The sequence below is a fragment of the Melitaea cinxia genome, chromosome 28 (assembly GCF_905220565.1).
Source record: "Melitaea cinxia chromosome 28, ilMelCinx1.1, whole genome shotgun sequence".
In the NCBI taxonomy this organism is placed as follows: domain Eukaryota; kingdom Metazoa; phylum Arthropoda; class Insecta; order Lepidoptera; family Nymphalidae; genus Melitaea; species Melitaea cinxia.
This window is the reverse complement of record NC_059421.1, coordinates 3,745,092-3,817,180: the sequence shown is the minus strand read 5'-3', so window position 1 is coordinate 3,817,180 and position 72,089 is coordinate 3,745,092. Positions and strand designations below refer to the sequence as shown.

General features: G+C 33.5%; 1 protein-coding gene and 1 long non-coding RNA gene across 2 annotated transcripts; both read left to right on the top strand.

Annotated features, from left to right (window-relative positions):
• Positions 1-32,881: 32,881 nt before the first annotated feature.
• Positions 32,882-55,974, top strand: LOC123667618. The gene is made up of 4 exons (XR_006745463.1): positions 32,882-32,891; positions 39,366-39,371; positions 44,566-44,572; positions 55,871-55,974. It is a non-coding gene; the product is annotated as an uncharacterized LOC123667618 (long non-coding RNA).
• On the top strand, positions 40,849-42,314 carry LOC123667617. Its single transcript, XM_045601484.1, has 2 exons — positions 40,849-41,805; positions 41,848-42,314. The coding sequence occupies exons 1-2, from the start codon at positions 40,864-40,866 to the stop codon at positions 41,911-41,913; spliced, it is 1,008 nt and encodes a 335-aa protein (XP_045457440.1). The 5' UTR covers positions 40,849-40,863; the 3' UTR covers positions 41,914-42,314.
• Positions 55,975-72,089: the final 16,115 nt, after the last annotated feature.

Genomic DNA, 72,089 nt, shown 5'->3' with positions numbered 1-72,089 from the left:
TATGCTTCAGCCTGTAGTATACCACTGCTGGGTATAGGCCTCTTTCTCCATGTAGGAAAAGGATCAGAGCCTAATCCATCACGCTGCTCCAATGCGTGTTGCCGGATATATTCCCTACTATGAGTAACGATCGCTATCAGGTGTACATGATAACAACCGGGATCGACGGCTTAGTGTGCTCTCCGAGGCACGCTGGGGAGACCCACAAGGACTGCACAAACTCCCAGACCACGGCAAACATCTGTATGGCCAATACAAATGACCTTTGCACCAACGTAACGTTTGTATAATATATAAAAAAAAAAATATGTAATAATTTTGTTAATTAAAACTGTTTTTATATTAATTTTCATAAACTGCTTTCATGACCTTTTGTAAACTTTCTTTTATTGTCAATATTTTTTCTTTCTTTGATATGTATCATTTCTGTTTTTGGTGTTCAATAAAGTGTATTATTATTATTATTTCTTGGTCTAACTTGCAGTTGAAACATTTCCTGCAAATCAAACACTGAGGCAGACTAATTTACTAGAACAGAAATTCTGGATTACTATTGTTTGCTACATTTCTTTAACAAAGCCTATTACTAATGGCTGAGTGTATAAATGAAGAGAAAAAGAAAATCTTTATTCTGCTCAGTGAGCATCGGCTAAGCGCGGTATTAACGTACATCTTGATCAATACTTACGCTCCTATCTACATTTCTGATACTATAAATTGTTTCCATATATTCCCATAATTAGTAACCTTCTACAGGATTGTTACCAGTTGGTAAGTAAAAACATACGCATAGTTTTCTTCTATTCCTATTTTAATTATTCTTTACTAAAAATTTATAAAACGGTAAGAGGCATCGAGTTCTGAATAACTAATTGCTCAAAACAAAATACAACGTAATCTTCTGTAGAGGTTCTAGTTCAAAATACTTAGATAAATACTGACCGTTATACTGTGTCGTTGAATCTGGGCTTAAAATTAATCATTGGGTCTTAAAATACTCAATAAATTTTAACTGAAACAAGTTATTTGAGAACGTGGAGTTGTTAGTTCAGATACGTGAAAGTTTTGATAATGAAGGGAAATTTATCCACTGATAGTTGGCTTTATCTTTTAATCAATAGTTCTAATAACGCCCCTATTGTTTTAAGAACATCAATAAGACCTTTTTCCTTCTTTAATGATCGGTTTATAATAAAATAACACTCAACTCAACTCTCCCGCGTGTTTACAAGCAGCGACTAAATAAGTACAGCTTGTTCCCTACACTCACCGCACTACGTAGTGATGCCTTTGTGAGTTTTTATGGCCTATCGCTTCAGTCTGTAACATCCCACTACTGGGCATAGGCCTCTTTACCATGTAAGAGAAGGATCAGAGCTTAATCCACCACGCTGCTCCAATGCGGGTTGGCGAATATATTCGGTGTACATGATAACAACCGGGACCAACGGCTTAACGTGCTCTCCGAGGCACGGTGGGGAGACCCACGAGGAGTGCACAAACACCCAGACCACGGCAAACACCTGTATGGCCAATACAAATGTTTGTCATGTGCGGGGATCGAACCCGCAACCGCCTATGGCCTATGGCTTATGGCCTAGTGATTAAAAAAAAAAACTAATCTCGAGGTTTTTTTTTAGGTTTTTCCTTACAAACGTAAATTCAACTCCCCGTCAAAGTTTATATTCGTATTTGCATAAAAAATATTTGGCATTTTTATTTGTGGATTTTTGTCATACATATACCTCAGAGAATACATAAAGCCACGGTGGTTGTTATAGAAAATGTTATGGTGGCTTGTGATACTAAAAGAAACATACATTAGTAGGTAGTAAAGCAGCGTGGCAGGTATAGCCGTCCTTTCTATTCCTAAGACATCTTACACCAAATTTTGAGTCAATGACGTAACAAGCAATATTTAATTTTAGCATATAACAAATTTAACAAACTTGTTGAATTTCAACCTAATTATAACGGTTCGGATACTTTCGACCGCTGTCAACCTCTTCGAGCATTTAAATGAATTCCAAATTAATTAATGAACGGGTAACCGTCTAATTGAGTGGGTGATTGGGCCATTTACGTTTGTACCATGGTAAGAAAAGTTATTGTATCAGTAAACTAACACAGTTTTAATAGATGCTTGTACTTTGTTTCTGGAAATAGGGTCGTTGTAATAAAATCGTATTTATTTCCCTAATGTATGAATATGTTATTATTATAGGTAACGTAACATTAGCTTTAGTGGTTCAAATTATATGCTCTGGAAAACTAAGCGAAGATTATTTATCAATATAGATCTGGACTTCAAAGTTCATTACAGTTTTGTTTACGTTTCCAGATACAATACAAGTTTCATAAGACACATATGGATAGTTTATTCAATAGACAATCTCTATCAGACAAGTAATACTATACAATATTGCACATAGCAAACAGTTCACATCACACAATGTTCTATGTATGTTGTAATTAAACTCGGACAAATGAAATGTCACATAGAAGTGGCACGTTGATATCAATACCCGGACTCATGTACATACAACTGTGTTGAACAATGAACAATATAGGGAAATTTGTCCGGACGATTCAGAAATTTGCAATTTTAGGTAAGTAATGTGATATTATTAATTTATAATGTAATTAATGATACGAATAAATCTATTGCTATCACAAAAATAACAATTAAGTAATTCCACATTCAACAATAATTCCATTCAATTCCATTACAATTGACAATAATCTACCAATTGTAATGGAATTTTTCATTTTAATGCAAAAATTTATATTGGCACAGTTCCAACTACCTTCGATTGTATGTTGCATTAGATTATTGGTAGATAAATTACAGTTACATTATCATAAAAATAATTTTGTGAAGTGACTATTGAATTGCGAAATTGTTACTCTATGTGAGAAAATGAATAATACTTACTAGTGGAATGAAGAAGTACGTGTCCAGCTACTGCTGTACGTGGCCTTACTGCGAAGTAATGATTCGTCGTTGTTGAGAAGAATAAGATGAAGTTTTATAGCAAATTGGTAAAACAAGCGAAATTTGAAAAGTCGGTACAATTTATATTATATAAGATATAAACGTGTTCTGTTGAAACACGCTGTATAATACATATACAAAAAGAAAAACTGGCTCTCATTTATTAGTATAGATTTATACTATTTGATACAAAATAATTTTGAAAGGTCAATGTAGTATGTACATAGACGAAAACCCTATTGATTGAATTTCACCACACATAGGTTACAGTAATAACAATCCTTCCTTATATACCTAGGTTTATTTTACATAATTATTGAATTAGGTTTATAATTACTGGATTACCAAGTACTTACATAAATTTAGATTGAATTATCTCAGCTATTAATTATTATCTGTAGATCATTAAATTATTATGTAATTAGTTTAACCGTTTTTGTGGTGAAACTATTATTATGATATATTTTTTTTACAAAATTTTCTCAATTTGATTTGCAGCTATGTATGATCGTCTACGCCTAAGTATTATTTATATATTATTCCAAAACTCGTGAAGAATGGAATCCTCAACGCAGGGTCAACTAAAAATTGTGATAACGAGCTAGTACAATTCTTGGTTCATCGATTGTGTGAAAAAAGAATGCATTCAAACTCGTATTCAAGCTTATGTTTATCATTTAAACTCAGGGTTTTTTTTTTCGAAGTGACTGTTGCTGTTGGCCCTAGTTACAGCTTTTTACAGCGTCACCGGTGAGAAGGGCCGTACTAAAGATACCGGCCGCCAGAAAAAATAAAATCAGAATTTTCTTAAGTACATCTGTGAAATAATCTTGACAGCGCGTTTTAACAGACGGCACACCGCCATCTATTAGTAAATGAAGGAACCAAATACATTAGTCTTTAACTCGGACTCACAACGCCATCTATTAGTTGATGAAGGAACTGATACATTATACTTTATATCAAATCAATATTAATCTTTTATTCAGATTGTGAGCATTAGTAGTCTCGAAGGATATTGTGCCTTTCTATTGATACCTCAACTTGTTGGTTAAATCCAGATTTTTTGTTTCTGTAAATTAAACTAAATGGTTATTTGACTATAACGAAAAAAATCACAAAACAAAAGACATCAAATTTTAATAAAAGAAATATGTTGAAAGTATTATTTGTTATCACGAGCTGTAGCAGAAAATAAAATTTGAACCTGTATTTTATTTATCAATCCTATTAAAAATCCGTGCTTCGGAGAGCGCGTTAAGCCGTCGGTTCCGGTTGTTATCATGTACACGTGATAGCGATCGTTACTCATAGTAGGGAATATATCCACCAAACTCGCAGCGGAGGATCATTCTCCTACATAGGAAAAGAGGTATATGCCCAGCAGTGGAATGTTAAAATCTGAAGCGTAAGCGTAATAAAAATCCATGTGTAAGCCGCAATGAACATTAAGCGCGGTATAGCGTACACAGCGCGGTTACGGCTGCTAGAACTGTTACTGCTTGCAGTTAATTTAATTTCTAATGAATGATATTAGATTCTTAGAGCCGAAACAATTACTCGAGAAGATTAACGGAGACAGTTACTCAAGAAGTAATATAATTGTTTCATATAGAACTTTCTAGAATTAGAAAATTCCAGTTTTACAACTTCTATATATTTTAATTCGCCCCACAAAATAGTATTCGGAGCAGATAACACATTTTTCAAATAATTTTAACCCGCAAGCATTCATTGTCTTTCCATGATAAACCTTTATTGCAACGACTAATGCTCTTTCCCTTAGTAATAACTTGAATATATATTATCTGCGCTTAAACCAAAAAAAAAAGAAATCCAAGGAGTAATTAATCAAAATTGGCTTGAAAATATGTACCTACTATATTTTATGTATTTATTTCCATAAAATTTTACCTAAAACCGTTGAATATTCACTTTTGTATTTTATCACATTTTTGCGTTAATCTTTATCTGAAACCATAGTACAAGCTTTCAATTCACAAAGGATCTACGCGGGTAAGTTGTGAACTACGAGTATACCATACCAAAGAATTTATAAAAAATTCCGAACACATCCTTTGTGAAATATAAATAAAGTTGCTAACTTCTAAATATCTAGCTCGATTTCATTATTTTCCCTTTTTGCGTGCTTGCTGAAGAAGGGTCACATTCTTGACCGCATGTAAGTATTCTTGTATTTATGCCATCCATTGTCCTAATATTATTCCGTCGTCCGTTATCGTCATTGTTACGAAACTATGAACATATCAACAGTAATTCTACTACATTACGAGTAAGCCATTGTGAACGCAGTAATTGATTATTTGATAAATTGACGTGAAATATATTAAATAATAAAATTATTGTACTTCTAACAATTTTTCGTTAAAAACAAACACTTTTCTTCATCTCACTTCAGCCTAATACAGCCCACTGCTAGACATAGGCCTCCACAAGTTCGCGCCAACAATGGGCGAACTCATGTGTTTTGCCCATAGTCACCACGCTGGGCAGGCGGGTTGGTGACCGCAGTACTGGCTTTGTCGCACCGAAGACGCTGCTGCCCGTCTTCGGCCTGTGTATTTCAAAGCCAGCAGTTGGATGGTTATCCCGCCATCGGTCGGCTTCTTAAGTTCCAAGGTGGTTGTGGAACCTTGTTATCCCTTAGTCGCCTCTTACGACACCCATGGGAAGAGAGGGGGTGGCTAAATTCTTTGTAGCCACACAGCACAATGATGGTGTTAAAATGTTATTATTATGATCAAACAAATACTCCATTACAAAACTTTTGCTTGCGCTTCAGCCTGTAATATGATTATTTGATAAATTGACGTGAAATATATTAAATAATAAAATTATTGTACTTCTAACATTTTTTCATTAAAAACAAACACTTTTCTTCATCTCAATTCAGCCTAATACAGCCCACTGCTAGACATAGGCCTCCACAAGTTCGCGCCAACAATGGCGCGAACTCATATGTTTTGCCCATAGTCACCACGCTGGGCAGGCGGGTTGGTGACCGCAGGGCTGGCTTTGTCGCACCAAAGACTCTGCTGCCCGTCTTCGGCCTGTGTATATCAAAGCCAGCAGTTAGATGGTAAACCCGCCATCGGTCGGCTTTTTAAGTTCCAAGGTGGTAGTGGAACTGTGTTTTCCCTTAGTCGTCTCTTACGACACCCACGGGAAGAGAGGGGGTGGCGATATTCTTACTGCCGTAACCACACAGCAATATGATAAAATAATAAGAAAATTAAAAAAAATATAGTTTAATACAAAAAATAAAATCTGTGAACAGCGTAAGTATTAAATTTACAGATAGTGTGGTAAAGGCGTTTGTGTAGCCTTCTCTTTTCCAATATCCACAGAACCTATAATATAAAACTGATACACGCGCAATCAACCGATAAAGTTGTTTTTACTGCCGTAACTACACAGCAAACTTTACTTCATACCACAATATATTAATTACTTTGAAAATAATGCAAGCGCTTGACAATCATCTCGTGTATTATAGTGTAATATAATATGTTAAATAAAAGTTATATTCATAAAAAATATGAAAGAAATAATTTCCTTTTCATTTCGATTATTATCAGCACTATCGATTTAATAAAGACCCACAATTCTGTCTACAATTAGTCAAACGTTGGCGCCAATATTTGTCACATCCGTCGTTGAGTTATTACATCGTGCGACAAATGTGTGTGATGGGAAATAGTGCGATAAGAAATTGAGATTACGTTTTATTGTGCTATCTGTGGTGAGATTGTTTTTTATTGATTGACATTTAATTTGCTGTGATTTTAGAAGAAAAAATTCTTCTGGAATTGTATTAATGTCAGAATACGTCTTTTTTTTTATGTCACTAGGTCGGCAAACAAGCGTACGGCTCACCTGATGGTAAGCGATGACCGTAGCTTATAGACGCCTGCAACAGCAGAAGCATCGCAAGCACGTTGCCGACCCAATCCCCAATCCCCCCAGGAGCTCTGGTCACCTTACTCACCAACAGGAACACAATACTGCTTGAAAACAGTATTATTTAGCTGTGATCTTCTGTAAGGTCGAGGTACTACCCCAGTCGGGCTGCTCCATATTTTGAGCAGGAAATTCCTGCTGTGCCCTACCTCAGTTACGTCTTGTTGATATTTTAACATTGAATATCGATTTATAATGTGAATCTGTATAAAATGTTAAAGAGCAGCGGCTTGTAAAATTATTTTTAATGAATACCTGCAAGAGTAGCGCCAATAAGTTACAATCAATTGCTGCAAAAATGTTCATATTATGTAAATTCTCCAAAAAATAATAGCGTTCTGGTATTTTTGCGTGAATTTACAAAATGAAGTAAATAAGCATATTAAAGCAAACACACAATACTCCCATGTTTTTATGTTGACTTTAATATTGACTCTAAAAGCGTCATTAGCTGATATTTTATATTTTATTAACGTCATTATTTTTTTAGATATCATTTATCAGTATAGATAGGTAGCTATTGTTACAATTAGTGTTTAACAGAGGCGAGCATACTTGTACCTAATATAATACAGTATTAAAAGCTGTTTCATGCACAATCAACGTACAAGCATGTTACAGGAAGTTAAATAATTGAACAATTCAAGTAGCACAACTTACGTGCAGCTCGTCCGCAGACGCGCTCGGAACGTGCCTGAGTTGGAACCCGTCTCGCGCCAATTACCTGTTACACTAGCTCTTGTGAACAATTTACTAACTGCTTAGAATCGAAGTTTGTCAATTTATTGAATTTTAATATTCAAGATACAACAGTTTTGTTCTACTTTTGTATGTTGGATTTATTTTTTATTTTTTATGTCAAACGATTATTTAGCGAATGAGCTATTTAATGATAAGATCTTCGCTCTCTCCACGGACTCTTTATTAAAGAATAATAATAATAATAATATAAAAAACACGGGCACGTAGTATAATATAAAATAGAATTAATAAATTGTAAAGCATAAATTCTTGACATTTATTAAAAAAATATTTTTATAAACAAAATAAAAACAAGAAATGAGGTTTCATTATTATTTCCATGTAAAAAGTCTATAAAAAATATGGATAAGTCACAATTGTATTCTCAAAAATGACTCTGTATTCTGGTGTAAATTTTCCAACCAAGACGAGACAAAAAAAAAAAAAGAAAAAAAAACGAAAAGCACTACCTATCTTTTCTCGAAGTGCTTCGTCGTTTTTTTGAACCCTCATAACTTGGGTTTGGATTATACTAGATAAACAAAATTCTCGGAATATAATGTCAATAGTGGACTTATTAAACATATAAAGTTTCAATTACATAGCTCTTATACTTTAGATTTTATTGATATCTAAAAAACCCCGATTTCGTCACTCACTGATGATCATCAAAATTCTTAGAGTACTTCCTGAAGTCCCAGAAAGCTGAAATTTGGTATGTAAGCTAGTATTAGTACACAAACAAGAAAAAAATTCTAAAACTTGGAAATTTTACCCCCCAATCCCTTAAACTAGGGGATGGAAGTTTGTATGAGACTTCCGCAAATTTTGATGCTAGAGGTCTGAAAATTGATATAGGGACTCCTAGTTACTCCTTGTTATAAATAATAATAATAAAATACATAAAAAATAAAAATTGGTTATTAGTTTAGGTCGAAAATTTACATTGTGTAATTTTGGTATTTAAGTTTTGGCGGAGGTCCGTTAGCATATCAGTTCAACATAAAATCAAAAACAGCGTGCTTCAACCGAATATGGTGGAGATTGGATGATATTTATGGTATAGAATGTGTCGGAGGTAAAATGCAGCTATAATATTGTCATAAGCAACTTACAAAAAGAAGTGAAATCCCACCAAAAACATTTTCATGTAAAATGTTGCCAAGACGAGATCATATGGCTCGCACTGTCAAAAAGTTATCAGATCTCATGTAGAGCCAAGCTTCTAACTCTACACGTCCTAACTCTACAAGCCCTAACTTCATAAACTCTACACCTTAGTCAAAATATGTGGCTTGGCCGTTTCGTTACTACCGGCTGCCGATGTTGTAGATGACGACTTTCCTGTCTCATTTATATATATATATATATATATATATATATATATATATATATATATATATATATATATATATTTTCTCTTTTTATTTTTATTTGTATTATATGTATATCAATTATTCTTCTTTTTATTTTTTCTTTAATAGAACTATTGTATAACAGAAAAGTAATAAACAGTGAATAAATTTTTCACCTTACGCCCACGTGAAGGTAGCGAAACGGCCAAGCCACATATTTTGACTAAGGTGTAGAGCTTATGAAGTTAGGGCTTGTAGAGTTAGGACGTGTAGAGTTAGAAGCTTGGCTCTACATGAGATCTGATAACTTTTTGACAGTGCGAGCCATATGATCTCGTCTTGGCAACATTTTACATGAAAATGTTTTTGGTGGGATATATATTTACCATAACATAAGCACAAGCAATACGGTTCAAACGCAATAAGGAATACGGTGTTTATTACCTTTTTTTTAAAGGTTAAATAGTTATAAGTCAGACAGTGTCAACGCTCTCTTATATTTATGTAAATCAACATAACATCCAGCACTCCTAGGATTTCATGACATTTGGTAAAGACCTATGCTCTACGCCTTCATTACTGTCTGGTATGTACATATAATATTCGAATATATTTTTCTGGAATGTTATTATGTCCACTGACTAAGCTGTATGAATAATTATGAAACAGAATATTTTTGGGTTATGATAAATGAAGACATGCTGCTGTGTGGCTATGGCACTAAAGAATTTAGCCACCCCCTCTCTTCCCGTGGGTGTCGTAAGAGGCGACTAAGGGATAACAAGGTTCCACAACCACCTTGGAACTTAAGAAGCCGACCGATGGCGGGATAACCATCCAACTGCTGGCTTTGAAATACACAGGCCGAAGACGGCCAGCAGCGTCTTCGGTGCGACAAAGCCAGTACTGCGGTCACCAACCCGCCTGTCCAGCGTGGTGACTATGGGCACGTTATTTTTGGCGTAAACTTGTGGAAGCCTATGTCCAGCAGTGGACTGTATAGGCTGTAATGATGAAATGAAGACACGACATAGACATTGGTATTACAATGTATTGCCAGCAATAATAAATTTCTGATGTGATTATCATTGTCCACGATCAAGGTAAGAATTGAGTTCATTAAAGCTGTTTAAGGTATTTTCAACGAAATATTTAAACAAATATATAAAACTTGCAACTACTAGTTATGAGCTTCATCTTATGTTGTAACGAGGATGTAAATTGTCGCCGCGACACCGCTATTATTGCACTAGAAATTAGAGATAACGCATTCAAGTTTCAGAATTATTCTCCACGTAATTATCTGGGGTTGCTCGCAATGTTTCCTTAACGCCTGGTATAAGATAACTAAAACGCTTTAAAACCAATATTTTGATCCTCAAATTTAATAACAATATTGCCAAATAATCTCATAAAATAATAAAAATGTTTGAATCGCTAGTTTGTGGAACTGCCGAGTAACGAATATTGGAAATATGCGAAAGAACCCTACCTTCAGTGGACGATCATGCACTGATACACTGATATCACCAAAGACTATGAAAACATGAGGGAATCTTGGCATTTAAATGGAATAAAAGATTTTTTTTTTTATATTTCTAGTGTCTATAACAAAACCACATCAACATACCTCATCTATGTAACCGAACCATCAACGAAATAGAACCATCAAACCCCGACTAAATCTGTTTGATAAATATTTAAACACATTACGTACCCAACTCAAGGTGGTTATCTATTATCCCGGAAAATTGTATGTCATGCCTCAAAAGATAGCGCATAATAGAAATGATATTACGAGTAATTGTTATCGCTCGACTATGCATTGAGTTAACGAACCGAATTGTGACAGTAAACTGTACGTTAACCTCTACCCGCAATAAATTATATTTGAATAAGAAATTGTGGTTGATAAACACTACATTAGATTTATTGAAAAAAAAAACATTTAATGGAAACATTATATACAGATTTGGTAAAGCTTACTCCAACTAACAACTAATACCCAAATCTCGTACAATAAACATAATGGTTAAGTTTTTAAAATTTATTTTAACGGTCTTGTTATTATTGTATCAAAAATGTTGTAAGTTTTAATTACATAGCGCACACGTTTCTTTTAATGAAAACAAAGTCAACCTTAAAAAAAAAACTAAAATGACTTCGCTAGTCTATTTGTAAAATAAAAGTAATTTAAAAGTCGAAGGGATAAAGAGACTATCAGTGTTGATCCAGTTAAAACAGATTCAAAGTTTCTCTGTGGACGTTTCGATTGATAACTATGGTACAGACAAAATGGGATAATATAAATTAAAATTATAAATTAGGAAAATTATTATTATTATTACAAATAAATAAATTAACGCTACGTAATTCATCATTATCATCATTACAGCCTATACAGTCCACTGCTGGACATAGGCCTCCACAAGTTTACGCCAAAAATAACGTGAACTCATGTGCTTTGCCTATAGTCACCACGCTGGGCAGGCAGGTTGGTGACCGCAGTACTGGCTTTGTCGCACCGAAGACGCTGCTACGTAATTAAATATACAGAATCTGTTTTCAAAAGTCATACTTTATTCCTGACACAGGAGATAATCCTACTTGCCTTTGAGTAAGCGTCTATTTATCTACTTTTACTAATACTGTATTACACAATATTACATGCTTAAAACTTCCACTTCTTGGCAAGGGCTTACTTGTTTATGAAGAAACAAGGTCAGAGCTTTACTATGTTTCATGTACTTATGACTTAGATTTTCAATAAAATTACCCAAAATACCAGATGAATTTGATGAAAATTTAACTCTTGGAAAACACAGATTTAAGTTCGGTTATGAACCCGTAACTGAGCAATCAACACGATTTATTATTTGTGCCCTTTCGAGACAAACCATTTCCATTTGTAATTTGAGTATTATTGTATTAAATTTTAACTGACTGATTTGCATGCAAATGAAATCTTAAATCCGTAGGATTGATCTTGGGAATTAAACAGAAGCTGCAGCCATAGTTGGTAGTTATCCATTATACCTACTACTCCTACTAGGTTCACTTAAACTAAAACGTACCAGCAACTTCCCTAAAAATAACGCAGTTCTTTGCCTCTGTTTATATGTTTTTGGTTTCAGAGTCTATATTTGATTACAATAAATTGTTAATAAGAAAACTTTCCGTCAACCCACAGTAGAGCAGTGGCTGATTTAGCTTAATTGTGATTATTACTTGATTCATGGACTATCCATACTTCCATACTAATATTATAAATCTGAAAGTGAGTTTGTTTGTTGCACTTTTGTAGCTCGACGGCTTGATTGATGATAATTGACCATAACATTTAGCTTGCTTTCATCCCTGAAAAATTCGTAGTTCCCTAGGGATAGCGAAAAAACGTGACGTGCGCAACCGTTACCCTGTCGATTTTTCTATGAACGTAGAGGCAAAGGTCGACTACGTCAACGAAGATCGTTACGATGTCAATAAAGAATTACGAAAACAATAATAATCCTCCAGCACAGTGGTAAATAGTTTCGGTGATATTACATTTCCCTGTCTTACCCCACGCCGGAGGAAAATGAGTCTTATAATGTACATAGGTAATCCATTTCATAAATTATCTACCCATTTTGTTTAGCATTAAACACACATAGTTAAATGTGAATAATAAATAGAGATTAAAATTGATAAATCAAACCACATTACAGCAGAGGCTGATTTAGCCTGATTATGATTATTACTTGTATTTACAGATTATCGTTTAAATAAACGCCAAACACAGCTAATGAAACTAATTTCCATCATTACGCCTTGACACCGATTAATTATTAATGCTATCAATGTTAAATGTGCTTGTTTACGTATAATGAATGATCAATTGTTTGTATATGCTTCAGCCTGTAGTATACCACTGCTGGGTATAGGCCTCTTTCTCCATGTAGGAAAAGGATCAGAGCCTAATCCATCACGCTGCTCCAATGCGTGTTGCCGGATATATTCCCTACTATGAGTAACGATCGCTATCAGGTGTACATGATAACAACCGGGATCGACGGCTTAGTGTGCTCTCCGAGGCACGCTGGGGAGACCCACAAGGACTGCACAAACTCCCAGACCACGGCAAACATCTGTATGGCCAATACAAATGACCTTTGCACCAACGTAACGTTTGTATAATATATAAAAAAAAAAATATGTAATAATTTTGTTAATTAAAACTGTTTTTATATTAATTTTCATAAACTGCTTTCATGACCTTTTGTAAACTTTCTTTTATTGTCAATATTTTTTCTTTCTTTGATATGTATCATTTCTGTTTTTGGTGTTCAATAAAGTGTATTATTATTATTATTTCTTGGTCTAACTTGCAGTTGAAACATTTCCTGCAAATCAAACACTGAGGCAGACTAATTTACTAGAACAGAAATTCTGGATTACTATTGTTTGCTACATTTCTTTAACAAAGCCTATTACTAATGGCTGAGTGTATAAATGAAGAGAAAAAGAAAATCTTTATTCTGCTCAGTGAGCATCGGCTAAGCGCGGTATTAACGTACATCTTGATCAATACTTACGCTCCTATCTACATTTCTGATACTATAAATTGTTTCCATATATTCCCATAATTAGTAACCTTCTACAGGATTGTTACCAGTTGGTAAGTAAAAACATACGCATAGTTTTCTTCTATTCCTATTTTAATTATTCTTTACTAAAAATTTATAAAACGGTAAGAGGCATCGAGTTCTGAATAACTAATTGCTCAAAACAAAATACAACGTAATCTTCTGTAGAGGTTCTAGTTCAAAATACTTAGATAAATACTGACCGTTATACTGTGTCGTTGAATCTGGGCTTAAAATTAATCATTGGGTCTTAAAATACTCAATAAATTTTAACTGAAACAAGTTATTTGAGAACGTGGAGTTGTTAGTTCAGATACGTGAAAGTTTTGATAATGAAGGGAAATTTATCCACTGATAGTTGGCTTTATCTTTTAATCAATAGTTCTAATAACGCCCCTATTGTTTTAAGAACATCAATAAGACCTTTTTCCTTCTTTAATGATCGGTTTATAATAAAATAACACTCAACTCAACTCTCCCGCGTGTTTACAAGCAGCGACTAAATAAGTACAGCTTGTTCCCTACACTCACCGCACTACGTAGTGATGCCTTTGTGAGTTTTTATGGCCTATCGCTTCAGTCTGTAACATCCCACTACTGGGCATAGGCCTCTTTACCATGTAAGAGAAGGATCAGAGCTTAATCCACCACGCTGCTCCAATGCGGGTTGGCGAATATATTCGGTGTACATGATAACAACCGGGACCAACGGCTTAACGTGCTCTCCGAGGCACGGTGGGGAGACCCACGAGGAGTGCACAAACACCCAGACCACGGCAAACACCTGTATGGCCAATACAAATGTTTGTCATGTGCGGGGATCGAACCCGCAACCGCCTATGGCCTATGGCTTATGGCCTAGTGATTAAAAAAAAAAACTAATCTCGAGGTTTTTTTTTAGGTTTTTCCTTACAAACGTAAATTCAACTCCCCGTCAAAGTTTATATTCGTATTTGCATAAAAAATATTTGGCATTTTTATTTGTGGATTTTTGTCATACATATACCTCAGAGAATACATAAAGCCACGGTGGTTGTTATAGAAAATGTTATGGTGGCTTGTGATACTAAAAGAAACATACATTAGTAGGTAGTAAAGCAGCGTGGCAGGTATAGCCGTCCTTTCTATTCCTAAGACATCTTACACCAAATTTTGAGTCAATGACGTAACAAGCAATATTTAATTTTAGCATATAACAAATTTAACAAACTTGTTGAATTTCAACCTAATTATAACGGTTCGGATACTTTCGACCGCTGTCAACCTCTTCGAGCATTTAAATGAATTCCAAATTAATTAATGAACGGGTAACCGTCTAATTGAGTGGGTGATTGGGCCATTTACGTTTGTACCATGGTAAGAAAAGTTATTGTATCAGTAAACTAACACAGTTTTAATAGATGCTTGTACTTTGTTTCTGGAAATAGGGTCGTTGTAATAAAATCGTATTTATTTCCCTAATGTATGAATATGTTATTATTATAGGTAACGTAACATTAGCTTTAGTGGTTCAAATTATATGCTCTGGAAAACTAAGCGAAGATTATTTATCAATATAGATCTGGACTTCAAAGTTCATTACAGTTTTGTTTACGTTTCCAGATACAATACAAGTTTCATAAGACACATATGGATAGTTTATTCAATAGACAATCTCTATCAGACAAGTAATACTATACAATATTGCACATAGCAAACAGTTCACATCACACAATGTTCTATGTATGTTGTAATTAAACTCGGACAAATGAAATGTCACATAGAAGTGGCACGTTGATATCAATACCCGGACTCATGTACATACAACTGTGTTGAACAATGAACAATATAGGGAAATTTGTCCGGACGATTCAGAAATTTGCAATTTTAGGTAAGTAATGTGATATTATTAATTTATAATGTAATTAATGATACGAATAAATCTATTGCTATCACAAAAATAACAATTAAGTAATTCCACATTCAACAATAATTCCATTCAATTCCATTACAATTGACAATAATCTACCAATTGTAATGGAATTTTTCATTTTAATGCAAAAATTTATATTGGCACAGTTCCAACTACCTTCGATTGTATGTTGCATTAGATTATTGGTAGATAAATTACAGTTACATTATCATAAAAATAATTTTGTGAAGTGACTATTGAATTGCGAAATTGTTACTCTATGTGAGAAAATGAATAATACTTACTAGTGGAATGAAGAAGTACGTGTCCAGCTACTGCTGTACGTGGCCTTACTGCGAAGTAATGATTCGTCGTTGTTGAGAAGAATAAGATGAAGTTTTATAGCAAATTGGTAAAACAAGCGAAATTTGAAAAGTCGGTACAATTTATATTATATAAGATATAAACGTGTTCTGTTGAAACACGCTGTATAATACATATACAAAAAGAAAAACTGGCTCTCATTTATTAGTATAGATTTATACTATTTGATACAAAATAATTTTGAAAGGTCAATGTAGTATGTACATAGACGAAAACCCTATTGATTGAATTTCACCACACATAGGTTACAGTAATAACAATCCTTCCTTATATACCTAGGTTTATTTTACATAATTATTGAATTAGGTTTATAATTACTGGATTACCAAGTACTTACATAAATTTAGATTGAATTATCTCAGCTATTAATTATTATCTGTAGATCATTAAATTATTATGTAATTAGTTTAACCGTTTTTGTGGTGAAACTATTATTATGATATATTTTTTTTACAAAATTTTCTCAATTTGATTTGCAGCTATGTATGATCGTCTACGCCTAAGTATTATTTATATATTATTCCAAAACTCGTGAAGAATGGAATCCTCAACGCAGGGTCAACTAAAAATTGTGATAACGAGCTAGTACAATTCTTGGTTCATCGATTGTGTGAAAAAAGAATGCATTCAAACTCGTATTCAAGCTTATGTTTATCATTTAAACTCAGGGTTTTTTTTTTCGAAGTGACTGTTGCTGTTGGCCCTAGTTACAGCTTTTTACAGCGTCACCGGTGAGAAGGGCCGTACTAAAGATACCGGCCGCCAGAAAAAATAAAATCAGAATTTTCTTAAGTACATCTGTGAAATAATCTTGACAACGCGTTTTAACAGATGGCACACCGCCATCTATTAGTAAATGAATTAACCAAAGACATTAGTCTTTGACTCGGACTCACAACGCCATCTATTAGTAGATGAAGGAACTGATACATTATACTTTATATCAAATCAATATCAATCTTTTACTCAGATTGTGAGCATTAGTAGCCTCGAAGGATATTGTGCCTTTCTATTAATACCTCAACTTGTTGTTTAAATCCAGATTTTGTGTTTCTCTAAATTAAACTAAATTGTTATTTGACAATAACGAAAAAATCACAAAACAAAAGACATCAAAACTTTAATATAAGAAATATGTTGAAAGTATTATTTGTTATCACGAGCTGTAGCAGAAAATAAAATTTGAACCTGTATTTTATTTATCAATCCTATTAAAAATCCGTGCTTCGGAGAGCGCTTTAAGCTATCGGTCTCGGTTGTTATCATGTACACGTGATAGCGATCGTTACTCATAGTAGGGAATATATCTTCCAAACCCGCAGTGGGGGATCATTCTCCTACATAGGAAAAGAGGTATATGTCCAGCAGTGGGATGTTAAAATCTGAAGCGTAAGCGTAATAAAAATCCACGTGTAAGCCGCAATGAACATTAAGCGCGATATAGCGCACACAGCGCGGTTACGGCTGCTAGAACTGTTACTGCCTGTAGTTAATTTAATTTCTAATGAATGATATTAGATTCTTAGAGCGGAAACAATTACTCGAGAAGATTAACGGAGACAGTTACTCAAGAAGTAATATAATTGTTTCATATAGAACTTTCTAGAATTAGAAAATTCCAGTTTTACAACTTCTATATATTTTTATTCGTCCCACAAAACAGTATTCGGAGCAGATAACACATTTTTCAAATAATTTTAACCCGCAAGCATTCATTGTCTTTCTATAATAAACCTTTATTGCAACGACTAATGCTCTTTCCCTTAGTAATAACTTGGATATATATTATCTGCGCTTAAACCAAAAAAAAAAAAAGAAATCTAAGGAGTGATTAACCAAAAGTGGCTTGAAAATATGTACCTACTAATATTATGTGTTTCCATAAAATTTTACATAAAACCGTTGAATATTCACTTTTGTATTTTATTACATTTTTGCGTTAATCTTTATCTGAAACCATAGTACAAGCTTTCAATTCACAAAGGATCTACGCGGGTAAATTGTGAACTACGAGTATACCATACCAAAAGAATTTATAAAAAATTCCGAACACATCCTTTGCGAAATATAAATAAAGTTGATAACTTCTAAATATCTAGCTCGATTTCATTATTTTCCCTTTTTGCGTGCTTGCTGAAGAAGGGTCACATTCTTGACCGCATGTAAGTATTCTTGTATTTATGCCATCCATTGTCCTAATATTATTCCGTCGTCCGTTGTCGTTATTGTTACGAAACTATGAACGTATCAACAGTAGTTCTACTACATTACGAGTAAGCTATTGTGAACGTAGTAATTGATTATCAGATAAATTGACGTGAAATATATTAAATAATAAAATTATTGTACTTCTTAAATTTTTTTCGTTAAAAACAAACACTTTTCTTCATCTCACTTCAGCCTAATACAGCCCACTGCTAGACATAGGCCTCTACAAGTTCGCGCCAACAATGGGCGAACTCATGTGTTTTGCCCATAGTCACCACGCTGGGCAGGCGGGTTGGTGACCGCAGGGCTGACTTTGTCGCACCAAAGACTCTGCTGCCCGTCTTCGGCCTGTGTATTTCAAAGCCAGCAGTTGGATGTTTATGCCGCCATCGGTCGGTATTTTAAGTTCCAAGGTGGTAGTGGAACTGTGTTTTCCCTTAGTCGTCTCTTACGACACCCACGGGAAGAGAGGGGGTGGCGATATCCTTACTGCCGTAACCGCACAGCAATATGATAAGATATTAAGAAAATAAAATAAAAAAATGGATGTGCTGCTCTCTTTCTGTGGGTGTAGGTGGTGTATGGCGGTTGCGGATGTTTATGTTTTTCTGATATGTGCAGTGTACTTGTGATGTATGTTGGTGTCGGTTAAGTGGGTGGTTTAAGTGAGCTATAATTGTGTGAGTGTGTTATTGGTTGAGTGCTGTCAGTGATGTCGCTCCAAGCGAGTGACAATGAGGAGTCACTGAAAATCAGCGTCTCACCATTGTTTGCAATGGTGTGACAAATGCTGAGTGGCTGCCTGTATTGTTCGTAATATCTATGAAACTGTTCGTAAAAATATAGTTTAATACAAAAAGTAAAATCTGTGAACAGCGTAAGTATTAAATTTACAAACAGTGTGGTAGAGGGGTTTGTGTAGCCATCTCTTTTCCAATATCCACAAAACCGATAAAACTGATAAATCACGCGCAATCAACCGATAAAGTTGTTTTTACTGCCGTAACTACACAGCAAACTTTACTTCATACCACAATATATTAATTACTTTGAAAATAATGCAAGCGCTTGACAATCATCTCGTGTATTATAGTGTAATATAATATGTTAAATAAAAGTTATATTCATAAAAAATATGAAAGAAAAAATTCCTTTTCATTTCGGTTATTATCAGCACCATCGATTTAATAAAAACCCACAATTCTGTGTATAATTAGTCAAACGTTGGCGCCAATATTTGTCACATCCGTCGTTGAGTTATTACATCTTACGACAAATGTGTGTGATGGGAAAGAGTGCGATAAGAAACTGAGATTACGATTTATTGTGCTATCTATGGTGAGATTGTTTTTTATTGATTGACATTTAATTTACTGTGATTTTAGAAAAAAAAAATCTTCTGGAATTGTATTAATGTCAGAATACGTCTTGAGATAGATTTTTAGCATTGAATATCGATTTATAATGTGAATCTGTATAAAATGTTAAAGAGCAGCGGCTTCTAAAATTATTTTTAGTGATTACCTGCAAGAGTAGCGCCAATAAGTTACAATCAATTGCCGCAAAAATTTTCATATTATGTAAATTCTCCAAAAAATAATAGCGTTCTGGTATTTTTGCGTGAATTTACAAAATGAAATAAATAAGCATATTAAAGCAAACACACAATACTCCCATATTTTTATGTTGACTTTGATATTGATTCAAAAACCGTCATTAGCTGATATTTTATTTATTAAAGTCATTATTTTTTTAGATATCATTTATCAGTATAGATAGGTATCTATTGTTACAGTTAGTGTTTAACAGAGGCGAGCATACTTGTTCCTAATATAATACAGTTTTAAAGCTGTTTCATGCACAATCAACGTACAAGCGTGTTACAGGAAGTTAAATAATTGAACAATTCAAGTAGCACAACTTACGTGCTGCTCGTCCGCAGACGCGCTCGGAACGTGCCTGAGTTGGAACCCGTCTCGCGCCAATTGCCTGTTACACTAGCTCTTGTGAACAATTTACTAACTGCTTAGAATCAAAGTTTGTCAATTTATTGAATTTTAATAGTCAAGATACAACAGTTTTGTTCTACTTTTGTATGTTGGATTTATTTTTTATTTTATATGTCAAACGATTATTTAGCGAATGAGCTATTTAATGATAAGATCTTCGCTCTCTCCACGGACTCTTTATTAAAGAATAATAATAATAATAATAATATAAAAAACACGGGCACGTAGTAAAATATAAAATAGAATTAATAAATTGTTAAACATAAATTCTTGACATTTATTAAAAAAACATATTATTATTTCCATGTAAAAAGTCTATAAAAAATATGGATACGCCACAATTGCATTCTCAAAAATGACTGTATTCTGGTGTATATTTTCCAAAAATAATTTTTGTCTCTTATAAATATCATGTACATTTTGTAAGCGTATTTATAAGGTAACTTATTTCTATTTTTATTCGCTATGAATTTCTGTATTCATAAGAAGTTCGTTGGATGCCTTCATATATCATTAATATCTGTAAAGGCTATGGTATAAGACTTAATCGAAGGTATATCCTTTTTGGAATGGTTAACTATAATAGTTTTCTTCGATGAGCAGGGTATCTAACTCAAATACATATTTCATGAAAACGACATCACTCAATCACTTCAGCCTAATACAGTCCACTGCTGATCATAAGGCTTCATAACTTCGCGCCAAATATGGCGTGAACTCATGTGTTTTGCCCATAGTCACCACACTGGGCAGGTGGGCTGGTGACCGTAGGGCTGGCTTTGTGTCACCGGAGACGCTGATGCTGAAATTTACATTTCTTGATTGCTGAAATTATATAACGCATTTAAATTTGTGAAGTAAAGAAATAATTAATAGTGTGAGAAACTTTTCTAATGGTATTAAGTCTGTCTTACGTTTTGTGGAACGTGATAAATAGCAAAGTTTTGTTTTAAAAGTTTTGACTTTAACCTTCGGTCGGTCGCGCATTTTTTGTTTACGTGGTTGGTCGCGTGGGGTCTCTCAAGACCCCAAAAATAAACAGCCTAAAAAACAACTATCTAAATAAATTTTCTTAACTATCTTAGCAAATTATTGGTAATTAACCCAATTACAATATAACTACAATGAGTTACGTAAAAATATTCTTATATTTCTGCCTTCAACTTACAATCTAAAAGTAGGAACCTAAATTTCTCTCCTTGAGATCACAATCACAAAAAAAATGTTTTAATGTAACTAAATGCAGGAACTTCTCCTTTTAATAAATCTATATACAATAACACTAAAATAACAAGGACAGTTACGTGAAATTTGGAAAACACCAACAAAAAAAAAAACATAAACTTTTACCAATTGAAGTTAGTCATTTTTTTACCGATTATCTTTTTGGACACAGTCGGTGTATACCGTTTTAATACGTGTTAGGCATATGTTACCCTTACAATAATGGCAAACAGATTTGAATTTTCGATCTGATGATCTTGGACAATGAATGCAAAGGTATCTTCCTCATTTTTTTTTCTTTTTTTTATGTCACTTTGCAATTTATCAATCAATTTCCAACTTATTTTGTAGGTCCCATTTCTCTTCCTCTTTTTGACGATGAAAAACTTTTGTGACGATATATTTATCAATGGCTCTTCATCATCATCTCTATACGAACTTTTCAAATCTATGTGTTGTTTATTCGGTTCCACAAACACATGCTGTTCGTCCAACGATTCCAGAACCTGACGATGCTCACGCAAAGATTCCCAATTTTCAAGCAGTTCGTCCCGAGATACCTCATATTATTCTGTAGATTCATCTTCACATTTCTGCTCAGAATCAGTGTTATGCTTACTCCTTTTATCCGGACATATACCGCCTTCACCATCTTCATCATTACTACCACCGTAAACATCGTTATTTTCATCATCTAACCAGCTTGATATATGACGTTGTTGTTCTTCGTCCATTTTACCAGTTAATTAAATTTAAAATAACAAAAAAAAATACATAAAAATATGTTACAAATGAAATCTAAACTAAAAAAATCAATTAAATTTTACTTACGCGGTTAGTCGCGTGGGGTCTTTCAAAGCCCGTACGCACAAAACACGTTTGTATCTTACGCCACTTACACACGAACTAAAGTTAATGGGTATACGCAGCAAGTATAATCCAAATTAGGAGGGTACCCAAAACATTGAATCGCTGAGATGGTTTTAAATGTTAACATTTTACATTTCTGTAACACCTGGGCTTTCAAAGACCCCACGCGACCAACGGAGGGTTAAAATTAAGAATTTGAAACGCTCTACAACTTCGTTTTTAAAAATTATGCATATGACAATTCCTTTACAAGTCAACAGAGGTCTTAAAATGATCTTAAAATAAAACAAAAATATAAGATTTAGTTTCTTTTGAACTGTCTACTTTGTACCGTAATACCTTTAATACCTGGTTTCTTCTTTAAAACTTCGTATTTGGCCATAGCTTCTTCGTATGTTGTGAGTATGCGCTGAGATATTTTCAGCTTTAATGAAATGACGAAAGTCCGGCCCTGGTGGACTCTCGATCTACCAGAAATCACTCACGCCTGAGACGGCACGTGATGCTCTGAGACAAGGAACATACAAAATAAAAAATGCATTTAAATAACATAGTTGATGACCGTTTATTTTTTTTGTGTAGTGATTACAAAAAAAAACATCAAAACCGTTGCGAGCTAGATTTCCGATCGATGAGAACTTGGACTCGTAAAAATTACTAAGTATTACTTTTAATAGTTTTACTTTTTATCATTATGAGTTCATTCATAGACGATACAAGAGAAGATGTGTCTTTGTTATTTTTTTTTAAGTGAAATGAAATTTATTAAACAGAAACAGAAAATATTTTTACAATTTCAGACATATATATTTATGTTGTAGTTACGTTATAAAATACAGACAAAACAGTATATATATAAGTAAGCTCTTTTTCTAATCTATTCATACGTATTTCCTTAATCCTTTAATCATAATAATTTCGATAATAATAATTTTTAAATTAATTTTATTAAAATCGCTATATCCTCTTCTTTACACCATCACGTATTCTTAACTCCGTTATATTCGCTACATTGTTGCTGTAGTGGAAACACGTCGCAATTTAATGATAAACCAATAATTTCTCTAATTACAATGTATATAATTATATTTTGACGTTTATTCCTATAGGAAACTGATACACTAGCAGAAGATTCTAGAAATGATACTTTATTTTTCGACAAATGACACGACACTCGTATAATGCATAAGTAAACGCAATCCTCCAAACAAACAAGCCTTCCTTGAAACTGACTTCCAGATCAAAGAGGCTAGTTCTGCAGTGCTTGTTCGTGAAAAGCTACTTTACCAATTCTTTATGAACAGACGCGAGAGTTTTCAAAAGACTTAAGTATGTGTTTGTATAAAGTTGTAAGAAAAACTTTTGAGAATGAAGATCGTTTCTGGTTTAGTTCTAAGATTTAGGAGAAATCTCAAGTTACATAATTTTTTTTACACAAAAATGTAATACACATTCAACAATAAATTGTTCGATTTTTGAAATATCGGAATAATATTGTAAAATATTTTATACGTCAAAAGTAAACCGTTCTGTAAATGTCTATACTATGTATACTTTTTGATGGATTTAGGCTTAAGTTAATACGATTAACTAAAATAGCGAATCTTCGTCACATTTAACATTAAAGAAGTATTTTACAGGCCGCGTTGAATTATATCACAACGAGATGGCAATGTAAATAAATCGAAGTGATTCTCGAGGCAAGACCCTTACAGTTGAGATAACATCGGATAAGAAGCTACGTGATAAGTAGATGATACCGCTGGAGCGGTGAGGATTGGCTCGGTTTAGGGTTTCGGAATCTTATCGAATTACCTTTTTTGGTATATAAGAATTCTGATCTCGGATGATCTGAAAAAGATTTCTGAATTTTGGATAATATTATGCTACATATTAGTAAATGAAAAACGTAGTTCAGTAAATTTAAAAATTCTTAATATGTCATATTTAAAAACTGGTGTAACAATAGATAACAGGACTGAATTATTGTATAATTAGATGTTCTAAGTAGTAAATAATATAGCTATATAGCAGTCATTACATAAGGTAATCTTATAGTTACCTAGCTTTTGCCCACGGCTTCACACGCATGAATTTTTTTTCTAATAAAAAGTATCCTATGTTACTTCTAAAACCTCCAAGAATATATGTACAAAATTTCGTGATGATCGGTTAAGTGGTTTTCGCTCGAAAGCATAACGAACAAACTTACATTCACATTTATTATGTTGATAGGGATAGGTAACAGAAATATTATCATCCCTAATGTAAATTAATAGATTGTCCACTGAGCTAACAAGCCGTCTCGAGGTTTGAGATCGATTACAGATGTACCGAAACTCATTAAAAGCTAGGCACATTTAATGTAAGTACAATAGTTCTAATCAAAACTAATAATAACTTTTAAACCATAATTGCTGAGTTTGACCTTTCCAGAGACTTCGACACATGAACAATTTCCCTGCAATAAACACGAGTGCAATATAATAAATTGCCATAATAACAATTTAGATATCAACATCTGCACTCTGTGGCGTCTGGAGAGCAATTTGTTCTTGATTTATTATGAAGCAACTGTAAAATTTACGATTTTATTTATTCAGTTACGTATTTAGTACGTTGAATTGTGAAACATAGACCAGTTTTTTAGGTCATTAGACGTGGACTATGTATTGTGATGTTTCGTAACATAGTAAGGAAACAAATCCGTAAAACACATATTGTATCGATTTATAACTGATCCTTCTCCTATATGGGGAAAGAGGCCTATGCCCAGTAGTGGGATATAACAGGCTGAAGCGAATAAACAATTAAATATCGTTTGACTGCTATGAAATTTACTTATATAGTTTTTTGTGCTTCTCAAATGTTTTGGTGTATCTCAAATCTGCTTAATTCAGTTCCAATGGAAGGAAATAATGACGATCTTTGATCCGTAAATTCGCAACATTTAACGAGCAATTGTAAACTTCATAGCATAGCATTTAAATATAAATATTCTAAATGTCTTTTTTTATATTATTATGATACTATTAAATATTCAGACATCATCATCATCATCATCATTACAGCCTATACAGGCCTCCACTAGTTTACGCCAAAAATAACGTGAACTCATGTGTTTTGCCCATAGTCACCACGCTGGGCAGGCGGGTGGGTGACCGCAGGGCTGGGTTTGTCGCACCGAAAACGCTGCTGCCCGTCTTTGACCTGTGTATTTCAAAGCCAGCAGTTGGATGGTTATCCCGCCACCGGTCGGCTTTTTAAGTTCCAAGGTGGTAGCGGAACTGTGTTATCCCTAAGTCGCCTCTTACGACACCCACGGGAAGAGAGGGGGTGACTATATTCTTTAGTACGGTAGCCACACAGTATATGTATATTCAGACATAGATATACGGCATAAAATGTAATACTGAGCTTTTGTATAATTTCATATTATTAGAGATTTTTTAACGTATTTATATTTACGGAAATGTTGAGAGGTATTCTTCTGAATACGCTTTTGTTTCGAACTGCTCATTTCCACATTTCAAGTTTTGATTTTAAAACCTGAATTCGTATACAAGTAGATTCGTTGCTGCATTATGAGAGTTTTCAATTATTTCTTCAAATAAAATGAATTTCATTTAAAGCTGTAATTTTATCTGCAATTGAATAATTATAGCAAACAATTAGTATCGTCGTTTTTTTTTAATATTTATGTAGTCAAGAATTCAATTATTAATTTATTCCGATGTCTATTTTAAGGTTTTGTTGAATTAAAAAATACCATTCAAGATTTTTTTACTATTATTTCGCAAAAATGTGTTCTATATCAATGAAACTAAGGTAAAGCACAGCAGGAAATTTCCTGCTCAAAATATGGAGCAGCCCGACTGGCGAAGTACCTCCACCTTACAGAAGATCACAGCTAAATAATACTGTTTTCAAGCAGTCTTGTGTTCCTCTTGGTGAGTAAGGTGACCAGAGCTCCTGGGAGGATTGGGGATAGGGTCGTTAACGCGCTTGCGATGATTCTGGTGTTGTGGACGTCTATAAGCTACGGTAATCGCTTACCATCAGGTGAGCTGTATGTTTGTTTGCCGATCTAGTCATGTAAAAATGAGGAAAGTTAAAACTTGTGTAACTATCTGTAACTATATAAATATTCGAGTCCTTGAGAATTTCAAGTTAAGTCCGTGTATTAATATTTTTAGTATCGAATTAATATTTCTTGTGTGATTTAGAAACAGTAATAAAGACATGATTTTTTTTAAGCTGTAATTTTTGAATTTCTCAAGTTTCTGACGCTAAAAGGCTAAAGCTTCGTTGTTTCGTGAGTAAGTCTCAGCTCATTACTGTGAGGAGAAAAGTTTTGAAAACAAAAGACTCTCGATACAATCTTGACTTCAGATGCGATTTACTCACTCGAATGAAAACTTCTCACAGCGTCAAATTATTGAATAGAAATCCAAAGAGAAATATACCTTTTTATTGTAACATTAAAATGTAATTTCCATCAACAGAATTAAGTCAAGAAACAATTGATCGGTAGGTGTGGAAATATTGTTTTACTAAACAAAAGTTTGCGACGCCGCGTTGGCGCAACGGTCACAGCTATGGATTGTGCCTGTTGCACTGGCGATTGCGGGTTCGATTCCCGCACATGACAAACATTTGTATTGGCCATACAGGTATTTGCCGTGGTCTGGGTGTTTGTGCAGTCCTTGTGGATCTCCTCACCGTGCCTCGGAGAGCACGTTAAGCCGTCGGTCCCGGTTGTTATCATGTACACCTGATAGCAATCGTTAGTCATAGTATATATTCGCCAACCCGCATTGGTTCAGCGTGATGGATTAAGTTCTGATCCTCCTCCTACGTGGAGAAAGTAGCCTATGCCCAGTAGTGGGATATTACAGGCTGAAGCGCAAGCAAAAGTTTTGTAATGGAGTATTTGTTTGATCATAATAATAACATTTTAACATCATCATTGTAATAAGTTAACGTATTTTCAACTGTTTGTATACAAAATTACTCTTGCGTCAGAAGCCCGTGAATAATTCTGACAGGTGACAGAATGTCAAGAAGTTCATTTTTTTTATCAAAAAGTAACAATTTCTAAAAAAGTTTTGGTTTGTATTTAAACCCCACTCCTTAATTAGTTAACACCGCCAGTGATCGCTGCTAATGTCACATTTAACTGACTGTGACAGTATAGAGTGACCTAAAAAGGACTGTAAATAAATCCGTGACGTTGCAAATATTATGTATATTATATATGACAAGCGAATATAGCCCTTTCAAACGCGGGTAATGAAGCATTACTTAACGTTTTCGGGTGAGAGTATATCACAAGGACCCGACTTTAGTACTCAATCAAGGTTAATTATCATACGAGTACATGTTATACTCGTAGAAAAAATAGCAAATAGAAGATAATGTACGCTTTGATTTAAATGTGAAAAAATTGAAATGTGAAAACTGAAAGGCGTTCTTCAGCAAATAGATAATTATGTAAACTAATTATAAAAATATTTTTGGAACTTTGTACAAAGTTCCTTTTGGGGTGTTGCGGATCGGTACCATAGCCGCCAAAAAAGCGTAAGATTTTTATGTATAGTCAACAGTGTCTAATGTATAGTCTTCATGATGACTATTATTATTATTGTAGTTTATTATTTTTGTTAGATCATTCGATAATTATTATATGTATATTCTTATAAATCATTGTAAATAAAATAAAGGTAATAAGATGATTTTGTAAAGTGATTCTTTTTTTGATTTTCATTTAAAAAAAAATTATAATAAAAAATGTATACCCGAATAATTATTTTCTTTATACCTCGAATAAAACTTGAAGAGTGTTTTACGAAATCATGTCGGTACCTATACTTTTATTAAATAGTTATTTATTAATTCAATGATAGAGTTGTAGCAGAAACCATTCAAAATATTTTTTTAAATAGCATACTTAATTACTATTTCAGTAACGTTGCTCTGGCACAAGATTCACCGTATACTGGGAGCAATGTAATGACGTATATTTCAAGGAGCCAAGAGATCCTTAACACGAATTGGGGTTATGCTGTGGCCCTTACTAAGGGTTTTACAAAAATAAATTTTGAAAAATATAATAAAAAATTCTAATTAAACTAGCTCTCGTTTGTTATTATGATATCAACAAGACAAATTATCAACCTGACTTTTATACATATTGTCCTGTCATGACAAAACTACCTAAACATTTAAAGTAAACAACAATTTCAAATGCAATTATTGACTCAATATTGATTTTATTATTGATTATTTTACAAAAATCAAATGAATGAATACAGGCAATTTAAGGCGATCAAAATGGAATACTTAGTAGGGACCATTTTCGTCTTTCGACCCTCAAGAAACCTCTGAGCTGATGTGAATGAGAATATGTTTCGGCAGCTGAAGGGCGCACTTTTCATTGTTTGTCCTGAACTTGTCCAGGATTTCATAAAGTTGGGGTCATGTGACGGTCACATTTCAAGATATATGTAGATGCGTAAACATAAACAATACTATGGTGTTTTTGTCAATTAGATTTAAATAAATAAATAAATAAACATCATATAACATACACACACGGTCGTCTGTTCCTATGGTAAGCAACTTAATGCTTGTGTTACAGGTAACAGCCGACTGTTATAACTATTTTTTTTTTGATAAACATACATAGAAATAAGACATATATAAATATATAAATACAAATATTATATTACACCCAGACTCAGGCGGGCATCGAACCCGCTATGGATTTCTGTAAATGTACATAAAGTGTTTCACTTCAGCGTGTAATATCCCACTGCTGGGCATAGGCTTCTTACCCAATGTAGGAGAAGGATCAGAGCTTAAGCTTGAGGCAAGGCGGGGAGACCCACAAGGACTGCACAAACACCCAGACCACGGCATACATCTGTATGGCCAATACAAATGCTTGTAATATGCGAGGACAGAACCCGATACCGCCAGCGCAACAGATCGTCAACCAACGCGTCGTCATAAATTGTTTGACTAACGAAATTATGTACGACACATCAACAGCCTATAAACTGATTATTATCATAACAAACGCCGTTAATTAGGGTAATTTGTTTAATTACCTCAATTATTCCTGAACTGTTTAGACAGCCGACATAGTAAAGTAAACAAGGTGTGAAGTCAGATTGAAGGGTAAATTTTATTTAATGATTTCGTGATAATTAAGGACACCATTGTTAGAAAACTCACATGTTCTTGAAAAAAAAGGCTATTCTATAGACAATCAGGCGCCGATTTATGGGGTTTTGGTTTTAGGGGTTAGGTGAGGAAAAGGGGGGCAGTCAGTTATCCTCTGGTACCATTCCCACCGTGTGAAACCCCATAGTTATGGAGATATCATGGTTAAAGGTTTAAGGTTAGACTTGTATTATTTAGAGCTATCAATATACCTTAGAGCTCCGCGTCTGACTCCACCTTAGCTCCGGCGCTGCAGGAAGTACACTCATGCTCCTTTTCGCAACTTTCACATGTTATTTTCAAACAGGAGTACGTAAAAACGGTCTCGACTGCAAGATCAACAAACGATACGAACTGACGTTTAAAGACTGACAAAAAAATAAGCGCGAAAAATAGCGCGTCACTTAGCGTTTCATTCAAATACAACTTAAGCACAAATGCATTATTTTTGTCTAAATAACTGTATTTAAACGGTAACAATTATTAAAAATATCCATAGTTAAAGTTTTGAAGCTATAATAACCACCTTGAGGTTAGAATAACGCTTGGCTTCGGGGCTGCGGGCAGTGCAGCTCTTCCGCCCTTGCGTGCGAAAGCACGCTCATTCATACTCCGTTCTGCAGCGGAGGCTGGTCGATCGAAGTTGGAGTCGTCAAACGATTTTATATTTGTCTGATCAATATCTCAAATTGATGAGAAGATTGGTGCGATCTGGTAGCTAGGACTTACCGAATTATTTTTTTGCTTTTAGTACATAGCCTAACTACGTCATTTTTATTATAATAAAACCGTTTATTCAACTCGGTGGGAGATATTTAAAAAAAAAAGTCAAGTTCGTGTCTCTCAAGTAAAAATAAAAAGGCTTCAAATAACGGTTCGAGACTTAATAACGTAATTATTAAAGATAAAGTAATTTCTAGCGTAAAAAATCTAATAAGTCAAACGAAATTACACAGAAACTTAATACATCACATTTAAATTTATAATCTCCAACCAGTTTATATATCGGAAACATTAACTAAGAAAACGCAGCGGCTTTATTATATGGCAAGACAGTTTCAAAAGCACACGATTTTAAATTCTGCTGGACAACACACGGAATAGTCTATCTTCGTTGACGAGAAGAGGATCCTCAAATTCGCATTAATACTGAATACGACTTAAATAAACTTAAAATAGTGAAATAACTAAAAATATAATATATATAAATAACTTAAAAAGCCGACCGATGGCGGGATAACCATCTAACTGCTCTCTCTAACTCTTTGAAAAATACAGGCCGAAGACGGGAAGCAGCGTTTTCGGTGCGCCAAAGCCAGACCTGCGGTTGGTGACTATGGGCAAAACACATGAGTTCACTCCATTTTTGTCGCGAACTTGTGGAGGCCTATGTCCAGCAATGATGTGTATTAATTAGGCTGAAGTGAGGAGTGATGATGATAATAATTTAGGTCTATGTTTTTGTTTATATAACTTGTTTTCTAATGTTTTTATTTTTTAACCGACTTCAAAAAAAGGAGGAGGTTACTCAATTATATATATATATATATATTTTAAATGTATATAATTATATATATATATATATTTTAAATGTATGTTCGGGGATAACTCCGTCGTTTATGAACCGATTTTGATAATTCTTGTTTCGTTGAAAAGGAAATATCCCTAGTTTGGTACCATGATAAGGAAACCAGGATCTAAGGGACCAGGAAGGTGACCACTGCGCCAAAATGTCGTCAAATAAATATACCTACACTGTCTAATAAACTGTATTTTACCAATTAAGCTCTTTCATTTGATTCCCATATTGAGGAATTTGTGGAAAACATGGAATCCACCATTTTGTGGCGGAAACGATTTTGGATTTTTTATAGTGAGTCCTGTTCTAGCAATCAAGCCCTTTCATTCGATACCCATATTGAGGTATTTGTGGAAAATATGTAATCCGCCATTTTGTGGCGGCGGCTATCTTGGATTTTTCATAGGGAACTCTATTCTACCAATCAATCCCTTTTATTTGATACCCATATTATGGTTGTTGTAAAGTAATGTGTGATCCGCCATTTTGTTTCAGCGGCCATCTTAGATTTACAATCATAAGGAATATATCATGTTGTATTATCATCAAGATTAAGAGTGTGTACCAAATATCAGATCAATCTGTCATCAGGAAGGGGATAAAATTCTAATTACTAAATTTAACCCAAAAAAAAAAAAAATAAACTGGTCAAGCTAAATAAAACCGTTTAATAAAAATTTATTTAATTTATTATTTATTAAATTAATTTTAATAAAAAATCGTGATAATAGAGATAGAGATATGTACATTAGTAACACAGATGCTTAAATTATACAAATTACACGATCGTGGGTAACTTTCGACATATAATTTTACGACGGTTGTATATAAAATTATTTGACGAAAACATGTTGTTTTAAGGGTCATTCAAGGACCATAGTCTTATACTCAGATAAAAAAAATGAGTCATGTTTTACTGTAATATAATTTAAACATAATCAGGGATTTACTATTCTTTGTTTTTTGTTTCAACGTCTGCCTAAAAAATAAATAAAAAGTAAAAAATGTACCCGAGTACGTATAAACATGTATGCAACGTACCTAATTGTTAAAAAAATATTCAGAATAAATACATTGCATTCGATGAAAGGCGTGATGTTCTGTATCTGTGAAGATTTACATCAGCAAACTAAATATATCTTGTCTCTACAACTAGTAATATTTCATTTATAAATCATCTAAATAATTATCTTAGACCATTTATGAACATTTTCATTTGAATCTTTAAGTTACAACTTCAACGATAAAGAAATTTTCAGACATTAGATAATTAGCAGTTAAATTCAAATTTAATGGGGTCACGATAATTGAATTTGATAATTTCAAGACGCTTGTCTACAAAGAACGATTTTACACGAATTACTAAATTGAACTCTAGAGATGTCAGACAGATTCGTCTCTCTGACAATTAAGTGCTGTAAACAAATTTATAATTCGCGTAATGATATGAGAGTAATTAGTTTCTAGAGATATGTACGAACTGCTCATTCTAATATACACTCAGTTTAGTTCTATTCATTTTGTACCTATCTGCAAATTAGATATATTTTGAATTTCGACCTAGTTCTTAACATAGTAAGGTCGAATCTTGCATATTCTGTTCAGTATAATTACACGTTTTGGCACTGTTACCGACACTCCAGAAAAAAGCTTTATACTGCATCCGTTTAAGTAAAATAGATATTAAGTAAAAATATAATCTAATAAATGAAATAAAACAAATTCTAATTTCACTACCATTTTCAGAAATAAGAAATCATAAAATTATATTACAGCGTTTGACAAAGAAAGTTTAGGATATTGTTCCAACTTCTTAATTGATTTCCGAAATTGAGTTGTTCACTTTGTAAGAATAAATTAAGTAAAAATTTAAGTATTTCGTTACTGACAAAAGAATAAATGGTTTTTTTTTTTTTATTTCATAAACAGTTGTTGTTAATTAGTTGAGTCAATAATGGCTGTCATCAACAAACAAAACAAAGAAAAGATATACTGAAAATTAATGACGATTTATATAAAAATTATAAATGCGAGAGACTGTTTGACTGTTACTCTTACAAGGCAATGCCGTTGACCGATCGTTCTAAAAAAAGGTTTGACTACACAGTGAAGTGAGAACATGACATAAATGTAATAAGTAGTGTCTCAGTAAACATTTTTACTTAAAAGACAAAGGTCTCGTTACTTTTTATTCAAATAAAAGGACTCATAACAACTAAAAGAAAAAGAAAGTATATTTTAGAAAATTATTCTTAGTAACATTTTCAATATATATGTTGCAGTCAGAACTCTTAACCAGTCAAAAGTACTATTGACTAGCGAAATCAGTCAAAAGTACTTTTGACTGGACAAGTTGGTCAAAAGTGGTTTTGACTGAAAATTATTGGTTATTAGTACTTTTGACTGCAAATTCGCGGTTAAAAATACTGACGCTCTCCGTCAAAAGTAGTTTTAACTGCAAAAAAGCGTCAGTCAAAAGCACTATTAACTCGTTAGCTGTGAATAAATTTAGTCAAATGATCCTGGTAAACCATAATAAATTTATGCCCGCGATCTTCTTGCGACTGCATGTCAATCAGATCGACTTGGTAGCGGCTGTTTATTTCAGTGTGCAGGATCGGTTTCTAAACCTGACCCATCCTTTTCTTGCTTTTCTTCCTTTGGCATACTTCACACATTGATAAATATATATTAATCATTTATTTTGTAACATTAGCGTACTTTTTTGCCGTTTCATTCTTAAGTCTATCGCGACCACCATGCCCTATAGAAATATGAGCATCATAAATAATGTCGTAGATTTCCTCAGCCAGCAAAAATATTTGACAGGTTCTGTGTTTGTAACTAATTTTTTTATACCACAAACTTCAATATGTTAAAGCGTTGTAGTCTACTGTACTGTAATGGTGTTTCCTTTTCATTAAATTTCGCGTCTTCCACATCTATTGCAAACTTTTCAAATTTTTCTTTTGTCATCACATTGAAATGACTATCTTTCATATCTTCCATCGCTAAAATTCTTTGCAAAAAGCCTTCTTTCTTTTCGTAGTCACTCATTTTTGTTCTAATATCAGCACGTTCTCCACTAATAATGAGTAATATAAAAGTTTATATGTTCGTTTGTCGTTATTTTTATCGACCGCCTTAACTTTTTAAGAGTTTTGACTGATACAACCAGTCAAAACCACTTTTGACGGAATCATTTAGTCAAAAGTACTTTTAACCAGCTCCATTGGGCAAAAGTACTTTTAACTGTTATTTTAGTCAAAAGTATTATTGACTAAAGCAAACGGTCAAAAGTACTTCTGACTGATTTTGCTAGTCAATAGTGCTTTTGACTGGTTAAGAGTTTTGACTGCAACATATACATTAACTCATATGTGTATTTCAAAATAAAATATTAATTAAAACCGTGAACTAATTTTTTTATCTATTTTGTATCCTAAACTTTTGCTTATGAACTTGTTATGAAAATCATACTTCTTTGTGCACCTATTCATGTTTCTAGTTCTAGACGATCCTTATAAACTCAGATATAGCTCGAGATTAAACTATCCCGAGTTTTCAACGCTGTAGGGAAATTAATATCACTGGAAAATTATTAGAAGAGACTTTTTTATTGAAATTTATACTTATCCATTGAGTTTTAAATGTTTACGTAACACTTAATTGAAGGATCTCTTATAATACATATTCTTATTTTTATTAAAGTGCTTAAAAATCGTCTCATAAAAGTACTATATATTTTTTTAATATTTTTATTTATAAAGGTCTCGAATTCTTGCCAAAAGTTAATATGATTGCTCAGACTTGGCAAGGCAGTTTATGTATACACTGAGAACGGAAGATCAATTTCTGTCTTAAGTTTAACACGTTTACTCTGACTATGTTTTGTTCACGTGTATATAAGTCTATTCAGATTAATATTTGTCTAGTAACAATAGCGGATAAAAACTTTAATTCTTTTTCTTATAATTACCTCTCTACGTAATTTTCTGTCCGATTGGAATATTCAATTGACTTTTCTATACATCTCGTTATCTACGAAACAGATGTTTTCGTAGTCGTTATCATTACTTTATTAAGTTTAATTATTTACACATAATGTTTGGAATAGTAAAATATAAATCTACATTCACGTCTTCCATCCTTTTTATCCTTTTTTCCGACCACCAAATATGTATACCTACTATCGATTCCTACTCTGTATAGATCTGACTTGTGTTTGAAAATCCCGTCAACTCTGTTCTACTTATAATTCACAGCAGATTAATAAAGGTTTTAATTATAAGGAAATACAAATTTAATGCCAAAACCGTTTAAGAAAAATATGGTCTGTATAATAAATGCAGTTACTTCATTGTTAAATTTGAAATTTTACGATCTACACGAGATTTTACGAGGAATTTTCGCATTGAACTCCGTGACATTTCACTCGTCATTTCATACTCATATCTTTCAATACAATAAACTTCTTTCAAAATTATTATTTGCAAGAAAAAGTATCACAAGTTTAAATTTTTGAACTGCAAATATTAAGCGTATGAACTTTTAAATCGATAGATTTTATACCTAAGTAGTCTTTAACTCATACGAAACGAATCCCAAACATCGATTACGTACTTAGAAACACGTGTTCGCATCATTCCCTAGCAAGTGTTACTAAGTTCACATGAATGGTACAGTAACTTCAGTTTTATGTTCTTTTAAGTAAGACAAAGCATTTTTTAGCCATCAACTGCTGAATTTACTATGAACTTTTTTATAGTTGATTTCAAAGTCGAGCAACCGGTGTCCATTTCCTATCTATGAATCTCTCTATCTTGCTATCGGCACTAAACTTGCCTAAAACTAGTCTTAAATTCAGCACGACCTTTTAATATACATAAATTTTGTTTTAACTGATTAAAACATTTTGTCGATGAAACGTTGAACCCATCTCTTTTTAGGCAAAAAAAAATATTTTTAAAACTTTGTCGATTTTTTTTTACATCGAATAAATTGTTCAACATTGTACTCACACTTAGGAGTACTACATGTGGGTATATTAAACGAAGTAAATGAACTCTGTAACCTTAATTAACTACTTGATTAATGGTATCGAATTTTCTTAACAGACTAATCTCACACAACTATATATACTTTTATGTAAAACTCAAGTTGAACGACCGTTGACTATGAGGCATTCTATGAATCAATATTAGAAGCTCTTCGACTCATTATCATAACAACCTTATTCATGATTATTATTATTAACTAAAATAGTCTAGTAATTAGCGATTATTCACTGTAAGCATTACGTAAGTCATTGTCAAGTCGAAACATGTTAATTGACAGACGAACTGATTGTTTATTAATTACACGCGGTTATATTCGCATTTACTTACATTATAGTTGTAAGCGTATTTTACACCTTTTACAGAACTTGAAAATGACTTTAAGTTAAATGAATTCAAAAGAAGTTGAAAATTTTAAATATGTAAACGGCATACTGCTAGGCAAATATATTTAAGGTAATTAATATTGTCCCAAATATTATCTACATTACGTTGTGACTTGCGTTTAGCACAAAATCGCTATTCCCGTTTAAAAAGACAACATGTTGAAAATTGTATTTATATTAGATTTAATGCCAATTAAATCGTCATTCAATCATCTACCACCATTAACCAACCATACACTATCCTGGGCACTAGTTAGTCCTATACTGGGGTGCTAGAGTACCCCATAGAAAAATGCGTGTAATTTTTGTAAATAAAAACCAATGTATAAAATATTTTTTTAATAATAAATAAAAAAAATATATTTTTTGTTCAACATTAAACTATAACTGATGCGGAAACCTATGGGTTTTATACAAACAGAAATAATTAGAAAACAAACTGCCTTGGGGTACTCTAGCACCCCATGTAGGGTTCTAGGGTTACCAATAAGTTTTAAATATAATAAATGCGTTTATTTTATAATTCGTTACAACCAATATAACTTCTGCAACACGAAGCTTACGTAAATACCACCTTATATATTGTATTTATGTTGCAGGAACACCTGGTGTACGCTGTTAATATAACCATAAAGTATATATTATATTCTCATCAGTTAAGACCTATTTGATAAGACACGTTACTATAATATTATAAATACCTGTATATAAATACGTTTAATACTATTTTTTTTTCTTTCGCCTTCAAATACCGAATAGAGACATTAGTTTATCTTAAACGAGATTCCACAAGCATTTCTGAACTCAATTAGCTTAGCTCCTCGGGCGTTTTGGAATTATGTTTCACCGAATCAAACAAAATTGTTCAGGCCTCGAGTTAATGAAGACAACTATTGTCTTTTGAGAGAAATATTTTACATACAAACTCACTTTGAGAGCGTCGTAACGTTGTGAGACACTTGTGCTAGATTAAGTTCGAGTTTTAATTTATCAATTTGTCTACCACGGCGTACTTCGACGACTTCAATGTGTAGACCTTTATTTTAATTAAAGAGAAAAAAAATCAATCCATGTATGTATGTATAAATATATAAAGGTCTACACATTGAAGTCGCCGAAGTACATATATGATCGCTTTGGTGTAATGATGCGTTTGGTGTGTCGGCGTCGCCTAAAGACCGACGACCCCACCATGCCTCGGAGAGCACGTTAAGCTGTCGGTCCCGGTCGCTATCATTTACACCTGATAGCTTACTTTACTCATAGTAAGGAATATATCCGCCAACCCGCATTGGAGCAACGTGGTGGATTACGCTCTACGATCCTTTTCATAGATACACGGGGAAAGAACATCATACCCAGCAGTGGGATATTACAGGCTGAAGCCTATATAATATGTATATACTGTTGTTTAATATGCGATGGAAAAGCAGCAATAAGTTTTACGAGTAATACTTTACGTTTGAACATAGTGTGTGTACAAGTTGAATTGTACCTATGTATAAGAAGTTTATTAAAGTCTTCAAATTGCACAGCTGATATCGAGATTATTTGTCTGAAACCATTGGACATTGAACTTAAAAACATAAATTGTGGCTGTGTGTTACGACCAAAACATGTAATCACACACACACACACACACACACACACACACACGTATGTCCATACTAACCATATATAAGTATATGTATAATTACACTGTTTGGTACACGTACACCGTAAGTAGATTAATATTTTGGGTATAATTTACGTTTAATCTCTCGAGGAAATTAATTAATAGAACATCTTTGTTATAATTTTACTGTAATATTTAGTGATATCATGCATTAGTTTCCTGGTTTCAGGGGAAAAAACCCCCGGGGGGCAAACACGAGACAAACATAGGAAACTGTAGCAGTGTGTTTTAATAATATACGTGGTGGATTAGAACGATATGCTCGTAGCATTCCCATATAACTAAATATTTGACTAGCCCGTTTGCGCAGTTTGTAGTGACCCTGCTTTCTGTACCGCGGGTTGCGGGTTCGATTCCCGCCTGAGTCTGGGTGTAATATATATATGTTATAACAGTCGGCTGTTACCTGTAACACAAGCATTAAGTTGCTTACCATAGGAACAGACGACCGTGTGTGTATGTTATATGATATTTATTTATTATTTATTTATTTAATGAGAGATTCTTTTTTATCAATTCATCTAAGCTGCTACTGATTAATTATTCGCATAACTTCGTTTCAAATACCCAAATAAATTAAATAGGTATTTTTTGAGTTGGATGTATGTTAGAGAAAGTCTTTTTTGTCATTTTTTTTTAAATATCTACTGAAACTTTCACGTATTTTTTTACGATATTTTTGTGTTAGGTATAAAGTCCGTTGGTTCTTGGTGAGAAGGTGACACAAATACATTAAAATAAGTAAAAGTGTATTACATTTTATAAGTAGACATTTTGAAGCTGAAAACAGCGATGAACGAAACTTCTACGCCTATTCGCTCAGTAATTAATTATTTTTAAGCTCACATTATATGGGACAGAACAGCTCAGGTTTCTCACTTTGCTATTTAATTTTTCCCCTACTTTTTTTCTTGTGAACGCCTACGTCCAGCAGTGGACTGCAATAGGCTGATGTGTGTGTGTTTTTTTTCTTTATATTTAATACAGAATACAATTTATAGTAATAAAGTTTTTATTACTGTTTTCAAGAAAGCGGTTGGCGAGCCATAAAATTGTACAATTTTAGTGATTTTAGTATGAATAATTATGACTAATTATTTTAATCTAAATGTGGACTTGTCGCCTACGAATCGAAATACTCACTAAAAAAGTGTCAAGTGTGTTGTTTTTCGTACACAAGTAGTATTCCGTAGTTTTTTTAATGTATGGTACTTTATTGGGGCAGAGCCTTTTATTACTACATAATGAAACCACGCTAACCAAGTCGGTATACATTTTAATACATATCGACGTAGGAAAGCATATTTGCTGTAAGTAGACAAAATACCTAAAGTGACTTTTTACTACCATTGGAATCAGAAAAAAAAGCCGCATCGAATGATCCGGGTCGTGTGTCTCTACGATGAAAAAAAAATTACATACGCCGTTGAAAACGCCCGTACTTATATTTTTTTTAGCAAGATTAAATGCTGTATGTAGACCAAAATCTAGTCATTTTAGACATTTTGTACTTACAGCGAAAGAAAGACTGCATTTTTTGCTTTACAAATACTTACTTCTTCCCATTTAAAAACTTAACGCTACTTACAGCATTTCTGTGGTGTGTGATTTTTACATTCGTTTACTTACAGCAAGTTTAGGGACCCTACAGTCTTAGTTTTTGTTATTTACAGCAAATCATCACGTATTTGCTTTAAAAGCTCACACCACATAATGCATTTTAAAAACCTGTGATTTTTTAGAAATTTGAGATAATGCATTTTGATAAATCATTTATCAATTCATTTTACTGTTACGCCATTGAAAAAATGATAGTACTTTGAAGTTGTGTCGGTGTTACCGCATCGCTACCGGCTCCGCCCGCACCCTTCGTTCCTTGTACGACATTCTGTTATTGTCGTTTCTGCTGAGTATCCGTAATAAGTAGCGTGATTTAGATTGAACCTGAGTATTATATCACGAAAACGTAAGTAAATTTTCCGAATAATTATTATTAAGTGTCGATAATTATTTACGTATTGTATTTTAATCGAATCTATCTGATACAAGCAAAGATATTTGTAATTTGCCATAATTAGGTTTAATAATTTTTTCTAGGTAGTTTCAAAGTATAAAAATGATCAATTTACTTGTCCGTCTACAGATTTTTTATGAATATCGTTACACCTATAATCCCTGACGGAGTAGGCATTTCACCGACGTATTTAGTCTCCAATGTGACTGGTGGCGAACCAACCAATATACTACGAGCACAAACCCGGTTACGAGCTGCAATTGCTGCAGTTTCACTACAGTAAAACCACATATATTACACTTTGACATAGCCGGGAATCGAAACCGGAACCTCATGACCTATAATCAGCAATCACAATCAATAGACCAACGAGGGTAACAAGATATTTTTTTAAGCTGCATTGCTTATTTTAGATGGCGAAACGCAGGGAATGGATGGACGAATTGAGACCTCTTCAAGAAGACATTGTTGAAAAGCATTCAAGAAAGAAACCTAAAATACAAATATTAAGAAATGAACTATACCTACAAGGCAATTTAATTCCGTCGAAATTGAACAACAAAACAATAAAATCACAGACCGATGAATCTAATATTTTTTCGCAAAACGACACCACGACATACATGGAATTTGGAAGAGGACATGACTAGTAGCAAAGAATTGACTCCAACTTTTCGAAACACCCACGAAACATGTATTACAAAACACGCTAAATTAGATTTTACTGTAACCGTCCAGAATGAAGATGTTTTGGATAAAAGTATTCCACATTTAACAGCTTGTAAAGCCTACTTTTCAGTTGAGAATGATGGTAAGCAAATCAAAACCCAATGTCTCTATTCTATCCCAGAATTAGGTGGTGATGTTGAGAGCAATATGGAACAGCCTCAAAGTAAATCACCAGCTACTGAGAAGAGAGCTATGATCGAAAGCAATGTAAAATTGATGGACCCTGAAAGTCTACCCTCCGGTCTTAGAACATGTGCAGCAGTAGAGAGCCACGTGCAAACGCAACTTCAAGGTCCATCTCCAGTTGCTACTCAAAGTAACGTGCTACAGTTTCGGCGTCTATCTCTAGTACCTTCAACGAGTTTTGCGATTGAGAGTGACGTAGTGCAGGTATCATCTTCAAGCTATTCTCTGATTCCTGGCATAAGTACTGCTACAAATGGCGTTGTGCAGATGCAATTTATTCCTGACAACAGTTCTACAATTGAGAGCAATATAGTGCCATTAGGATCTCCAAGTCTATCAATGTTCCCTAGAACGAGTGACAGCAACCTGGTACAGATACAGTTTCGAAGCAGTTTACCATTCCCTGAAACAAACAAAATACAGATAACAGAGGATAGAGGTACCAGAAGGATAAATCCTAAAAGATGCAAGAAAAAACTAAATTTCGATAAATGTAATCTTGATTGTGTGGACGATGTGGATACGTTATTATTAAATGAAGCATTTGTATCAGATGACTCAACAGATTGGAGTGAAGAGGAAGAGTCATCTGACGAGATGGAAGATGGAGATCAACACACTAAAACTGCAAAAAGAAATAAGAACAAGCAAGGCAAACATAAAGACAAAATAAAAACAAAGACAAATCATAGGCACATAAATATAGAAAAAAATAAAACAAAAGCGTTGATTAAAAAAGAAAATGAAGAAGAAAAGGAAAAAGGGAAGTGCAATTGAGCAGCCTTAATAGTGCAATGCCGAAATCAAATTTATATTTGACTAAGTTACCAATATCCCAACAAAAATATAATGACTTAAAAAAATTAGTAGAGAAAAAAGTGATTCCAAATATTTACGCCAAAGAATATTTAGGTTTTAAGTACAGCTGTAAAACAAATGACTGTTTACCTGAAACCGATGAAGATGACTGAAAAAAAAATGTGAATGATTCGCGATAGCATAATTTTAATATCAATGGTTTATTTACTTTTCCTTAAATATGCTTTTGATTGAACACAATGTCTTCATGTTAAGTTTCAATTATAATTGTATTTTGTTATATCTTTCGTTCTATAAAATGAGGCAAATTGGCACTAAGTTTCTGTTTTTTAGTTTTAAATAAACATTGTTTGATTGGATACAATGTTTTTATTTACATCTTGCATTCCTAACTAGTTTTAGGGCCTTACTTTTTATATTGAATATTTTATTTTTTTACGTTTTATCTCTTATATATAAGAGAAAAATACTTTTTTAATTCATCGTATTGTTGAAACGAAGTTCCGGCAGTATAATTAGAGTTTCAAATTTTGTTTCAACAATTCAAAAGACCACATTTTTTTTACAAATGGTAAACGACATTTTTTTTCAACCAAACATTACATTACCGACTGACTCACTGCATTTCTAGATCTAATCATACTTATAAATTTAATCTTACATTTTGAATTGCAGTACCCAAATAAATAAATTTACTACATACAGCATATTTCCCGCCTGTAAATTAATAATATTTCCATCTACGCGTACATTTTTCTTCCTTAGTTACAGCGTTTTAAAGGTAGGTGATTTAAAAAACTGTTTGCTGTAACTAGCCAAACATGTACTTATAGTAACTTTGGATAAAAAATTTACATTGCAAATAGTGTCTGGCAGCTAAATAAACCTATGTTTCAAAAATGGTAGCAATATCATGGATAGGTCAGACACTATTAATTTTTTTCCGAAATCAATAAAGTTTTTTGGCTCTGGTGAACAATTGCAATATGTCTACTTACAGCAAATATGTTTTCCTACGTCGATATGCACTCGGTAGTTTCCTTAAACTTTTCATCTATCTAAATTAGCAAAAGTGAGTTTTTTTAGTGATTCAATTGTTCAAGATTAGAAACTTAGCTTTATTTCAATCATTCAAAGTACATAAAATGACAGTACCTGGGTGACCGAGCTTAGCTTGGTATTTTTAGTATATCGTGTTTCGAGGATGAAATGGATTTGAACCATGGTCTTTTCGGTCGATCGTGACCGGCCGATTTCCCACCTGAGCTATTACAGCTTTACTGACATATGCGAAATTTACCTTCGTATTCTAACGATATTTTTTCATTGTCTAAGAACTGGTATAAAACGACATTTTCTAAAAATGAATCTTTGCTAGATTTATTTATCACCCCCGTAATTCTCTGCATACTAAATTTCATGAAAATCGTTGGAGCTGTTACCGAGATTCAGATTCTATATATATATATATATATATATATATATCACACAAGAATTGCTCGTTTAATAGTATAAGAGTTAATGTAGTTCACGAAAATTAATATCATTTGTGTAGAAAAAGATTTTGTAATCTAGTATTTGAGTGGGGATCTCTAGATGTAATAGTGCGTAGTCTAAAGATCGTTATCAGAAGTCCTTGACGCAGTGAGGCCGACGACTTATCGACATGTGACATACTAGCGACAGGCACAGGCTTTACACGGGTGAAAGGTATCCTTACATCTAATATATAAAATTCTCGTGTCGTGGTGTATGTAGTTAAACTCCTCCGAAACGGCTTGACCGATTCTCATGAAATTTTGTGTGCATTTTGGGTAGGTCTGAAAGTCGAACAAAATCTATTTTTCATACCCCTAAGTTATGAGAGGATTAAGGGGGCTAATAACATATATATGGCAAAACAACGTTTGCGGGGTCAGCTAGTAATGTCATAATACCTCTATATATTAAGTTGTGGGCAAAAGGAACAATGTATATATTTTTATGTACTTATTAAACTTTTTAAAGTTTTTCGTTTTTAATTAATTATTTCTATTTTCACGTTTCCTAACCACTACTATAATATTGAGTCCTGTACCTAAATGCCGTGCCGGAAGGGTAAATATCAGAATAGGCACCTTCCGGTTGACTTACAGAATAGGGACATAATAAGTGTTGTGTGTCGCGGTACAAATGACAATAATCACGAGTTGAGTGGATGAAGAAACATCTACCCTGACAGCGGAGTCGTGACATCGCTGGATCAGTCCGCCTGCGACCACGGCTGGTGTAACCTGGCCGAAACGTCAGGCCTCAAGGTAATATATTTTACCTTAAAAAAATTTTTTTCGCGTTAATCCCCGTATGAACATTAAAATATAATAATGAAACGCGAAAGTTTAAAAGTTGTTATTTTTATGTATGTTCGAAGATAACTTCTTCGTTTATGAACCGATTTTGATAATTCTTTTTTTGTTGGAAAGGAGATATCCATAGTACCATGATAAGGAAACCAGGATTTGATGATGGGATTCCAGAGAAATCGAGGGAAACTTTCAAAAATCGTAAGGGTGACTAGTAAATTTAATCATGTTTTCGTTAAGTACTATAAAGCACTACTATTTAATAAAGGTCTGGAGTCGATCTGATGATGGAGAAGAAAGATAGTCGAGGGAACTCTTCAACAATTTATAGCAATTACTTGCTTTTTGAACTTAATTCGTTTCTATTGATGAGAACTTTGCACCTGTATGAGTTATAAGTGCCATTACAGTCTGATGATCGAGACAAAAGATAGTCGAGGGAAGTCTTTAACGATTTATAGCAATTACCAGCTGTTTGAACTTAATTCGTTTCTATTGATGAGAACTTTGCATATGTATAAGTTATAAGTGCCATTTCAGTCTGATGATGGAGACGAAAGATAGTCGAGGGAACTCTTCAACGACTTATAGCAATTACCTGCTGTTTGAACTTAATTCGTTTCTATTGATGAGAACTTTGCACCTATATGAGTTACAAGTGCCATTACAGTCTGATGATGGAAACGAAAGATAGTCGAGGGAACTTTTCAACGATTTATAGCAATTACCTGCTGTGTGATCATCTGTGTCGCAGGACTAGGTTTGATAATGGAGCCCATAAACACTCGAGGGAATTTCTCAACAATTTACAGCAGTTACCTTTTGCTGTTTGACGACCGCTTTGATATAATGGTGCATGTGGTGTGTCGGCGGCGCCTAAACACCGACGGTCGCGGGTTCTATTCCCGCTCGGAGTGGATATTTGTTTATACAAATATTTATTTTCGGTCTAGTTGTTAATCCTTGTGGTTCTCCCAACCTAGCCTCAGAGAACACGCTAGGCTGTCAGTCCCGGTTGTTATTATGTACACCTGATAGCGAACTTTACTCATAGTATGTCGACGCGTTAGCGCAGCGGTCGCAGCACCGGCTGTTGCGCTGGCGTTAGTGGGTTCAATCCCCGCGCACGACAGACATTTGTATTGGCCATATAGATGTTTGTCATTGTCTTGGTGTTTGCGCTTGTGTATTGTGTATGTTTCCGGGCCCCCGACACAAGAGAAAAAGCATCCTTGTTAGGTCTACCCATCACTAAAAATTGTAAAATAAAATAATTTTTAACAAAAAAAAAAACCGACTTCAAAAAGGAAACTAAAAAGTGAAAAATAAATTTACTTAGTACAAAGTAATTCGTATTTTGATTTAGTTAATCAGAAATGATTAAATAAATATTTTATAATTTTGAAGTTGGTGCCAAGTAAATACTACAACAACCTGGCTACAATAACAAATACAAACAACACACACACAACAAACAAGTACAAAAAATATGTAGTCTTTCGACTTAAATGGAAGGCCCTTTTCTATATTCGCAGGGCGCGGGCGTAGGTCATACTCGCACTCTTTACAATATTATGTAGGTAGTACTTAAAAAGATTATAACAAAATTATAACGTACACCGAACACGTGTATGCGTGCACGCTCTTCGACGTATCGGTCGTATCGTGTGGCGGAGGGAGTAACTCAGAGCAGTGCCTAGGACTTGCGACCCAGGTGTAGGTTTAAGGAGGCCTCCTTTGAGATGCGCATCAACGCTCACCTTCACTGCTCGAGTTATACGTCCCGCCTAGCCACATTAATCGTAATAGATAACAATTAATTCGTTTGCACAAACTAATTATTGAATGAGTCTAGGTTAAGCTACTAGCAGGATACAGCAAGTGTATCGTGCCAAGCCAGAGCCAAGACTGCCTTAGCGGCGGTTGCACCGTTCGTTTCGTACACGTCAGAATAACTCGAGTAATATAATAAATGAGGGTAGATGACTTATCGAACAATGTGTTAGGTGGCGCGATCGTTGCATCTGTTGCTTATAAATTCCTTTCTAATTGCGTATGACGGCGCTAGTGTTGACAAATATTATTAGATATTTCAAAACAATAACAGAATAATAACAGTATTCAACCTAATAGTCAATGAAACAAATTTTGAAAGAAAACTGAATACAACTTACGAGTAGATACTAGAGTAGTTATTGTTTTACTTGGCACCGACTTCAAAATTATAAAATATTTATTTAATCATTTCTGATTAACTAAATCAAAATACGAATTACTTTGTACTAAGTAAATTTATTTTTCACTTTTCAGTTTCCTGTTTGAAGTCGGTTTTTTTTTTTTGTTAAAAATTATTTTATTTAAATATAAATTTAGTAATAGTGTTTTCAAGGACAACTATAAATATACACTAAGAATAGTTATAATCATTATTATGACTAGCCCGTTGGCGCAGTTTGCAGTGACCCTGCTTTCTGCTTCGGGGGTTGTGGGTTCGATTCCCAGCCCAAGCCTGGGTGTAATGTATATGTGTATCGAAAAAAAAAATATAGCTATACCAGTCGGCTCTTACCTATAACACAAGCATTGTGTTGCTTACTATAGGGAACAGACGACCGTGTGTGTATTGTGTAGATATTTATATTTATATATTTATATTTATTATGAATAGATTCAACAAAAAAGGATATAACTTTTGTGATATTAATGTTTTATGTACAAATCCACTTTATAATAGCTAGTTCAGTAAAAAATAAAGTTTAAACCGCATCGTGTAGATTGTTGGTAAATGAAAACCACGGTCGTCGATTTACACTGAAATTGAAAAACTGATTGTAGACAAAGAATAACAAAACAGAATTCCTGTTCACAACTTTTTATTTAATTAATATGTTACTAAATTTACAAACAAAAAAATACTACAAGGAATATCTTTAAAAAAAGTAACGCAATAAATGTCGTACATAATCATTCAACTTCATTCAATGGAACCCGAACACGGTAACACAATAAAGTTATCCCCGCGTTGTTACATGAAACGTGACACAAAGAAATATAAAAAGGTATTACTAAAACAACCACCTGTGTCTGCGGACTGTAATAGTGAATGAAATCCTGAATAACGTGAAAGTAACTCGAATTGAACTTGGAACCAATGTGTAGTGTATCATCTGTTCCCTTTACTTTATGTTATACTGTCCGGTACTATATACTCGTAGAAGATCGCTAAAGGAATATTTATTAAAATCTTTTTTTTTTTATTTACCTTAATTATTGGTTTATACCAATTATACTATATAAATAAAGTACGGTACGATATAAATATATGATAATATGATATGATGCGACGCGACGTTTTGTCCGAATAAGTTCTTGTGAGTTTTCGCGACAGGCTTATGAATAAGTGTAAAGCATGTGTTTTTGTATTTTTAAATAAATAAATAAAAATAAAAATATAATATTTTAAGTTACCTCAACACTTACAGTACAAAACTTAACAGTGTCCCTAAGTATTGGAAATATTGTAAACATCCAATTATTTGCTTGATAAATAGCCTGATGTCACTATTATCTGCCGACTAGATGACATACATTTCTAATTTGTTCATAGACTATTTTCATCGAATGAAATGTTGACTCTAATGCATAACAGATTATCTAAAGAATTTATGTTACTTATAATTAGGTATTCATTTATTACAAAATAATTTCGATCAAGAGATAAACAAATGAATCAGTATTGTAGCTCGGAGCAAGGATTAATAAACAATAGCAATCAAAACGATTAACGATAATAAATATATCGTAATAACTGTTTTCGAACAGCAATATATCAGAATCATCGATTAGTAGCTATTTTATATGCAAATTGTGTTCTCGACTCATAACTCACGCGTTTATAAAATCTTCTTAATTTTTTTTCGATACATTTTAACTGATTTTTTTTATAATAATAATTTGCAGCAAGCAAATTTAGTATTATTTTTTTTTTATTTAAATATATTATAGCCTGTTCATCGCAAGCGAGATGCTAATTTATTTTAGCTCTTAAACAAACTGAATATTCTATATTGTACACATCATGAGTTTCTATTTTATCTAATGTTAAAAAAATAGTTTTTTTTTTAAGTAGATAAATGCTTCTAAGGGTGTAGTGGAAACCGATAAAATAATTATCATATTTAGTATAATATATTCGATGTAATTATCATTTGAAGTACTTCAAAACTTCTCCTGAGTGTTTTTTTTTTATGTCACTTGGTCGGCAAAAAAGCGTACGGCTCACCTGATGGTAAGCGATTACCGTAACTTATAGACGCCTGCAACACCAGAAGCATCGCAAGCGCGTTGCCGACCCAATCCTCAATCACCCAGGAGCTCTGGTCACCTTACTCACCAACAGGAACACAATACTGCTTGAAAACAGTATTATTTAGCTGTGGTCTTCTGTAAGGTTGAGGTACTACCCCAGTCGGGCTGCTCCATATTTTGAGCAAGAAATTCCTGTTGTGCCCTACCTCAGTTAAAAAGTTTAAAGTTCATAATTCAGAAATTGTTGCAAACGTTGTTTTGCCATATAAGTTATAAACACCCTAACCTCCCCCCCCCCAACTCCGTATAACTTAGGGGTATGAAAAATAGTGTTGGCCGATTCTCAAACCTATACGATATGCACACAAAATTTCATAAAAATCGGTCCAGCCGTTTCGGAGGAGAATGTTAACTAACATTGTGACGCGAGAATTTTATATTTAAGATTATACTTTTCAACATATAAATCGGATTGAAATTCCCATCGGCAAAATTAACGAAAACCACTACAAATTATGTGATCTACTAAAATATGTAAATAAAGATCTAACTATTAAAATCTAACAAAATAAAGAGATATGTCACAATAAAATCGTTGTTATATTAGACGGTTCAATTATCCATCAAACGTCATACCTTTCAAAACCTACAGTACAGTAATACCCCGGACTTACGCGATAGGTGGGACTGAGCGCTATCCACGCAAGTCGAATTCGCGTAAGTCGGGGTACAGTTTTGCGGGGTACTTTTCGTAATTGATCTGACTATCGATTCCCAAAAAACACAAAATCGTAACTTATGTACCTACGCGCCGATTCCGCACTACACGTCTGTGCCTGTTGTAAACTGAACGAATAATAATGCAGGTGGGGGGAGTCACACAAAAAACGAATAGACGCGAAAATTAAATCGCGTAACTCCGCATTCGCGTAAGTCGAGGTAGCGTAAGTCGGGGTATTACTGTACTCTTATTTACTCTTTTTAAACAGAGTGTGTAAACTAAAATATAATTTATTGCGCTATTTTTTCAATATTTTTTGTCCGAGTACCGCGATCTGTATGTGTCTTCTTTGGTTTTAACTGTCTTTACTTTGATCCATAGTTTTAACCTTAGGATTACTGTTTTCCTGTTTGTATACTTTTATATGTATGCTCGTACGTGTATTTAGTTGGATTTTCGTTCAGTCATATCCATAATAACATTATAAATAAATAATAAAAATCATTTATTTCTATAATCTTAAGTACAAATCATCACCAAGTCTTCCCAGTAAGTAGTCAGAGACACTTGTATTGGGAATGACTCGCTACCTCCCTTACGGACGACTAAGACTATAGTACACTTAGCATTTTAACATTTTAAACTTTAAAATTAAACTAAGTGTAAGTGTTCTGTGTGAGTGTGTGTGTGTGTGTGTATGTGTGACTGTATATGTGTGTGTGTGTGTGAGAGTATGTGTGTGTGTGTGTGTGTGTGAATACACAGTCTTATCTATGATTTTTAAGTAAAGCTAAGTAGAGGATCATTGTACGTCGTATGACTTGTGACCAATAGCAGCGGTAGTGAAAAAAATATATTATAAACTGATTTTGGCAATAAGGTTTTCAACCTCCACAAAAGTGAGAGATTGCAACCATCTAGTTAATCTTCCTTTGCATTTATAACTTTGCATAGGGTATATATAATAACATTGTCGCATAGGCCTGTTTCCCCATGTAGGAGAAGGATCAGAGCTTAATCCACCACGCTGCTCCAATGCGGGTTGGCAGATATATTCCCAACTACGAGTAACGATCAGTATCACACAGCCGGGACCGACGGCTTAACGTGCTCTCCGAGGCACGGTGGGGAGACCCACGAGGACTGTACAAACATCCAGACTTCGGCAAACACCTGTATGGCCAATACAATTGTTTGTCATGTACGGGGATCGAATCCGCAACCGCTAACGCAACAGGTACAATCCATGGCTGTTACCGTTGCGCCAACGCGGCGTCCATAATAACATGTTTTTGCCAAATTTTTAATAGTTCTTATCCTATCCTATCTTATGCTAGATTTCAACCACATTATTTTAAATACAAGTTCGAGTAAATAAGACAAACACCGCACATGGTTTTATACTGATTTTATTTTAACAAAACAAATATATATTTTAATTGATTTTTGTAATTTACAGCTAACTTTTGCGATGAAGAAGCATCTATCAGTGTCAGAAGGGTTCTTGTCCGAAACAGAAGGGACAAGGTACTTCCCCTAATTCATTTATCATATTAATTTCTCATTGGTAGTGTTTAAATTTTAAATATCTTTTATAATATGTTTCATAATTCTGTTTTTAAATTTTTACTATGATTTTTTTATTATTATGATTTTTACTACAAGCTGAATAGCTTGTATCATCCCACTGCTGGGCCAAGGTCTCTTTTCCACGTAGGATAAAGATTGGAGCTTAATCTACCACGCTGCTCTAATGTAGGTTGGCAGATATTATAAAATTTAATGTACGTTTTACACAATTTGCAAATTTCGTTACAACTTAAGGTTTTTCAACAGGCGCTACTTTTAAACTGCAGATGAAAATAGTAATAAAAAATCCCCGTTATTTAAAGGAAGCATCATAACTTTTTCGTTGCCAAAAAATCTTAAAATAAATTACACACATAAATAAAATTTTCTTATTTTAAGTGAACTATAAAATCGGAACACTCGACTTTTTATTACCGCGGGGACTTTTTATTTACACATTTTGCTGAATGTATTTTTCATCACTACTATATTAAAAGAATCTAAAAGTTTAAAAATCTTTGTTTCGCTATTTCAATAGTTATACTGAATATTGAGTAAGATATGTCGTTTCCATTTTTACCACGCTTTTATTAGCTTGGGTTGTATTTATGTAATGGAATCTTTGAGCATAATTTTCACAAAAAAATTAAAAATAAATTAAAGGTTAAAATAATTTTTAACAAAAAAAAAACCGACTTCAAAAAGGAAACTAAAAAGTGAAAAATAAATTTACTTAGTACAAAGTAATTCGTATTTTGATTTAGTTAATCAGAAATGATTAAATAAATATTTTATAATTTTGAAGTCGGTGCCAAGTAAAACAATAACTACTCTAGTATCTACTCATAAGTTGTATTCAGTTTTCTTTCATAATTTGTTTCATTGACTATTAGGTTGAATACTCTTATTATTCTGTTATTGTTTTGACATATATGTCAACACTAGTACTCTCATACGCAATTAGAAAAGAAATTATAAACAACAGATGCAACGATCGCGCCACCTAGCACACCGTTCGATAGTCATCTACCCTCATTTATTATATTACTTGAGTTATTCTGACGTGTACGAAACGAACGGTGCAACCGCCGCTAAGGCAGTCTTGGCTCTGGCTTGGCACGATACACTTGTCGTATCCTGCTAGTAGCTTAACCTAGACTCGTTCAATAATTAATTTGTGCAAACGAATTAATCGTTATCTATTACGATTAATTTGGCTAGGCGAGGCGTATAACTCGAGCAGTGAAGGTGAGCGTTGATGCGCATCTCAAAGGGGATCTCCTTAAACCTACACCTGGGTCGCAAGTCCTAGGCACTGCTCTGAGTTACTCCCTCCGCCACACGATAGACACGTGTTCGGTGGACGTTACAATTTCGTTATAATCTTTTTAAGTACTACCTACATAATATTGTAAAGAGTGCGAGTATAACCTATGCCCGCGCCCTGCGAATATAGAAAAGGAGCTTCCAATATCAGTCGAAAGACTACATATATAATAATATTTTTTGTACTTGTTTGTTGTGTGTGTGTTGTTTGTATTTGTTATTGTAGCCAGGTTGTTTTAGTATTTACTTGGCACCAACTTCAAAATTATAAAATATTTATTTAATCATTTCTGATTAACTAAATCAAAATACGAATTACTTTGTACTAAGTAAATTTATTTTTCACTTTTTAGTTTCCTTTTTGAAGTCGGTTTTTTTTTTTGTTAAAAATTATTTTATTTTACAATTTTTAGTGATGGGTAGACCTAACAAGGATGCTCTTTCTCTTATGTCGGGGGTTCGAAAACATACACAATACACAAGCACAAACACCCAGACCATGACAAACATCTATATGGCCAATACAAATGTCTGTCGTGCGCGGGGTTGAACCCACTAACGCCAGCGCAACAGCCGGTGCTGTGACCGCTGCGCTAACGCGTCGACATACTATGAGTAAAGGTCGCTATCAGGTGTACGTAATAACAACCGGGACTGACAGCCTAGCGTGTTTTCCGAGGCTAGGTTGGGAGAACCACAAGGATTAACAACTAGACCAAAAATAAATATTTATATAAACATAAATATCCACTCCGAGCTGGAATAGAACCTGCGACCGTCGGTGTTTAGGCGCCGCCGACACGGCACAAGCACCATTATATCAAAGCGGTCGTCAAAAAGCAAAAGGTAACTGCTTTAAATTGTTGAGAAATTCCCTCGAGTGTTTATGGGCTCCATCATCAAACCTGGTCCTGCGACACAGATGATCACACAGCAGGTAATCGCTATAAATCGTTGAAAAGTTCCCTCGACTGTCTTTCGTCTCCATCATCAGACTGAAATGGCACTTATATTTCATATATATGCAAAGTCCTCATCAATAGAAACGAATTAAGTTCAAACAGCAGGTAATTGCTATAAGTCGTTGAAGAGTACCCTCGACTAACTTTTGTCTCCATCATCAGACTGTAATGGCACTTATAACTCATACAGGTGCAAAGTTCTCATCAATAGAAACGAATTAAGTTCAAAAAGCAGGTAATTGCTATAAATTGTTGAAGAGTTCCCTCGACTATCTTTCTTCTCCATCATCAGATCGACTCCAGACCTTTATTAAATAGTAGTATTTTATAGTACTTAATGAAAACATGATTAAATTTACTAGTCACCCTTATGATTTTTGAAAGTTTCCCTCAATTTCTCTGGGATCCCATCATCAGATCCTGGTTTCCTTATCATGGTACCAAACTATGAATATCTCCTTTCGAACAAAAAAAGAAATATCAAAATCGGTTCATAAACGAAGAAGTTATCTCCGAACATACATAAAAAAAAATATATATATATACGGTCGAATTGAGTAACCTCCTTCTTTTTTTGAAGTCGGTTAATAACTAAAAAACCACGCTTTTATAGCTAGCTAATCGAACTAAAAATTAGAAAATAATTTTTAATTACAAAGAATTTATATTACAGTAGTAGAAGATCGAAAAATCAATCATAATTAATGACTTCAAAATAAAATTATAATAAAATTTAAGTTATTAAGAGAATGATTCAATTCAGAATAAAAATCGTGGGCTTGATATATTAAATTTAAAAATTATTCTACTTGTAACATAAAAATATAGTAAAATATAGTAAAATAGTCCTTGTAGTAATATATTCATTTAAAATTAGGATGCAACGATAAGTGAGTACCTTCTTCCTTTATAACTTATTTTGTATCAATATTGTCCATCTAGATTTAAGCAGGCAATGAACACTTAGACTGAATCAGTATCGTTTGATACAATAAATTGACGAACTGCTTTCCTCGCTTCTGCCGGTAATATTCCACTACTGGGCATAGGCTTCTTTTCCCATGTACGAGAAGGAGCCGGGACCGACAGCTTAACGTGCTACAATAAATATAATGTCGAATATTAAGCAGTAAATATTAAATATTATTGGATATATTTTATTTTTTATCTTTTACTAGCTGACCCGGCGAACTTCGTATCGCCTAACACAAACTTTATTGTATGGTATTAAAGTTCAAATTGACTTTTAAGTATTATCACAAATCTTTTGTATGGGAGTATAGAAAAGTGTTGTTTTGAAACTTTTTCAGGAAATTTAAATTTTTTTTTAGAATTTTTCTCTCCGTAAGAACCATCCTCGTACTTCAAGGAATATTTTAAAAAAAGAATTAGCGAAATCGGTCCAACCGTTCTCGAGTTTTGCGCTTAGCAACACATTCAGCGACTCATTTTAATATTATAGATGTAGATGACAATTCAAGGTTTTTCTAAGATGACATAGAAGGCATCATATCATGTTTATTTATATTACTTTTATACGTAAAAAATCCTTTTTTATCTTCACATTATCTATTGAATAAAATTTCAGTTTTTTAATTTTATTGCAAAACGAATTTTAGTAATTATGAAAAATGTATTTTTTATAAAAGCTTATTAATTTATTGGTAAACCGGGTACAGTTCAAAATAGTTGGTAATTCATTAAATTTAAAATAATCATAATTTTTTTGTAATATATACTTAAAGTATAAGGAAAATAAAGCATATTTTTAACTGAAGACTTATAAGACCTCCTTGAAAATTGTATCTCAAGTAATTAAGCTGGAAACGTGGATATATTACTTTTTTTTTAATAAAAAGAAAATTTTCAGAAACAATAAAAATGCTTGCGTAAAACAATCAAAATTGTGAAACTCTCAATTAAGGTTATAACTTTTTGAAATGAGTTGAGCTTACGATTTAACACCAACCTGGGTTGTTATGCGGCATATAAATGGAATACTTTGGCGCAGAAGGATCAGAGCTTAATCCACCATGGCTTCTATGCAGGTTGGCAGATATATTCTCTACTATGAGTAACGATCGCTATCCGGTATACATGTTACCAACCGGGACCGACGGCTTAACGTGCTCTCTGAGGCACGGTGGGTAGGACCACGCCCACAAGGATTTCACAAAACTCAGACCACGGCAAACATTTTTATGGCCAATGTTTGTCATGTGCGGGGATCGAACCCCAAACGTCAGCGCAACAGCCACAAATCGGTGCTGTGACCGTTGCGCCAACGCGTCGAATATAGTTGTTAATTCAATCAAAATTAATTTACGTACAGACGAGCTCATTACATTACCATCTCCGCGTCGCTCGCTCCGATAAAACTTATAATGAAGATACGTCGAGATTCTTCGAGACAATGTGAAAATATCAAATAAACTTTTTACTATAATTATCAATTATTTAAACTGATGTATTACATGGCCTTATGAAACATATGAAAGTGATAATAAACTGCTATTGTTTTCGGCAACTGTTTCAAAGTCTTGGTTATATACACTGGTTAGTGTGAATAATATTTTTCCATCTAAAGTAAACATTGCTAGAGTACTCGGATGTTTCCGAAGTTTTAAGCTATTAACCTATAGGACATTAGTTAATCAACTTTAGTTGAGTTAGGGCATAGCAGGAAGGTGTTCAGAGGTTAGCCGGACAGTCTCCATGGAGGAGAAGTCTGGCCTTTTCGCCGAGGCCAGCCTGCCGCTGGAGGGATCCTGTTGTCTGCAGATCCGGGACCCTCCAATTAAAGCGGCTAACCAAAGGGAGCCTCTCTTTGGTTTTTGTTCGGTATTGCACCCCCAAGTGCTGAAGCCGACAGACGGTCTAGGAACGCCTACCCAGGCATCCCGGATATCACCCGTAAATGGGTTCCCCTGCGATACCAAAAAAAGGACACAGCAGAAAATTTCCTGCACAAAATATGGAGCAGCCCGCCTAGGATTGTACCTCGACCTTACAGAAGATCACAGCTAAATAATACTGTTTTCAAGAAGTATGGTGTTCCTGTTGGTGAGTAAGGTGATCAGGGCTCCTGGGACGAATTAGGAATAGGGTCAGCAACGCGCTTGCGATGCTTCAGTTGTTGCAGATATCTATAAGCTACAGTAATCGCTTACCATTTGCTGAATTCGTATGCTTATTTATCGATCTAGTAATATTAAAAAAAAAACCGATAAGACTTTATCAATTCGTTAAATTTCAAACGGTAACGTTTTATTTAAGTTCTCACGATTACCTACAGTAATGTTACGACCCTAACGCTATTAACTCAATTTATTGCTTCATCGAAATATATTTACAATGCGTTTATAGCGTTTGAATTTGAATATTTCAACGATTTGTCAATGTAGCGCCATCAGTTATTAAACCGTGTTTGACAAATTCACTGACATCGCGCTGTGTTATAACAACATGTTGAAATTATGTTGAGTTCTGAAATATCATCAAATATAACAATATAATTAAACACCTTGAATCAGTAATGAGTGTTATAATTTAATGTTGATATTTAAATAAATAAATATGTACAACATATACACACAGTCGTCTGTTGCGAAAGTAGGCAATGTAATGTGTAACAGATAGATAAATATACACACAAATAATACATACTGTGCCATCGGGCTAGTCAATATATTTAAAGGATGCAAGATGTCGATTTTACATACGAGTATTGTGAGTAATCATGGCGAACTGGCCACTCATTTATTGAATGGCCGATCAAATTTATGACCTAAAGATTAGGTGTAGCCCGAGGTGGCTGTATAAATAGAACACACGATAGCAGAAATAATTAATTTGTGTAGATAAGTTAGTATATTATTTAACAAACATATTTGGTATCATACAATAGCAGTTTCAAACATATCGTGCGATCATTAATATATTACTGTATTACGTATGTATGTTAATAATTGTGTCTTTGTTTCATACATTCGAGACATCACTCACGTCATGCTTTAATATCTTAATCAAGACTTAAAAGGCAACTGTGAATTCTGTAATTTGAATATGTGCTAATTACGAAATTAATGTGTATGATATTATAGTCTTGTATAGCGATAACCTATGCTTAGAGATACCTGGCTACTTTTTTTTTCATAATGATTAATATTTGAAATGATAAAGTCATCGTGTCCTGACTGTGTTCCTGATTTTATTTAAACGTAATATAAATAGATGTGTTTAAGCAAAGACGCAATCGGCGTCTGTCCCTAGAGACGTGTAGGTACTCTTCGATATAATTGAAATATTAGTCACGTGCTCTTTCTAATCGTTAGCTAGGAGTTATTATGTCCAGCTTCAACTGTTTTCAATGTATATGTTATAGTTTTTAAAAAAAGTTATTTAATATTTATCTCAGCTACTGATTTCCAATTGGTTTTACAATTATTATTTTTAAGTGGTACTGATTGTACTTATCATCACTTCAGCCTATTGCAGTCCACTGCTGGACATAGGCCTCCACAAGCGCAAAAAATGGCGTGAACTCATGTGTGTTGCCCATAGTCACCACGGTGGGCAGGCGGGTTGGTGACCGCAGGGCTGGTTTGTCGCACCGAAGACGCTGCTGCCTGTCTTCGGCCTGTGTATTTCAAAGCCAGCAGTTGGATGGTTATCCCGCCATCAGTCGGCTTTTTAAGTTCCAAGGTGGTAGTAGAATTGTGTTATCCCTTAGTCGCCTTTTACGACACCCACGGGAAGAGAGGAGGTGGTTTAAAATCAAAATCAATCAAAACAAAAATAGCTTTATTCAAATAGGCTCCAAGAGCACTTGCGAATCTTCATTTTACAAATTAAAACTTTAAAAATAAATTATTATTTTTGTAAAAGTGAAGCTACCACCGATTCGGAATGTAAATTCTGCAGAGAAGAATCGGCAAGAAACTCTGCAGTTACTCTTTTGAAAATAATATATAAACTGTGTTTTAGTACAAAATTAGAAACATGTTGTATGAAATACAGCGTCACTAAGTCCACACATCTTTATCTACTACGTAATCCTGCACCGAGTGATAAGCTTTATCTATTAATTTTTTTTTAATAAAAACTTTAAATTTATGTTGAGACAATTCCAAAATATGTTCTTTAATGCTATATTATTTAATGTCGTAGCCGCATAGCTTGTACTTATATAATACTGAAACTTCTGGAAAAAAAATTGAGTTTGAATTTTATAAGTTATAAAATAAAATTTGACTGATTGCGGGCCCTTCACAAAGCCTAACGCTTTTATATCAAAAGATATCGCTTTTATAGATTGGCGTTAAAATTTTAATGAATACCGAAAATCTGTGAATCCCGTAATTTTGTTTTATGTGGGATATTAAAAGTACGTATTCACAAACATTTTAATGGAATGGAATTAGGTTCCATTAAAAGGTGCTACGTGTTAGAAAATTGCTTGCTGGGTTAGAGAGTCACCCACAACTCCTAACACGAGACACAAGAGAGAGAGTAAAAAAAATCCTACAGAATCTTAATCTTCTTTTTCAAAACACACAAAATCACCTTACACTAAAGCAGAGCTTAAACCTATAAGAACTACAATGACTCACCCACACTCAGATCGCACTCAGATCCCAAGACGGCGAGAGAATCCAACCCAAAAAGAGAAAAGAGCAAAGAGGGCCCGCAACACACGTCCTGAGCCTTATATACAGCAAACCCAGTGTGTCGCGACACAACTACCCCCTAAGGTGCACCGCAACGGAATACGATACGAGGGTATTCCAAAAAATTAAATCAGTCGCCTAGAAAAAGTAAATAGCAACGCTAGTGCATAACTGTGCTATTATACATCAGCAGGAACGAAACTACGTGCTAATAAAAATATATGCTACAAAGGAAAAAGGAGGAAGGAAGCCGACCGATGGCGGGATAACCATCCAACTGCTGGCTTTGAAATACACAGGCCGAAGACGGGCAGCAGCGTCTTCGGTGCGACAAAGCCAGTACTGCGGTCACCAACCCGCCTGCCCAGCGTGGTGACTATGGGCAAAACACATGAGTTCACGTTATTTTTGGCGTAAACTTGTGGAGGCCTATGTCCAGCAGTGGACTGTTTAGGCTGTAATGATGAAAAGGAAATCTTTTTTGGGTATAAATACTAGAGCGTAAATCAAATCTAAACCTTGGAGCAGAAAGCACGGCCATTGCCGAGTGTACCGTTAAGACGGCCAGTCGTGATCGAAAAATAATATTCGCAAAGATCGACTAGCCCGTTGGCGCAGTTTGTAGTGTTGCGGGTTCGATACCCGCCTAAGTCTGGGTATGATATTTGTATTTATTGATATGTATTTATATATGTATTGTTTCTAGGTACATTTATATAAAAAAAAGTTAAAATGGTCGGATATTATCTACAACACAGGAATTAAATTGCCTACTTTAGGAATAGACGACCGTGAATGTTATAATTAAAAAAAAAATAAAAAAAAAACTTGATTTACAATTGAGTATGTAAACAGAACAGAGCTATAAAATAGATAGTAAATATGAAAAAAATCTAGATATTTTTCCAAAGACCGAGATCATCAATCACTCTGAAATTATAATAAACTTTTCTTTTACTTCATAAATAAAAACTCTGTTATTCAATTCATAAATATACCTTAATTTTTGTTTTCAGAAAAAAAAACATAAAAAGCGCAAATGTCAAACGAGTCGGATCCTTAATCAACCTAAGTCCTTTTTAAAATTTACAGGTTTATCGAGACCGAGGAATGCTTTTGTACAATTTTATGATCGGCTGAACCGTGATGGATTTAGAGATACGCAGATATATCCGATGCCATTTTATCGATATCGATTTATTATTATTTTTAAATAATATGATCTTTTTTATGACTTTTTATATAATATGATGATATTTTCTACTGTATAAAATATTTCTTAATATAATAATAAGGAGTCTCGATATATTTTATCGTAATTAATTATGATTATTTGCAGATATTATGTTAAAATTAAAATCATCATGGTAATCATTTGTTAGTTTGTTATTGTATTTATTACAAGTAAGTAAGGCTATAGACTTAGAGTATATGATTTGTTCTGTGAGAAGCGGCCGTATTTAGCCGAATACAGCAGCGAACCAGCTTACCAATTGAAAAATTAAACATCAGATTTAGTCATTATTTATTTTGGGGATTAATGTATGAATATAATAGCGCATAGTAAGAGTAAAATCCCATTCAATATAGTCGACAAACTAATAATACGTTTATTCATACTACAACAATGTTACAAAATTGCAAATTCTTCATCAAAAATCAACAACAATAGTCCAATCCCTATAGCAACAAAAAACGTCCCGCGGCAGGTGTTCACAATCTGCTATAATACGAGCTTCGATTATTATATAATAATCGATACGCGCTGGAATAATCGAACGAATCATTAGGAACAGTGAGGTGTGTTTTACGCGGATACAGATTAAAAATAATGCGAGCCCTTTTTGAATGCTTAGCTTGGTTTTGAGATTGGTTATTTAAAGGTAAAGATAAAACGTTTAAAATTTGTTAAATTTACTTTAATTTTAAATATTTACCTAGTGATATTTTCCAATTTATACTTTGTACGATTACGAGAAATTCAAATGTGATATATTTTTTCAAATTATGTTTTCTATAAAAAATACAGTAAGAATTATTATGAAACAAAATTTATTGAAATATATTATTTTCTACTCAAATTTTCAGACTTTGAAAGTATAATTGAATACCATATTCGTTGTATTATGTGTAAATATTGTGTGACTACATAAATAGAACATAGTTTGTAATAGTATTGCCTGAATCCCGTAAACAATTAAAAAGTCACCCATACAAATATATTTAGTACACTAGCTGCTCGGACAGAGACTTCGTTCTGTCAAAAGTTAATAGTAAAAATTAATATTTTTGTAATTTTTTTAAGTATTAAAACTTTCCGTGGGCTTTAAGGAACATACAAAATAATAAATAATTGTGTTTGCTTGCAAACCGATTTTGATAATTTTTAATTTAATCGAAAGCTGATGTTTATCATGTGGTCACATATAAATTTCATTGAGATCTGATAACTATTTTTTGAGTAATCTTTGATAACGCGTAGTTACTTGACTATTTTTTGTCGATCTACGTTGTATTACTCGTCGATGTAATTAAAGTCGATTTTTTTTTTCGTTTGCGTGCAAACACAATTATTATTTATATTATTAGATGACGTAGTACGGCATATTCTAAGCGAAGCCGTATGACGCGAAGATGTGTGACGGATTAAGTTTAAATTCTTTTTCTCGGGAGATGATAATACAGGAAATGACAGCCCATTTTTTTAGGAAAAAATTAAATTTATTAAGAATATATTTTTACTATACAAAATGTGTGTAAAGTTTGCTTTACTGTATTATTTTAATTAATGCATTTATTCAATTATTTCAAGAAATTTCCAAAATCAATAAATACCACCTTAAAACAAGGTATCTCACCTGGTAATACAAGAAATTAATCAATAGATACTTCTTCAAGAAATATCAAAATAATGGATATAAAAAACATCTGTATTCATGAGTTATCTCATATTTAAATGCACCTGCGTGAACAATTAATTACCACAATTAACGTTTAAGTGCTTTTAATTGTAAAGTTACGAGACTTAACGGAGCTTTCGTTACCAATAAAGACAATGAGAAAAAGTAAGAAAGGGAGAGAGATTGATAATAGAAAATCTTACTCAATTATAAAATAAATTAAACGTTTTTTTTTTACTAAACGAAATATTATGACAGTGAACATTAAAATTGCACGAACATAAATATTTAAGTAGATCAGAAATCTCTAAACAGGATTATCGCATTGTAAAGCCTTCTTTAGCTTTAATCGGATCAGGATTAACAATTAATCAATTATTGTTTTTCGTCTACATTCTGTAACAAGATTTTGTTTTCAGATTTATTCAAAGTACAAAAATAATAAACGTTGTCTAGTTTGATAGCGATAATTATTTAAAATATTGTTTATTAACACGAAAACTGTAAATTTGGTTTTTCGGGAATTCAAGTTACCTCGGCTTGGTTAATATATTTTTTTTACTGCTAGTTTTATTTAAGAAACGTATTCTAGATTATGTAGATAGATAGTCAAAGGTGATTTATGTGAAATATGACTGTCCTGTGACCAATAAAAAGTTATAGGCCTTGGCTTCGAATCTTACTTACAAAATGTCATTTTGTAATTCTTACCACTTAACTCTTAGGCGTAGTCTGCAATACAGTAATTTGTAAAAAAAAAACTTCGGAGCTATTAAATACTTGTTTTAATTATAGAAGTGACGAATTTGTGTGCGAAATAAAAGTTTTTACATGAATTGTCTTAGTCGTAAAACTAATTAGTTATAGCTATTATTGAAGAAATTACTGAACAATGTTTTAAAAATATGAATGTACGCTGCTTTTTGATGGATATTTCACGATATAATATTAGAATGTAACAAATGTTTTTTATTGTACATAAATAGAATGCTATAAAATAATTCACCACAACAAGCGTTCGGATAAAATAAGGAATAATTCAAACGTTAGTTGTTAATTAATTGTACTAAATTTGGTAATTTGAAATAAGGTATTTGACTAATTCGTACATTAATTTCGATCAAAGGTGGAATGTATCAATAATCGCTAAAATATTTTGTAATAAGTTAATTGTAATGCAGGTTAGTATTACTGATACTAGCCGTTTATTTCCGGCCACCGCGCCATCTCCTCCCGTGTCCCGTCACTCGTTTCGTGTAATTTGTTTTCCGATGGTTTCAATTGATTAATATTTGTAATGAGTTTTCAAACATTTTTTTTAAACTTATAATAATAATAATAAATATCTTATAACATACACACACGGTCTACTGTTGCTATGGTAAGCAACTTTATGCCTGTGTTACAGGTAACAGCCGATTGTTATAACTATTTTTTTAATAAATATACATAGAAATAATAAATATATAAATACAAATATTACACCGAGACACACGCGGGAATCGAACCCGCAACTCGCGGAACAGAAAGCAGGGCCACTACAAACTGCACCAACGGGCTAGTCAACACATTCATCACTAAATATAATAAACATTAGTGCTTCAAGAACTTAGTGATCGGGTTTTTTATAGACATTGTAACATAACCTCACTTTTACAAAACGTCTAATACCTCCGCTCTCAGATAGCCAAAACATAAAGACTCTTCAGCGAGGGATAAATAAGCCTAAATACATTAATTGATACAATTTTCATTTCATTACATTTTTGGCCCAAGAATGTATGAAATGGTTTCCTTGTCCTTTTTTTTTTGAATTGATTAATGCTGTTGCTGTCTTAACTTTGTCTTCGTCTTTTTTTTGAGAAAATAGATATTTTTTGACGTTCGTTAAATATGTATGTATTATCACCTAATGGCGAAATAAATATTTTTTTACGTTTCATTTCATGTCATAAGACATTAATATTAGCATTTTATATAAAGTATTGACACGTTTCTTTTTCGTGTCACAACATGGTATCTTATAGTAGACTAGCTTTTACCCGCGGCTTCGCCCGCATTGAAAGCTATTAAATAAGTATTAAAGAGAGATTTTATCTTTCGCATTTTTTTTAATAAAAAGTATCCTATGTTACTTCTAATACCTTCAAATATGTATACAAAGTTTCATGATGATCGGTTAAGTAGTTTTCGCGTGAAAGCGTAACAAACAAACTTAAATTCACATTTATAATATTAGTAGGGATAATGAAAGACTAGTTGGGCTCCACGGTTTCACCCGCAATAATTTGAGAAAAAAATAGCTTGAAATTGAACTAAAAATTTACCAACCGTCAATCATGTTGACGTTGTTTCAAAAATAAAGCCGTCATATTATATAATTTTAATAATTAATTAATTTATTTACAAAAACATAAGCACTAATAAGTTTTTCAGTTGTTGATGCCGGTAGAGAAAGCAATTATCTATAAAATGATCTATAATTTATGTGGAGTAATTGTGAGGTTTTTTCTAAAAAGGGAGGCAACACCTTAGCGTATTATAATAAATAACATGATGATTGAAAAATATGACGAGATATAACCTAAAATGAGGTGTTATGTTTAATGTTTCCTTTTATGGTGAGTCAAAATTGAGTTATGAATTTTTTATGATATCCGATACTTTTATGAAAGTTTTTGTTTATCTTTTTTTTTTTTTCTTAATATTTGAATCAAGTGTAACAAGATTTTTTTAATATATATATATATATATATAGATAGATAATGATTTTGGATCTAGTCTGTGCATCAAAATTTGTATTTAAAGCAATAAAAATTGTTGAAATGAAATAAATAAATAGAAAATTAAAATTAAAGCTATTTTGGCGAAAAAGTTTTTTTAATTATTCTTATAGCCTGTGAAATGGAATAGAGTTCAATAATAAGGAATATAATTCTATGTCTTTTTGCATGTAAGATATCAATTAAGTTTAGCATAATTTTGGTCGGTGGACTCACGTCTGCATTAGGGATACTAAGATAGAATAATTAGGTCTCTTAATGTAAGCTGCAGTAGTGTAACAAGTAAACGATCAGTAATAAAACTAGAAATCGGAATAACAAAAGCATGGGCACTTTAAGCCTGTGGACATAACTTTATTTATAAAAAAAAAAAAATTATAATAAGGAAAGTTGAAGTAAAGTAGTAAGTTATAAAAAAAACCCGTAGTACGCTGTACTAATATTTTATTACACAATTAAACACTGGACTTATCATATTGTATTCTAAAAATAAGAAATAAAAAAAGAGTAAATTCAAAAGCATAACATGTAATATCTATACCGTACATGAAGCAAGGAAATAAATTATTATTTTTTTCAGCACAACTCACTTTGTTAACCGACTTCCAAAAAAGAAGGAGGTTCTCAATTCGACTGTATTTTTTTTAGAAGGGGAACATTTTTGAAAGAACTTTATCTTAACGCCTTTTTGAATTAGTTTGATATTGAAAAAATGAACGAGACATCCATATTGTCATAAATATTTTCTCAAATTTTATATTTTTCCAAACCAACTGCTCTACAATGTTGTGTGCGTAGAGAGATTATTTTAAATGTTACCATTATCTCTTTGTAATGTTTATACATTTTTATAAAGAATGATAAAACACAGCTCTTTTTGTTGACGTCAGTAGATTTTAACAAATCCGGGAGAAATCCATGATTACCAGTAATATATAACTTCACAATACCAGTATCACCTAATAACGCTTGGATCTCTCGACGCATCAGATCGCCTTACTACATAATTTCATCCAATAGATCTCTCGTCTCGCCTTGAATTCATTCAATTTCTGGTCGTATTGAACGGTTAGCTCGATATCGCTCGAGGAGACCATTAATTTATATCAGATGGTTGCTGTGGTAGACATTTGATGCAGATTCATTTCATTATTTATCGTTTTAGATGCTGAATACCGTATTCTGCATTACCAGTGTCAAATATTTTATTATCTTACACGTTCATTGACTAATTTATAACAGTTTCTTAGTAAATAAAATAATGATCTCTTTATGTCAGATATATAAAAAAAAGTTACATTTTCATATTACATTGTTGCTTCAGTACTTTTAATATTATTGGCCTTGAGAGTATTTAAAATAATTTTTATTGTTGTTACATTAACCCGGCGTCATGGGGGTGAAAAAATGTTACATGGACGTTGGGGTGGGTCTCACAGACCCGTTTATTATATATCAGTTATTTAAACACTATAAATAAAAAAGATAATATTTATCCGTATTTGGTTTTTTAGACATATGAAGTAAATAAATTAAAGAAAAATATTATGTAATATCATGTTTTAATCATATTTATTACATCATTAAACAAAAACACAAATATTAACAAAATCTTTCTCATCTACTTAAATGTAACTCTTTTATTAATTAACAAACACTATAAATGTTTCAATGGCACTTTTTTGTAGGAAACTAGATTATCTTTGGAAGAAAGAAAATAATAATTACTCCAAATCATTATCTTTAGTACAGTCAGCACAGAAAGATACAATATGTTCCAAACATTTTTGATGCAACTCTCGCAGGTGTAATTTGTTTTAGTCTTTCTTGACTGGACACACTTGACACCTTTTGCGAACTGCTGCTACAAGCATTTCGTCAATTGTTAGACAATCACTTCGTATGTGGGTTTTCTTACAGTTTTCTACTAAAGCTTCAAAAAGTTCTCTAATTGCAGCTAAATTATCTAATTGAATTCTTTGCTGACGTGTAGAAATATCATCAAAGGTCAAAGAACTTTGAATAAAATAAAATCTCTGTAAAGACATTACAAGCCGAAAAATATCGACACCTGTCCCATCAGTAGCCCATAAATCGCTCAAATTTTGTCTGCCTGATCGGTAAAGACCAGCAAGATAAAGAAGGCCTATAAAAGCTTTCAATTCAATCATAGTGCATTTTTTAACATGGGTGTACTTAGATAAATTAGTACACGAAGCTATTTTAGGTTCAATGCGTGAATTAGTATGCATAAGTATGATTTGCAGCATATCCTCAGTAGTAAAAAGATTCGAGCATTCCACTTCAAACATCGCCGATTTTTCTTCTGGCACTACACCTGGCAACTGATGAATTATAAATATTTTCCGTTCTGGTTCTGACATTTTGTCGAAAAGGCGTCTTATACCAAATCGTACTATCTTTGCCACGATAAAAGCTCGAAGTCGATCCAAATGTAGAATGTTCCTCCAACTGTGGCGAACGATTTCTATGCGACAGCGTAGATAGCGTAATGTCAATCTGAGATTTCTTGCTCTGTATCACTGGGATGACTACGCTCACCCAAATAATCTTCCTCAACACACTCCTGGTCTGAACGCAGACTCAGAGTCAAACTCTTGTAAAATCGGCAGTATACGCTGTCTTTCTTTCTCTTTTTGGACCATTTTTTACTAATTACCTACAAAAAACACAAATAACATACATTAAACTATATATTAGCAACTTAAATTATATTAATTATAATAACAACAAAAAAAAAACGGAAATAAAAGCATAAATCTACGGTAAAAAATTAAAATGATACGTATACCAAATGGCGCGTAATTGTTACACTAACTGCGGGGATGGGTCTCACATACCTTTTTTAGATTTGTGCACGTGTAACTCCCGCTGCGGCTGTCGCACGACTAATTTGTTACCTGCGACGCATAGAACAACTCAACAGATCCAGCTACTGAGAAGAACGGCAACGTCGCACCGATACTAACTTAACTACAAGTAACACAAAATGTGACGGGTCTCACAGACCCAACCCCCATGGCCCCGGGTTAAATAAATAAATAAACGCTTCACACTCAACGGCCCCCAGTTGGAATTTCTCCAGTGTCGGGGGTCCGGAAACACACACAATACACAAGCACAAACGCCCAGACCACGACAAACATCTATATGGCCAATACAAATATCTGTCGTGAGACTGATACTGTGACCGCTGCGCCAACGCGTCGTCAAATTATAAGTTGATAAGCTGGAGTTTAATTAAGCGATCAAAGAAACACGAGCAAATCTGTGGATAGAAGCTTACAATTTAATATTTATAGTGCAAAGAGAACACTAAGTTACATTATAATCATTTCACGTCAACTTTGATGAATTAGTACGTCAATAGTCGTGTGGCTACAGCGAAAAAATTTGCATAAAAATATTTTTGTCGTTTCGAATATTACAGAGCTGAAATATGAAAATATTTTCATTTCGATGCATTTCGATTTGTATTATGATTTTGTGAAGAAAAAATGTGTTGACGTTTTTCACTATTATGACACAATGATATTATTTATATTAAACTATTGTATAGCACCTACTTTTTTTTTGATGCGACATAATTATGCAGCATTAAACATTCTACAGAAATTATAGAACATAGTCTAGCTGTATTATTATACACCTATTTACCTTACAGATCATTTCAGCCTATCACAATCCACTGCTGGACATAGACCTCTACTACTTCACGGCAATAATGGCGTGAACTCGTGTGTTTTGCCCATAGTCACCACGCTGTGCAGGCGGGTTGGTGACCGCAGGGCTGGCTTTGTCGCACCGAAGACGCTGCTGCTCGTCTTCGGTCTGTGTACTTTACAGAGAAGTTTGAATTTGTTGGTGCTCGTAGTGAGGCTTTACTACATAATAAAAACTTCTATAAAGACTCCTTTGCTGTGCGAGCTGTCTTGTTGTTGAAGGCATTACCGGTCGCCATAAGACAAGGCTAAAATATATTTTTATTTAAAAAAGTACTATCCGAGTCTGTAAATTATTTTAGTCTATTAAACATTCATTTCGCCATGATATATGTCTTATGTAATTGTATACATTTATAGGTTGATTTGGTTTGTGGTATGGTCGTTTGTGTGTGTGTGTGTGTGTGTGTGTGTTTATTCATATGTCTATAGTCGTATAGTATAGTTGTGTATTCATCGTAAGAGTTTATTGATAATTTTTATTAATTTAGGTTATTTATTGACTTAATTATCTATAATACACAATTTATTTATTTAACACCAAATACATTAAAATACGTTAAAAAGCAATTCCAATTACTGTATATAATCTCTTATTTAAAAAATAGTCGGATACCGTTTACTCGATCCTGTCAATTACAGTGAACCCGAGGGCTGAAGTGCTGACAAAATAAAAACTAAAGAATAACGATGCTCACGAGTGCAAAGCGACAACATCAGTAAATGCTAAAAGGCCATGCTATGTTTGTGACTGTGATTGGTCTCTAACTTTTGATGAAATTCGTCAGAACTATTAACATGCCTGTTGTTAAAATACGTCGTAACTTCTCTCTTATTGTTTCACCGCCACGCGTTTAGTTACAAGCCAAAGTGCTAACACTCGTCAAAGGAAACCAATTTAGATTTTGATCTACATCCGTTGTGATCAACTGAGGTAGGGCACAGCAGGAATTTCCTGCTCAAAATATGGAGCAGCCCGACTGGGGAAGTACCTCGACTTTACAGAAGATCACAACAAAATAATACTGTTTTCAAGCAGTATTGTGTTCCTGTTGGTGAGTAAGGTAACCAGAGCTCCTGGGGGATTGGGAATTGGGTTGGCAACGCGCTTGCGATGCTTCTGGTGTTGCATCCGTCTATAAGCTACGGTAATCGCTTACCATCAGGTGAGCCGTACGCTTGTTTACCGACCTAGTGACATAAAAAAAAGATCAATTTGCTATTTCTTTTACAGTCGATATCATATCGTACGCCCCTTTGAAGTGGTGCCTATACCGTGTAGGCACATAAACCCAGCTTTCCGGCTTTTGATTCCCGCTAGGAGGCTTTGTTAGGGTTTTTGTCTCTGTGGTATCACCACTGTGTTTTGAAGAGTGCATTTAGCTGTCGGTCCTGGTTGTTATCATTGACACCTGATAAAAATCATTACTCTTGGAAGGGAATATGGTAAAACCGGGAGAGATGCCGCAGTGGGATAGATGCCTCATGTTCTAAAAACCTAACATCCCGAACTCACAAATAAAAATTAATCGCATAAGTAGAAGTCGAAATCACCCCGTACCTCAGATACCCACAGATATTCGTGTGGCAAGGACGCGTTTGGCTCGTGTGTGTAATTTTCTCCGTGGCGAAATTTACAAACACGTCAAAGTTTTAAAGGTTAGTATTTAAGGTTGTATAATTTTATAAATAGTAAGTAATTCCGTTATATTTTTTATCACGTCAATATACTGGGTCATTGAGTCTGCTTATAGTTGTAAATAGATGCTATTTTATTTATAATTTATTTAAAAAATACGTGGGCATCTATCCCAATCAAAAAGGATAGTTGCCCTGATTTTTTGAGGTATAGGTGCCCTTACTCATCTATCCCTTCATTCACCATGTACAGAGTAAGTTTATATTTTAAATTTTTTTTGTGCCTGTTATATTTTTTATGTATTTAGGTATATTTATGTAGGATGTTTTACTGATTCTAGCAGAACTATGACACGAAAATATAAAAGAAAGGAAGGAATGCGAGCTCGAATATGTTCTTGGACTATAGAAAACCTACAGTCAGCTTTCGATGAGAAAGAATGATTGTGCAATGTGCATGTTGACACTTGATATGAATATTTTAGACCAACAATTAAGAATTTATACTTTTGTTGAATAAATGCTTGTAAAATTTATATAGTATGATATATATATATGTATATATATGTATATATAGTATGATATATATATATATCATACTCATGTTGAAACTTAAGAATTTATATTTTAGTTAAACAAAAGCTTTAAAAATTTAACAAGGTATAGTAATCTGTGTAATATAAAAATTATATTCTAATTATAACAATTAAAAGATACAAAAAAACACAAAATGTTTTTCATTACTATGGCCCATGTTTCTTGGAGACAATCGATGTATTAGGAGTAGAACTACCTAACATTTGGTTTGGGTTTTTCGTTTACACGGTTTAAAGGGCATCTATCCTACTCACTATTTTCATGGTGGGGCAACTATCCATATAGGTAGGCATCTATCCTCAAAAAAAGAGGTTCACGAAAAGCTAATTTCTGCTTAATCTGCATTGGGTAGGTTAAAAAAGAATAGTAATAATTCAACACAAAGGACCGAGCTAGCTACCTTAATAAAAATTATTCGTATAAAAATCATATTTTTAAAATTAGGTGGCTATTTCAAAAAGTGCGGCATCTATCCCGGTTTTACCCTATATACACCAACCTGCAGTGGAGCAGCATCTTTCTCAAATCGTTCTCCTGTATGGATAAAGAAGCCTATGCATTAGTGGGGTGTACAGGGGTAATCGATTGTATTGTATAAAAATTATATTTTATTACCAAAGAAATAGTTGGTTTGTTTCATTTCATGCGATTTAGTGAACATGAAATTCACCGTAACATAGATTATAATATTTTTTCTCTTCGTTACACGTTTGAATGTTTAGAACATAAATAACAGCAGAAAACATAATTACCATTATGAAACCATTGTACGAAATATTTTTTTTTATAAATGGTTATAATTTTTGATTATTTTTAAAATAAATATCCGAGACCTTTGCCGTGTAAAGATCGGTCAGCGATACAGCGGTCTTCAGTATAAAGCTATGTGGATACTAAGTATATTATACATGCAAATAGTTCGCACTTAGTCAGATATTTAAACTAGGTCCATAAAGTTAGTCCATACCATTGCCAATGTTAGCTCTAAAACTTACCGACTCTTTCACTAGTAAAAAAAATCGAAACTGTTACTTACTTTGTCGATTATGAACTAATTCTACTAAATGTATTTACTATTTTTATTTTCGAAATTAGTAAGTATCAATCTCATCCACTATGATGTCTCGACATCGTAGCAAAAAGCAATAAAAGAACTATCGCTCAGCCGCTTGATGTCTGTTGGGAGAACGGAATTAATCAAATGTCAATTGCTTCGGTACCTTAGGTCTACAAATGGAATATTGATGCTTCTTTCTAACGAATTTTGTCATTAAACTGACCCGGAATGTTTTATTACTTGATAGATGCTATTTGTCCTAGATAGGAAAAAAGTTGGAGCTTAATCCGTCACATTGTTTTACTCAGAATTCGTTGATAATTTTGAAAGCAAGACTGCTTAGTCTTGTTGTCAGACTTTTTTATATACAACTAGGTCGGCAAACAAGCGTACGGCTCACCTGATGGTAAGCGATTACCGTAGCCTATAGACGCTTATAATACTACAAGCATCACAAGCGCGTTGCTGCCAATTCCCCCCAGAAGCCAGGAGGAGAGGATTTTTTTTATTATACATATT

Coding starts and splice junctions, on each gene's coding strand:
- LOC123667617 (XM_045601484.1), top strand. CDS start 40,864: ATGACTAGTAGCAAAGAATTGACTCCAACTTTTCGAAACACCCACGAA. Junction 41,806..41,847: donor AAGGCAAACATAAAGACAAA/ATAAAAACAAAG, acceptor AATATAGAAAAA/AATAAAACAAAAGCGTTGAT.